The sequence below is a fragment of the Trichogramma pretiosum genome, unplaced genomic scaffold, assembly GCF_000599845.2.
Source record: "Trichogramma pretiosum strain Unisexual culture from Peru unplaced genomic scaffold, Tpre_2.0 scaffold7, whole genome shotgun sequence".
In the NCBI taxonomy this organism is placed as follows: domain Eukaryota; kingdom Metazoa; phylum Arthropoda; class Insecta; order Hymenoptera; family Trichogrammatidae; genus Trichogramma; species Trichogramma pretiosum.
Genome location: NW_019641639.1, coordinates 738,099 through 804,935, shown reverse-complemented (window position 1 = coordinate 804,935; position 66,837 = coordinate 738,099). Strand labels below are relative to the sequence as shown.

The 66,837-nt window shown below is 37.9% G+C and overlaps 2 protein-coding genes across 3 annotated transcripts; both read right to left on the bottom strand.

Moving 5' to 3' along the window:
* Positions 1–3,457: 3,457 nt before the first annotated feature.
* LOC106656169 (elongation of very long chain fatty acids protein 1-like) lies at positions 3,458–7,043 on the bottom strand. Its single transcript, XM_023459559.1, has 7 exons — positions 6,979–7,043; positions 5,092–5,140; positions 4,581–4,771; positions 4,239–4,319; positions 3,981–4,143; positions 3,703–3,842; positions 3,458–3,622 (listed from the first exon to the last, which is right to left on the bottom strand). The coding sequence occupies exons 2-7, from the start codon at positions 5,135–5,137 to the stop codon at positions 3,458–3,460; spliced, it is 786 nt and encodes a 261-aa protein (XP_023315327.1). The 5' UTR covers positions 5,138–5,140; positions 6,979–7,043.
* A 12,135-nt stretch (positions 7,044–19,178) lies between these two features.
* LOC106656335 lies at positions 19,179–63,980 on the bottom strand. Of its 2 annotated transcripts, none has more exons than XM_014377271.2 (6): positions 62,048–63,980; positions 54,564–55,158; positions 54,139–54,475; positions 49,241–49,387; positions 39,582–39,836; positions 19,179–20,153 (listed from the first exon to the last, which is right to left on the bottom strand). In XM_014377271.2, exons 2-6 carry the CDS (start codon positions 54,804–54,806, stop codon positions 19,885–19,887), a joined length of 1,251 nt encoding a protein of 416 aa, XP_014232757.1. In that variant the 5' UTR covers positions 54,807–55,158; positions 62,048–63,980; the 3' UTR covers positions 19,179–19,884. The 2 variants fall into 2 exon arrangements, with proteins under 2 accessions (XP_014232757.1, XP_014232759.1); XM_014377273.2 differs by having other exon boundaries at positions 54,139–54,427; positions 62,048–63,978.
* Positions 63,981–66,837: the final 2,857 nt, after the last annotated feature.

Sequence of the window (66,837 nt, the reverse complement as noted above, 5' to 3'; positions counted from 1 at the left end):
GACATCTGATCATTAGGAAATTAAAAAAAATTAAATGTATTTTTTTTATTACAAACATTCTACTACATGTACTCTTTCAAGAAAAAAACATCTTCGTTTATTTGAAATATACTCCATAAAATCAAAAGTTTTTGTTTTGTAAAATATTATTTATCAGTATTAGTTTGGTTTTTCCAGATTTTTTGCTACAGTTTTAAAGGACTATAAAAATTTGGAAGAAAATGATAATCTATAAACACGTTCTTTAAATGAAATGATTGATTGTTTTTGAAAAAGTTACAAAAAAATTTAAGTTGTGATTTGTTAAAAGATATTTACCTAGCTTTATCAAGAAAAAAAATTCGATAAAAAGCACAGAAAATTCTACCTTTACACAGATTTCGGTACTCTCTTAATAAAGGTTCAATAAAGAAAAAACGATATGACAATTCGTTCGACGTACAGACGAAACACGGTTTGATAGTGACGCTCGACTTTTAGGTCGGCGGTGTTCGCAACAGACGTTAGCTATATTTAAGCTAGTAATTACGTCGTATAGTGAAATCGTGCGCTCATGGCACTCGCATATTCACGTTATACGCGTACCTGCAGCCGTTAAAGTTCAGCTCGTTGGAATGGAACATCGACTATTCGTATATGTATACGTATGAGCTCGTGCACATATACGCACACAATCGTACGGCCATACGTGTCTGTATGCCACAAAATTTATAGGAAAGTTTTCCGCGTGGATGGAATTTTCGTTGGTAGAAAAGGCAGAAAGAGGGAGAGAGCGAGAGAAAGGGCACGGGAGGAAGGAAAAGAAAGTCGGAAATTCTAAAAGAATTTATAAATGATTTTTCGAGCTGAAAAAAACGTATATTTATGCATATACATATATATACATAGCTCTAGCAATGTAAAAGAAGAAAAGATAGCAGGGCCAAATAACACGGGTGTTCGAGAGAAACTCTGACGTGTATGTTCCAGAGTATATATGAGCATTTCGTGAGCGCGAAGCAACACAGAGAGTATAGAGGGATACTATCAACGCTCTATTTTATACATGTGAATTTCAACACAAATATTCAGCAGAGCTGCAAGCTCACACGCGCTCGCAAGCATAGAGAACAACGAATTAAAAATTTTTGCTGTTACAGGAAAGAGATAAAAACAAGAGCTTTGCTGCAAAAGAGAGAGATGGAGAGAGAGAGAGAGAGAGTGAGAGCACAGCCTGTGGATGAGTGCCACCTTCCAACCAAGAATTTCAACATATGCACTTAACATACATAGTCGTACACTGGGTTTGTTGCAGTTTTTTGTATTTTTTTTTCTATATGCTTTCACAGCTTGGACGCGGTATTTTTTCTCCTTTCTTCCACTGTTTCTATTTAATTGCGCTTGTCTCTGCGTAAAATTTAATATTTCGGAAAGCTTTTGCACGCATTATAAAATGTGAGAAATATCGCGTCAAAAAATTAGGTGATTTAATCTTTACTAATGTTAAAATGTGGGACAATATTTCAATTTGATTGTTTTCAAAGTGAAAAGATGTGAAAATTTCAAATTTTAAAAATCATAAACTTATGACAATTTCAAATACGATCCACAACTTTCAAAAATTGATCATTTAAAAAATTTATATCAATTTCGTGCTGTTTAATGTTCTTTGCCATACACACACTAATGAGCATGAATGTATTCTTTTTTTTTCGAAATATAATAACTATATTATAAAAATTAGATACAATATATCATAAAGAGTAAGCTTATCAGTAATACACGTTTCAATATAATTACAATACAATTATAATACAAAATCCAAGTCTAGCATACATTTTTTTGTCACATTATTTATTACTTATTTGGATAGATAACAATATAAGTTTTAAAAATATTTATCAAATATATTCATATTAAAAAGTGTTGGAGCATTTGAAACTATGCGATTCATGAAAAAGTATCTCCATCATTCACAAATATAATTCGTACGATAAGTAAATTTCAGAGTAAATGAAATTGAGATGAAAATCATCTCATAAGGCATTCGAAGGAATGCTATTCTATAAAGCTTAACTAGTGTAAAAATTCGAATAATTTCTAGTGAAACACGCGCAAATATATATGGACGAGCGAATACAACGCGCGCACGCGACATACAACTCATAAAAGTTTACTCGAGCTTGAACTGAAAACGACAGTACACACGAGTAAAATCACCAAACAACTGCATACGTAGGTATATGTATATGCGTCAACAGCAGCAGCAGCAGCAGCAGCAGCAGCAGCAGCAGCAGCAGCAGCAGCAGCAGTAGCAGTAGTAGTAGTAGTAGTAGTGACGGCAACGGCGACTAAAAAAGATTGTGTATATGCATCGCTGCCCGTTATACATTAAGCACATATACGCCGCAGATAAATGCCGTCAGTGTTAATAAAGTCTTATCGGTATGCAGCCATGCGTGTCGACTTAAGGCCTCACACATGTACATGCACAGCCCCACATATCCCCACGTACGTATATAACCCAGCCACACGCAGAACGAGCATATAGATAGTATATAACGTACGGACTAATCTGGCCATGCTAATTTCCAGGCGAACTTTAGGCAGCCCAGGCTGACTTATACACGTAGAGAAAATGCTGCCTTACGAATATTGCAGTACTGTACTTTTATAAATGTTGTACGCAAAACATAGTCGCACCACGTCGCAAAGAGAGCGAGAGAGAGCTGAAGGAGAGGGAGAGAGAAAATAACGCGCGCGCTAGCGTATTACGTGTAGCCGAGTACAGGGGGTAGAGTGCCTAGGCCGGAGGTGAGCACAAAATGACCGGTCGTAAAGCTGTGCATGCGAGGGAAATAAGGCAGAAAGGAAAAGCAGTCATGGCCTCGAAACAGCGGCGGTGGCGGTGGCGGTGGCGGCAGCAGCAGCAGCACGCGCAGTTCTGTGGAGCACGTAGGTGTTTGTAGGGTAATTGTTGCATCGCGGTGGCGAGCTTGCAACGCCGTGCAAGCTGTACCAAAAGCAACGACCAGACAAGGGAGGACGAAAAAAAAAGAACAATCCAGCGCTCGCAGCACGCTTACACGATATATTATATAAAAAAAGCTTGTTTTTTTCGCCGTGTGGCTCGAGCCTGTGCAACCGTACTGCCACGCGGTGTACGCTCCACTGCTACTTTATTCTTTAATGTGCTCGAGACGATGATGAATGAGAACGTTTATGATATTATCACGTCAATTTACTTTTTGAACTTGCTGACTGTGTATGTATGACATGGTTAGAAAATCGGGGTTGTAAAAAAAAATTAACACGGTGTTTGATGAAAATGATTAAGAGGCTGAGCGTTGCATACGGTGTGTTACACGCACTCGGCGTACATGGCATGTACGTAATCGCAATAAATAAAGACGCTCCATCTATTTGATAGTATATTTTTTTTTAGCTCAAAAAGTTTTCGTTGCGCGTTCGAGCAAGCTTACACACTTTTTTTCGCCAAATAGGCTTTCTTATAGAAATCCCAAAACATGTAAAATATAACGAGCACGTTTGTCATGTAGATGTATGCTAATGGCTTCATTTTTGGCTCGCACGAGGGCATCAAAGCTTGTGAAGTGTGAATCACCATGATGACAAACTGCGTCTACAATTACATTTTGAGAAAATTATGAAAATTTTTTTTTAACGCGTATTTGATGCTTGATGGAGGAAAAAGTTTCGTACCAGTTGAATCATCGTCAGATACGGCTTCAAAGGAGCGAGTTTCTTTTGCATTTTTGGTCCCAGGCAGGCTAGCAGGTAGTACGAGTACATGATGACGTGAACGAGGCAATTAGGCATCATGATGAAGGTCCACATACCACCTGAAACATAACAATCGGTACTGAGCAGACGGTCGATTAAGTTCAAGTCGAAACTTGGCTATTAAATGATCGCTTTGGAATATCTGTGCCGCGAGATTTTTACGTCTCCGTCTTTATTAAAGCAGCATGACGTTGCACCTGGAGCATATTTGCAGGCTATCCAAGCGAGGCACACTGTGGTGACATGATGATAAATATGTAGGAAGGAGCACTGATTGTACTTTTTCCTGAGGACAAAAATAACGGTATCGCCGAGCTCGGCCATTTTCAGCAATAATATCCACCAGACCCATCTTGCCATCTGTCGAAACAAAAAAAAAGTTGCAATACTGTAAGTTGGTCACTTGCTTTAAATAAGACGGGCTTCGATTTAAAATAAAATTAAACTTGACTTACACTTATAGCTTCTGGATTTGAGGAATAATCCACTGGTTCACATCCCCAAGATAATTTTGTCGTAAAACCAGACGTAAGTAGCTGGAAAAAGAAACGCGTGACTTTTATGATTACTTGCAAAAAACTTAGTCCTTATAAGATTAGAATCTAGGGATATAGTGCATATAAATTCACAGAATGAATTTACGAGTGTATGAAAAAACGTAGCTTCACATATATTTTAATGAAAACCTTTTAGTACAAGATTGTTAATGCATCTTCACGTACATGTACAAGATTGCTTGTCATTCAAATGGTTGTAAAAATTATGAGTAATATAACACTATATTTATGAAAACTCACTCCGTAAAAAACAGCTGCACTGCAAACGGCAACGGTGACATTGTAAATTATCATAAACTTATAAAGAACATAAGGCTCTCGATTTCGCATGAATCTTGGTCCGATATGTAGTATAAAAAGTAAGTAAGCAAGCAAAATCAATAAGACGGGAAATGGGCTGGCCATCATCGGCCAATCAGCCACTCTTGGATCTGTAAAATAATCATATTAGATTGATTAAATATCAATGAAAGATAAATTTAAAGGGAATTTGAGTCAGTTTTTTATACAAATTATAATATTCGAGAAATGTTCAGCCGTACAATTGAAAATATTGTGTACGTTAATCCAAAAATGTCCTACTTGCGCGCATTGTGTATAAGGGTTTCTTCTTCAATATTCATCGGCATCTCACTGGATCAAACGATAATTAAGACTGAACTAGGACGATGCTCATGAAAAATATATAAGACACACACGATACATAATGCGCGCGCGTTTTATGCAAAGTAAAATCTACTATTCTGCTCACCTGATATTTCCTGCACGAGGTAGTGGTATACCTCCGCGGGCCCCATATCCTGTCAATCAAAACAGATCGATATTAGGCGATACGATGCATGCAAGTATTATGCGCATACAATTGTACACGCGCAGACACACTCGCAAGTACACTCACACACGAGAAAGGTCAAAAGACGGAGCACAAAATCTTTCTTGCTCGATCGATTCGCACGCGAACTTATTTCAGATCGGTACAAACAACGACTTCTTCCCTTTTTTTTTCGGACAAAAAAATAAAAGGGTCACGTTTATTCTACGAGCCCAACGAAGTATATAATTGTCGATGTAAACTAGAAGATAATATCATTAAAATTGCTAGAACTATATTGAACACTTCGACTTGATTGGGCTAAAAAAAGGTTTATAAAAATATATCCCAACTGTGTATGCATGTGTAAGCGGGAGATTGAAGTACGAGAGAGGAGAGTAATCGACTAGACCGATCCCTTGGCCGTTGCACGAACACTATATACGCGCGTTTACGCACACGCATGCTAAGAGCCGATCGGGAAATGAACAAACTGACAAGCCAACGGAAGCGACAGGAGGCTGTATGGGTGCGTGCGTGTGCTCGTGCGTGTCACACAAACTCCACGTGCGAATCGTGCAGTAGGACCCAGTGCGAACGACCATGTGGACGCGCGACTATAGCGAGAGGAATCGAACAGCGGGCTCCCCTCTAACTCCCTCTTTCCATCTGTGCGCGTTCGCTGCATTATGCTTCTCCTGCTATCGCTACGATGCGCTTCTGCTGTTGCTTTCCTGCGGCGCACGAGAAATTGCAACGCACACGCATTGAAATCAAGTCGTCGTCGCAGCTCGCTCATTCTAGCTTTTTCAAGTCCCTCGAGCTTCATCGAGAGTTATTATTCATTGACGTGGAACGTTTCGATGGCGTTGTTACTTGGAAGAATTGATTATTGACTGTTCTTGGAAATACCTAATCTCATAATGCATATGCGTGTCATGACGACCGAGACTTATCAAACACCTGAACTTCGGAAAATTGATATAAATTGAACAAGTTTACAAATTGAAATGAAAAATTCGAAGAATGCGAAAATTATGAAATTTTGATTTGAGAATTAAAAACTCAACGTTTGACTTATTAAAATTGATGACAGTATGCTTATTGAACGTATTGTAAAAAGGGCGTTATTATTTCAAATGTTAATAAAAAGTTTCATGAACTGTTCATAGATTGACTCTTGGTTAAGTAAAATCCAATTAAAAGGGTTTCCCGATGTCCCAATAAAACTTTTGTCCAAGTTTATTTTCGTCTACGACATAATACTGCCTCGAAGTGCTCGAAGCAGAGTCTGTATATATTTTTATAATTGGCAGTTTGAATCAGTTGCAGCAGCAGCAACGGCACAGCGATATACAGCAACTCCACAAGCTTTGCTTACCCCGTCTGCATAAACGCCGGAGCTAATCTGCTATATACATTCGTTGTATATATAGCGATCTGCAGTGCGTATACGTATGTGCGCTCGTATGCATTATCAAGCGTTTACGGTTACTTTAACTTGTAAAACTTTATTTTCGAGCGCTCGACGCGAGCAAACGGCAGGGCCAAGTGGACCAATGGCAAGTCCGATTAACAGTGGTCCAAGAGCCGTATATATACAGTTTGTACCATTTCGCGAGATAGATAATTCAGAGCAAAAGTTCGCTCGCGCGTTCGATGTTCGATACCGCGGCTGCTCCTCTTTTGTTCGCGATAAATTTGACTGCGGGCGCGGAACAAAAAAGTTGCCAACCGCACACTCTGGCCCCCGCGCCCGTATTTCGATCGCGCACATTCATATATACTTTCAAACTGAAATTGCGGCATTGTATATGTATATCGTACCTTTCGTGTATAATCATTTAAATATCTTGAAGCGATGGAAGACACAGCTGCCGTATTGTGCAGCATGTAGCGCGGAGGGCCTGTGTGCGAGCGCGTCGAGGATCCAATTAAACTTGCTTAACGGCACACGTTAGTCGGAGCTCAACGGCGATAGACAGTTGTGGTGGTAGCAGGAGGCATCAACGATATTCACGCGTACACAGGGTGTTGCCAGTCGTACGGCGCCGATGGCGGCAAACTCGTAGTCGTCGACGTAGTAGTATACTTGCCGCGGTAGTCGAGCGTAATGCTACATTCGTTACAATGTCGCTGCGCGCCCACAGTTGATCGTTAAATTTGATCGGCTCACGTGTAAGCAGTGGCGGCGACGCATCACTGTATTGCAGGCTCGAACGAGAGGATCCTTGACTTCAACTATAAGAAATTACACGAATCGATGTCTCACTAATAAACCATTGTATAATGAAAAAATTATCGAATGTTACGTACTTTGGTGTAGGCGCGACTCGAAAAGCCGAGAGAATTCGAGGGCTCGATCGTCGTCGCGGTCTGGAGTGCGCGTGCACCACCGCAGGTCGTTCAACGAAGAAGAATCGCGAAACTCAGTAAGCGCGCCGAGTGTATTGCTCGCACCGTAACCCAACACACGTATATACGCGAGTGTGTGTGTGTGTCTGTGTATATAAAAGACTATAGCGTCTTTGCTGCAGTGATAGTGGGTGCAGTCGTTGTATATACAGTATGTATCCAGCAGTTGGCTTGCACCGTGTATACGTGCACTGTATACGTTTATCTGCAGGGCGAACAACCCCGCGCGCGTGCCGTGCGCGGTTCGCAGGGCTTACAACACGAGCCGGGGCAGGACCGTAACTAACTACATTTTGCTGCAGAAGACTGCTGCGTGCTGCGAGTATAGTCTGCCGTCTGCAAATTCGCGCTCGAGCCATGCTGCTGTTATTATCGTGCATATACACACGGCAAAATTCTATACGCATACGGGCCGTGTTGCGCCATTTTTATGATCCATCCGGTACTATTTACTTTTCCGTGGCTTGCCATGATTAATTATCGCTGACATGGAAAAATGAACAATTTTTTATAAATCAAACGATACGAATGAGATCCAGATCGAGAAATTATGAGCCAGAATTGGTTGGGAAATTTAAAAAATATGCCGCAAATATTGATAGTTTGAATGATTAATCGAGCAGTCACATAATTTCAATCAAACTGATATATCTCATCAAATTAAATTGCGATCTTTCAATTGTAATAGTTAAGCACAAACGCTATCGTTCACGAATCAAAAACCGAGGCAATTATAATTTACTCAATCAGATGCATCAATCAGTTTGGAAATTTTCATACTGCCGAGGAATTAGCTAGTGTTCTGGAGAGCGGTAAAAGCAGCGGATTCGGTTGACGCTCGGCTGGCCGAATAATACAACCGTTCGATGAAAAAAATAAATGCGAACGAAACAAGCACACGCTCGAGGTGGGAAGTAAGCATGAGCAGACGAATCCATCCCTGAGCCAACGGGTTGCATCTAACGGTAGAAGCTATGGTCGCATCAACGTTGTTGCATCACACCACACACACGGGCGTGCAGCAGCACCTAACTCGCGGGGGGTGCGTGCATATGTACACGCTATGTAGGCGGTGGTGGCGGCGGTGGTGCAGACGCAACGCTGGACGGTCGCTGGATATACGGCTTCCCCGTGTGCTGTCATTTGAATCAGGATTAGCAGTGGTAAATGTTGTAGTAGCAGCGTGACCAAAGATCTGCATATATACGTGTCTGGTATACTCATGCATAAAGTCTATATACCCATATACGGACACGCGCATGCACACTCGCTCGCTCACATAGACACTGAATATAATATCTATATAGATATATTATATGGACGTATATTTCTATTGTACGAGGACACGGCGTATCCGAGCGTCCCTCTCTCTTCCAGGTATAATACATGCACCTACGAGCACGCATATATACATTCGTGCGGGCTCGGACGATGAGCGCAAGGGCGAGCTCGAGTACACGAGTTCACCCCCCCTGCATCCACCTTCTACGTGGTGTGCTGTCCAAGCATGCACATCGTAAATCAGGAATTTAGATCCTAACACCACCCCCCTCGCGCTCTTCTCTCGCGATATACTCTTCTACTTAGGCGATTAATGTGCCGCTCGTAATAATACGTTACAGCCCACATTCCCCTCCTCCCTTTACCCTCTCGCTCTCTCATATGCACACACTCTACTTCTTGTTAATTCACGCGCATGCTAATTTGTTTTATCGTATTAGCTCAGCAACGTGCGTATATATATCTATGTGCTGCCCATATTCTCGACTCTATAAGCGATGTATATGCTGTAATAATACGTAAATATCTATAGCTCTGATGGAAAGACTTTCAACCCTCAGAAACTGTACTGAATTTATTAATAATACGCACCTTTTTTGCAAATTTATTTGACTTAAATTTCTCATCAAGTGATTTATGCAGATACCAATTAAATTTCATTACAGCCTTCAAATCCAGAAATTTAATTGAATACTTTTTGTTTCTAAGATTTTTGAATCAATCTGCATGACACGAGGGTGTTGAATGCAAACATAAAAAATGCTCAAAGGAATGTATATAAGCATTTCAGCCCTGAATGAAAACTCAATCAATAAGAAAAAATAGAAAAACATTTCGATCCAAAACTTTTTTATTGATAGATCGGGATTTAGTATATATGCAAATTTAATTTTTTCTGAAATAGGCTAATGGGTTCAAAAGATCAGTTTAGTTCAATTGAATGGTGTAACTATTTATTGTCAAGTCATACTGTAGGCGAAAACATTTTTAGTTTTCGATTTATAAAGGTGACATCTGTACATTTTGTATGGAACTAACATGAACACGTTTTTTTGACCAAACTATTTCAATACCTTCTAATGATAAACTTCAGATGGGTACATATTTTACTACCGTTGAACTAGTTTTTTTTTATCATCAGAGCCTTTTCATTCATTTATAAAAAAATAAATCATTTGAAAATTATAAAATCCGGTAATATTAGAATAGCGATAATAAAATTACTTATAAATATTACATATCGTTTATATCACTGTAGTTACATCAAGAGAATTTATTAATGTTGTTATTTTTGGCACCACAGAAAAATATTGTTCTTTTACTTTTAATTTTATTTGTTAATTAATTACATTTTATTTTATTTGTTTTTGAAAGAAATAATAGTTATGAATATTTTAAGCCATTCGATAAGGGTATTGTTCGGAACCAATACTTTCCTCAGTCGGTAACTACACTTATAACATAATTCACAGCCGGCTACGAAGAATTCTACTAAAGTTTCATAAATAAAGTATATATATTTGTAATGCGAATTCGTTGCGTAAGAAGGCGCAGCATAATTAAATCATTTTTATCAGAAAAATTTTACTAAAAAGCATTAATAATAAACATAAAATTATTCAAACTTATTTTTTGCATTTATCGTTGTCATTATTTAGGTATTAAAAATTGTCCATCACTTTCGATTAGTGATTAGAAAAAATTATGTACTTGCAATTCTCAGATTTTAAATAGAATTATTATTTAAAAGATAACGAAAGTCTTAACGAAATCATCACATAGGTACTTTTTTAAAAATTATTTTACTATGTATAAGATAAACTTAATTTTCAATAGAATTAGTTATAGAAACGAGAAAATGCATTCAACAAATTATTTATTCAAAAAATTATTTTTTGAATGCTCGATAACATTTTTTTCAAAGATATTCAATGTTTTAATTGAAACACATAGTTTTTAAAATTTTATAAACTTAAACTAAATTTACTTCAACCAATTATATCAATTAAAAAATTGGACTATATACGTTTTTACAACAAGATAAAAGTTTTCCTTCTTGTTTTTAGAAAATAAATGATAAAATATAAGAACTAAAATTTAGATAATATTGAGATAAATAATTAACTCTGGATGTATTTCATTGCCACTGTACTTTATAAAATATCAAAGTAATACATAGAAACGTTTTTATAGTATTCAATTCTAGTAATAAATCACTTGTAGCGAAATTTTGTCATAAAATTAAGAAAGGGTTAAGAAAATAAATTTTTTCGTCTTAAATTGATCTAACATCGGAATCATTTACCAAGGTTGTTTTATTTACGATAATTAATCATGAGGAGAATCCTTCTCGTGGCAAAAATAATTTTAAAAAAATATAACTAATGTAAGTTTTTTTTAACGAGTAACTACTGCATAAATACCATGAATATGTCAGTATTAATAACAAATATTCTAACTTTTTTTATCCTTTAATATTTTAGTTCTCATGTATCGGTAGACAAGAGAAAAAAAAATGTAGTTCAAAAACTACTCAATCATTATTTCATATATGCCATGTCAATGTAATTCAAATCATATTAACTCATAAAAAAATTTTAAATTTGTTTTTCGAAGATATTTATCATAAGCAGAGCATTGAATAATTTTCGAATATCCTTTATATTTTTATAATTATGGAGTTATAAATTTTTCAACTAAATAAAACTCTTAAAGCTCGACTATACTTTCCCACTTAGTACAACTAAAGACATTGATTCAAAATATTACCTGGATTTGAATTTGAATTTGATTATTAATGTTCTAAAAGAAATTAAACTTTACAAATAAATTGAAGTATCACACAAAATTATTCTTTGAAAGTTTAACAAAAATGCGTTCGTGCGAATATTTTTATTTTAATATTGTTGAAATAAAAAAATAATATTGTAATAATGCAAAAAAAAAAGTTTAATAATTTTCATTTTAAATTTCACGTTTCAAGCCCTTTATATACATAAAATATATTAAAAAATTCGAGATTTTTTATTCATAAACTAAATTAAAACGTGATATTTACTTCTTTAAAAATTCCTTATCAAAAAAGAAGACTTTTAAGATTTAGTAAAGTCGGCAATAAGAGTGCAGTGTTGCACTAGGGGTAAGCAGCAATTTATGCACAAGTAGAAGTGTCAACACTTGAAATAAAGCATACCCATGAGGGATCTTTGATTTTTAAAAAAGTGCAGCTCTATTAAGATTTTTTCCATTCGCTCTGAAAGATGCCTCGTAAAAAAGAAGATAAGGGTGTAAAAATGCTTCGAAGGCTACTTTTTGCATACATATCGAGTGATTGTATAATAAAAATTTAACAAAATCGCTAGTCTAAGCCACTCAAGCCTTTGATACATCCGTGAGTAAGCTTTTCTTCTTCTTCAACGCCTTCGTCGACACTGCAAGTGTGAAAGTTAAGTTAAGGTGATTCCATAGCCCAATCAAGCTATTTTTACATAAAATATTCATCTCATTCATTTTTAATATAGAATATTTAATATTATTTAATATTCATAAAATTTAATTTAAAAGTGATACATTTTATGTTACAAAAATTATGCTTAAAAACGTATTAAAATGGGTTAAAATTATTGTTGAAAACTCTTGAAAAAGTTGAATTGTATCAAAATACAACTCGATAAATTTGTTTATAATTTCATTACACGCTACTATTTTATTTATAAAATGAAGAATTTTCAAAGTAAAAAATGAAATGAATTGTTCAAAAAATAAAAAATAAAAAATTAATCATAATTATAAAATAAAATAAAAAATAAAAAGAAATTAAACCAATTTTCCAAATTTTACTCCAGATAATTAACTCTTGTAGTTTTCTATAATCGTTTTACATCCATAAACGACTCAAAGAATGATTTCGAATAGACGATATCTTCTATAAGAAACACGGTATTTTTCAGTATTGTCATGAAGTATTTTTAAAAAAGTGTAACGTTTTGTCTTTTTAATTGAACAATTTATGTATACACTCTATACGCCATTTCTCATTTAAAGCACACATATTAAGTTTGTCTTATAGCAAGCAATAGAAATATTTTTATAAATTTTTAATAAGACTGAATTATTTGTCTATATACGTTAGGTGAGGGATGTAGTGAACGTAAAGCATATTATAGATTTGGCTCAACATTCTGCCTTTCTAATGCATTGTGTGTGCAACGGTGTTATTCACTGAGGGGATGGATGTACAAAAGAAATAAGGAAAACTCATAAAAATGGATGCAAAGATTTTTTTTGATTGCTAATGTATTCAACTCAAATATTTAAATTAAAAAGACCTGCCACAGGTTAACATTTTGTAATTTTAAATTCACTGTGACATAATGCATAAACCCAAAACTGTCGTGACTTTGTTAAAGTGAAAAAAGCAGATATGACCTAGCCAAATTCAATGTTTTCTAGAATAAATGTAAACGGTAGTATAAAGCACTCAATTACAATATTACTAAAAAAATACTCGAAATAGTTTTAAACATAAAAATGAGACCTCAACTCATCTGATGATTAAATGGTTACAATTGCCAGTAATAGTATGTCTTAAATAATTCGAAAGATCTATAAAGCATTTTTTTCAATCAACACAGATTTACGCTTTCTTATACTATATGATCATAAAAGTCGCTAATCAAGTTTCATCTATAATTATAAGCTTCTTATTAATAATCGTATGCAAATTAAACAATCTACTAGCATTTCCGATTAAATTCAACCAAAAAACATTGTAATTAGTCAAATAAGTGAAGTACAGTAATAGCTCTGGAAGCACACTAACGCCTGCGACTAAAACTGACAGCAGTGGTGAAGTTGCTGCATATTTCCTCTGTAGCTGCATGCGACGGTAAAATAATCTTAAGTTTAGGTCGGAGCAGCGAGTATTCAAACTTTGTGGTGACTTTTATAGATTTGTGCTACATATCTGCAACGGTAAAAGAATAAGAAACGAGAAACCTTTAACTAAAGCATATTTCTACCTGAGAGCATGAAACAGAATATTAAACCACACAATGAGTGCGAAGTTGTTTATGTACGTTTGAGTCACATTTATAGATGTACAGTGTAAAGCAAATTCAAAAATAGTCATTCACTTTTAATTGTGATAAAAGTTAGATCGCTGATAATTTTTCGATAAAAGTTTAATCTGGGATACAAAAATTAATTGTAATTTTCCATGCTTAAAAAATAACTTTATATAAACTTAATAATAATTACTATTTGCACTCTTTGAATTTAATGAAAAAAAAAATCAAGATAAAAGTAAATAATTTCATCAAAGTAAGACCAATAGTAGGTGGTAAAATAACTCTTCGATGTACTTTCACCTACGCCAATGAAATGACAGATATGTAGTTCTCTTTAAACGTTTCCATCATTGCTATGAAAAGATTGCTGTGTAAAGATAAAGACATTTGCATATCTAATAATGTTAAAGTAACCGCATTCAAAGGCGTGTGTCTATGTAGATGTGAATGTTATTTATTTAGTATATACATACATACAGGTGAAAATAAATGTATTTTATGGTTATAAATAACTCTTTGCTTCATAAATGTTATATGAAGTGTATAGAGCCGAGTTCTGACGCTTTTTAAACGTAAATTCTATCGATTGAAGTTCATCATTGGTCAAAAAAAAGATTTTGGAATAAGCCTGCGTATACACCTTGTGTCATATTTAATGAAATTTAGTCTATGTATTATAATGAGTCTTTTGCGGCGCAAGTTTGCTAAAAGATATTTTCATCAAGTAATTATTAAACTCAAAAAAAAACAAGCGAAAATATGGTTCATGAGTAGTTTTCTGTACAACGAAGATAATTGATCAATAAGTTGTCATTAATTTATTCGAAAAAGCATTTAATGAAATTCATTGATATTTCTTTACAGTTTTATAAATCATAAATAAAATTGTTTTCTTTACAAAGACTTAGTTATATTAATTTATTACATTGTTGAAATCTGGAGCATATCATAAAGCATTAGCATTATTCATGTATGCCAATAAATTTATAACGTAGATATTGATTTTGAGTTTTTTCCATAAAATAAATATTTTTTTATAATTCTTAAGACGGTATAAAACCAAACTTATGCTAAGATATTTTATAGTGTAGTTTTCGAGTAGAAATTTCGATTGCATTGCTTCCTGTTAAACATTAAAGTTTACTCACCTTATTTATAGTTTTAGACAGTACAACCTGAATTCATAAAAAATAAAATATTCGCCACATAAAACATATTTAAGTATCACATTTTATTTAAAACTCTAAATAATTAATATTGGCTTTGTAACATAGTCAATACAACATTTAATAGTGAATTTATGTCAAAAATATATTCAAAATACAAAATGTAACCGAATTCTTTACATAAGTATCACATAAGTAATGCAAAAAAGCACTATAGTCGACTCATAAGACCATTTTCTCACATCAATATAATTTAGTGTATGTACTATTGTACATCAGCGTTAATTTTTTTCTTCAAGTAACGTAATGACTGCGAGGCAGACTATAATTATTTTATGTACTGAAAATTCATCTCAAATGTCCGTATTCTCGCTTCCCTACATGAATATGCATGTGTGACGAGCATCAGTCACCCAAAATCAATCTATACGATATTATAGATTCGCGAGGCCGTAAAAGAAGCCGTCAGTGTTAAAACCGAACGCGACGCACGCAAAAGGGGAAACTAAATCGAGTTTTGTGCTGGAAACGTTAGTATTGGGAAGGGTTTGCATTGTACATTCAAAAATCATGCGTGAGTTTAAGTACACGTACACATTTATTATGATAAATCTCGATGGTGGATGAGGCTTCGAGAAAAATGTTTCTACTAGTCTTTGCCCTTTTTCTCTCGCTCTCATTCTCTCTCTCTCTCTCTCTCTCTCTCTCTCTCTCTCTCTCTCTCTCTCTCTCTCTCTTAGTTTGAGCTAATACTTGCTCGAGGAATCTCACGGTGATCTGCGGTCAGCTAAAGCAAGCGACAGAGAAAGGAGACGGAAAATTAGATAATGAATACCCAAAGAAACGGCTGTTGTAGTCTTGCACAATTGGGGTGTGATACACGAACAGACAGACAGCGAACCAACGTCATTGTCCAGCTCCATAACATCTCTATTCATCGATCGAGAAGTAAAAGAATGGCTCGACAAGAATCGACGCGGCGGCGAAGAAAAAGAAAGAGAAATGCAAAAATTAGTCTTACATCTTTATCTGTATTGTATGCTCAAAGAGGATACAAAGATGCACGCGCTCGACCATTTTTCATGTTATTTACAGTAAACATATATATACACACACGAACGAGTCGTCCTATACCAACAAACAGCCGTTCGGTCTACCAAAGGGTGGTGTATGCATAAACTCACCGCATACACAGATGTTTTTTTCATTCAGTCTATTACAATCAACGACAAAATACTACAGCAAGCCCAGAGGCGGACGCGCTCGTATATATATACGTACATGTGCATGTATCTCCGGTCAAACACTTGTTCTCATGTATGCGAGCGTACACATTACAGAATTCTCATTTGCGCGCGAGCTGCTGAGCACATGCGAGATCGCAGCCAAGGCAACAACGGTAGCTCATCGAAGTCGTGCTCCTTTTCAAACACGCACTGATATATATTTGCATACGACTGCATGCGTGTGCATTTACGCGCTCGCGCGTGTACGTGAGTCCGACTGTATAAATGTGTTGCATGTATTTCATACGTCGTACGTATATATATATATATATATATATATATATGCAGGCCCTTTTGTGTATGCACGCATTTTATACATAATACGCGTACATATAATAATATAATCGAGCTGCGAGGGCTTTTTCAAGTCTCGAAGCAATATCAAGAGTCTCCAGCAGGCCGATAATGTCTTTACTACCTCTGGCTGTGTTCGCGGTTTCCTCTGCGTGCTCTTTCTACTGTCTTACCTATACGTACACGCCGTGCAGGCTATTATTTGCTCATGAATATTCGGCCTGCTTTGCGCCTGCGCCCCGAACTTTGCACAAGTGCATATAATAGACATCGCATCGGACGCGCTGTACGTACACGACTACACACATGTCTCGAACTGACTAGTCGCACGCGCCCATATACAATGCATAAGCTATGCTGCTGCGTACGTGCATCAGTCAATTTTACCTTTTCTCGGCTTTATTATCCCCTGTGTCCATAGCAGCGATGCCGCTACCACCAATGACTTATTTCTGCTACTGTTTCCTGCCCAACTGCCACATGCGAGTTTCTGTGCAGTACCTGCACTATTAACGCTACTACTATATCTACTCAGTCCTCTTTGTACCGTTCGCTACAACAGAATTAAATATTATATACTATCTGTATATTGTGTCTACTCGGGTTGAAAAATATGCTTAGTGAGACTTTTTTATTGCCATGTAAGTGCAATACTGATGTATTACTTTTCCACATAGGCATCGGCTGCACTCCAAACGTTTTCAACCCTCCTTTTTCGCGCGCGCCCTCTTTTTTTCTCTCTTTCCCTCTCTACGTTATTAGCGCTATTATTTCATTTCTCCGCTCTTTTCCTTTTCTCTTCTACGTATTACAATGCAGGTAATGCACGTAATTTGTGTTTTGTCTGGGGCACTTTCTTCTTCTTTTGGCCGAAATAATGGAATCATCATAAAGAAGCCGAGTCGTGCACAGGCTGCGATTCTTGACTTTCTTTGACTCTGAGCAAAAGTATACATTTCTATATCTGTATACGTCTACACAAGCGCATGTGTGTATCCTTTGATCGGCGCAGTCTTTCGAAAATTTGTATGAAGTGTATGCACGTCATCATTGAGGGTCTATATGTATGTGTCAAATATGTGCCTGGCCTTGGCGAGGATGCACGGTGGCAATAGGCACACATGTTGCTTTGCCGGAAAGAGAAGGAATTTATGAGAAAGAACGCTGTCTCTCGGTACAAAGTAAAAAGAAGAAGATAAATATAAGTTTTGCAGAGCAGGTACAAGACCAAAATAAGCGTAAGAGTCCAACGAAATTTGACTACCTTCTACGTGGATCTATTTCTGCATGATAGTCGCATATTATTTTCTGTAGGGTAGACATACTCATAACTGACCCGTAATGAATGACATTTGGAAAAGTATGTTATGAAAAACAATTGAAAATTACATTTGAGTGAAATGTTCTCAGTTTTTAGCACACGATGGATCTGATTTTTCTCTGAAGTGGTATTTTACTTATCGAAAACAGTCAATCATTAGGCAGAGTACTCTAGATTTTCTTAAGGGATTATCTACCAATTTACAAACTTATTTAAAAATCCATGTAATTGTATTCGTGAGAGTAAGAAACGATTACGTTTAAATTTTATCAAAATTTGCATCTTGATTTGATGCACATTCTTAAGGATGTTCCCGCAGACCTAACTGACAAATTTGGGCATATTTATAAAAAAAACTGAAAAAATTCATACGCTTTCCTTGACAAATTCTAAGACTTTTTTGTTCTTTTAAAATTTTTCGTAGAGTTCATGATTATTGAGATAAAAAATCGCAAAGATTCATTGCTTGAAATTGTTTAAATTTGAATCGTTTATAGCTCGTTAACAATCGATTTTAGAGAAAATTTGCAAGAGCACTTTTTTGTTTAAAATGACCCTAAAAACCTTAAAAAGTGGGTTTCAGGTCAAAAAGTTTAAATTTTTATTTTTGCAATGTTTTCACATTAACTTTTCTCAAAAACTATTTGGTCAAGTTTTTCCAGGTATTGAGCCATGTTTTAGTACATACTGAACAATCATCTTCTAGTTTTTGAAAAGATTTTATCGATGCGTTTTTTGATAATCACGCAAAATAGCGTCTTTTCGACACGCTAGCATAGGGATCCCATGTTAAAGTACCGAACTTTGATTAATTATATTTCGGAAATGGTTTGGTTAAACTTCCTGAAATTTCTCACACATATGAAAAGTATTGTCAATAATATGTGGTTAAAATTTCAAGACCCTTTATCGATAGTCATTTTTTTGAGGGAACTTCCTTAAACTGACAAGTGAAGTAAATGAAAAACTATCGATTACAATAGTAAATTACCATTAATATTAATTATTTTTTGCTTCAATTTGTTTTGTGTAAAATGATTGAGTTGTTGAATATACTGATAAACAACCGATATTGAAATGATACTTTACGTTATTAGTTATAAAAATAATTAGAAATAATTTGAGTGTTGTAAGATTCAATAAAAGAGACAATTATGCATGTTATCATGAAAATGCGAGTAATTACCCAAATATATTTAAGTTTGCGAAAATAATTTATTGCTACAAATTTGAAAACTACACATGAGAAATTTTCGATTTAATTGAGATCTATAGATTTAACCAGTTTTTCTTTTATTCCTTACAGCAAATAATTTGATGCTTGCCGTTGAAATAAAAGGAGATTTTTTATAAGTCTATACCCTTTGACGTGTATCACACACTCATCAGCTTTACAAATATCCCATTTTATTTTTACAATTTATTTTTCTACATTATTATATTATTGTAATTGCTTAGAGTATCGTGCACGATCTACAACATTTTTGTTTTTTCTCAAGCTTGATTTTTTCGTTGCCTTATGTATCAGTATGTATATATTTAATAAATAAGCATGACAACAACAAGTTGTTATATTTCATAATCTATATTAACAATCATTTTCAATATAAAACGTACTTAATAGTAATGAATAGCGCGAAAATTCATACACAAGATCTACAGAGAACAAGCTGTCTTCTATACGAGTGCAACTTGTGAGCAAAATGTTTGTATACATAGATATTTGTATATTTTTTTAATAATATAGAACTGAATAACCTTTATAGATGTATATATTTAAAAAAACTGGAACGAATTTTTTTTCTCGTTTGTAACTACTTTTTTTATTTTGTTAAACAAGTGCATCGTCCCATTGCACACGCGTTCGCCGTCGTTGTTTTCGTTTTATTACGTCAGAACGCTTACTGTGCTGTCATATGATAGTTGTTGTTGGCACAAGGGTTAACTTTTGGTTGAAACTGACCCGACGAGATAGGTGGTATGGCTAACGGTAGATCTGCTGGCCTTAGATATTCTGACACGTCCCTTTGACTTAAAGGGTTAACCAGAGTCCTGTAGAGATTTTTGATGGCATGATGCTGGGGACTGCTGGTCAGTGTATTGTTCGTTATCGGCGAGGATTCGGTGGTCAGTGGCGGTGGTAAAGATGTCGTTTTTTCATATGATGTACCTAAAACAGAAAGCAACAATACAATTGAACAAAAGAACTTTTCTTGAAAGCACTTGCATATTGAATAACGATTTGAACTTGTTCAAGCATAATTTTTTAACATCATCTACAACTATTATCCAAATATGAGTGACGATGGTCAAAAGATAAATTGTTTTAAGTCCAAAATACATTTTTGTATGCAAGCAACATTTTAACTTTTCTTTATTACAGAGTACCTTAGATTAAAATAGGAACCTTTTTTGCTGTTTCTAATAAAGGCACGTGTTAACAAAATAATTTTTATGAATTATTGGTGAGGTGGTAAATATCTTGCTCATAAAAAATTTTCAATATGTAACATGTTTATGATGTTTTACTACATGATTAAAAATATTTCTTAACGCCTTCGCAGGGAGTGAGTTGAATATTTAACATTGGTATCATTAAAAGGTCTAATTAATTACTTACATTGGTTAAATTGCAAGAAAGAGTTATGACATTTGAATGTCGTAATAAAGTATTAGTGTTTTTATTAATGCAAAAAAGCTCATTCTCCATTAAAAAGAAGAAAAAGGTAATCATATGTAAGGGCCAATAGTCTATTAATTTCACCTATAAAAATATTCAATGACATTTTCAATTTTTTACTTGCTTATTGAAGAGTTAGATTATTTGTATTTTTAAAACATCTATAATAATGTTCAAAAGATACCACAGGAATGTTGAAATGGTGTAGAAATTTTTATCCTCGCTATAATCATTTTATTTATATGTTCATCCTTGTATGTAATGTAAAATTTATGATATAATTTTTTATTTAGAAGCCAACATAGAATTTAATTATATTTTATCTTAATCTTAACTATGATAAAATATTTAGTATTTTCTTCGGATGAGATGAAAATAAATCTTCTCGTATTTTTTAAAAATCTTCATTTTTATAGATTACGAAAAATAAAACTTTAAACTTTACGACAGAACTATTTAAGTATTGAAAGTAATACACTAAGATTTTTCTATTTTTATCATTGATCGAACTTGTTTTTTTCAAGATTTTGAAGTTTTATCGTTATGTTTCATTTTTTTCATTGTAGTATTTTTACCATGTTAAACAAAGAAATTACGATTATTTTGATAATAAATGGAAATTTTCAACTTATTTAATACATTTTAAATCAATCAAGTAACTCAACTAACTAGAATCGTTGTTGAAAAACTCAATAAAAGCAATCGATAAAATTAGAAAGAGTTAACATGATCAAAATACTCCGGTCAGAGTCCGGTCGAGTCATATCGTGCGATTAAGAAGAAACGTAACGATTTTCATCAATGTAGTCAAGTCAAGCACGATGCGATATTTATCGCTTCTTCTGTTTTTTATTACATCGGAATGAAAAAAAATATTTAAGTTTTTATTTGTCTGCGTGTGAGTGCATACATATAATAAGAACGCGTATATGGCATGAGAAGCTCAGCTCGCGACGCGAGGCATTTTCATTGGAAGAAGAATCATTATTTTGCGGCAAAAATCGTAAATAATATTTCATGTGCGCCACGGCAATATAGAAAATAAAGGCACTGCTCGGGAAGAAAACAGGCACAACAGTCTGGCAACAGCAGAGCGACGGTGGCGGCAATGGCAACGGCAGCAGCTACGGCAAGGATAAATAATTGCATCGTTTCGTTTCGAAAATGTTTTATTTCTCATTCTTCCTCACATTGTTAATTTTATGTCTCCGCTAAGCAAACTTTTACGATTGCTCGCGTTCACTCGCGCAAGTTCCATATACGCGCAAGGCGAGCTCTATGCCCTGTATATATATACGCGGCGCATACGTATATGTGTATACCATACTATGTGGTACCACGACGACGACGACGACAGACAGAGAGAGCGAGAGAGGCCCTTAACCAACGGCAATTTCATGTGCGCGCGCAGACACCACGCCCACACATCGGAGGCAAAAACGCATACTGCGGACTCTGTATATACAAGTCCACGCATTGCACCTACACACCAAAGCGCATACACTCGCGCGTATATGTCTCTGTGTACACGAGTCGAGCATATACGGCGGAGTAAGCGGCAACCGAGAGAGAGAATTAAGCGAAAAAATGCAAATAAAGCATCGTAAAGCGACAAATATGACCGAATAATAAAAAATTCGGAGTATGCGTGCTTCATTTGCATGCAATCACGCACGGGGGTAAACTCGAGCACGAAGAAATAAAGCAGTCAAAACTTTTACACGTTCATATTACTTGGCGTGAATTTCGCGTCGCAGTGCAGAAGCAACGAGAGTCATCACGCGCAGATAACAACGCGACGATGGGAAGTTTTGCGAGTTGCAAGGAAAAACAACGACCCGAACGAGCCTCAGGCCGTGAGCGCGTTGAGCGTCTGAAAGCGCGAGCTCTATCGAAAGAAATAAACCGAAGGTTAATACCAACAAATGACGAAGAACGTGATCTACGTCTTGGTGTGCATACTTATAGATCGCATATAGCGAAAGAGAAAAGAAAGAAAAGCATATAACGCGGTGGGCTAACATTAAAGGATAAAAAGAAGTCAAGGCTGAATTTTTTTCTCTATATATCTTGTTCATTTTCTATTGTGCAAGCCTGTAGTCTTGTCCTATACACATGCTTGTGTTCCGAGTCTGTGCGTGTGCGAGAGCGAGCGAGCGAGCTGCACATCGAGAGGGAGCCAAGCTCTCGCGAACTAGCCGACACTAAAATCCATTTTATGTCTTCCTCGTAAAGTCAGTCAAATGAAACCCCGGGACTTAGTTTTCATACGTGCCACTGCTGCAAACACACACACACACACACACATACAAACAGAGACTTATATATATATCTGCTCACACGTACGGGCACACGTACACACATTCTCACAAACACGCGAGCGAGACGGACTTGTTCGCGCAAAACTTATGAGCAAAAAGGGGGTAAGAGGCGGCTTCTATACTCGGACTGATTTCTTCGGGCGCTCGTATAAACTCTCTCCTGTACCTCGCGAGATTTTCAGTAGCATCGAATGCTTCGGGTTAAAATCAACTCTTAGGCCAGTGCCACACGGCGAACGCCCCGCTGCTCGAACCACCACATACGATATAAACAAGTCATTTCGCAAAGATTCTCGACTGCGCCTCGATGCTCGTGTATATATATGCGTGTGCCATCGTCACTGGAGTACAATATGATGCGTATATAGCCGAGTGCTCGCGCATTTATGTCTGATCGATATAAAATAATAAATTCAATGCGTTCTCTGTGTTGCAGGCATTACGCGCGCGAGCCAATAGTGGCTTTGTTAAAAGTTTTACGGTTTTTTCCTCCCACATATATATCGCGCGCGAATATCCAAGTAAATATGCACATATATCACTAGCATAATATAAGAGACTGCGACGCTGCCAAAGCTCGTGAAAGCTCGACACGATGAAATTGTCTAAGATCCTATACGTTATCGACGATGACTTATCGAGTAATCCGCGTTGTGATCAATTACTGGCCCAAACGAACCTTAAAATTGTATGTAATGTTTTTATCGCATATTACTTATATGAAGAATAATTTTTTTTTCTAAATTAGCATTATTGTCTCTTTTAGTATTTTATTTGAATATGCATTAGCTACAACAATGATCAATTTCGGTCATTTTTGTAAGATTCAGTTACGAAAATTGGCTCTATCAAGTCATAATTGCAGCTTGATATTGAGCATCATGCTATTTTTATTCATCTTAATTTAATTGATATCACTCCCTCTCGGTCTCTAAGTTTTAACTATGTAGAAAATATTAAATTGTCTTATTTTCATATGCTTATCCAGTTAAATCATTTAGTGAATCAATAAAACTTCTTTCTTATTTATTGTACAATCGTTCATGAGCGTATGAAATATTATGGTTTGTTCAAACTTGTATGCCATTGTAAGACTGTATTCTATGGTTGTGCAGTCACTAGCACAATTTTACCAGGCTGGCCTCTGATTATATGCGAGCACATATAACAACTTCTTCATCAAGATCATCAGTAGCTCACGTATACACGCATAAACACATAAAGACACAATACGAGGTATAAGTTATAGAGGCATAATGTTTAAACGCGTCGCTTTATATAAAGAAAAACCAGAGAGACCACACAACAGCAGTCTGGTATATGCGTATATATTACAATGAAAAAAGTACATGCGAAACGCGTAAAAAGTTACGAGGTTTGATGAATCTTCGCCGCGGCCATTATGTATTCTTTTTATTTCGCTGCATGATGCATAACGGCTACAATTATAGTGATATTAATTTTAATTTTCTTCGTTATTGCGTTATATATGTTTCGTCATGAAAGAGCAATGGTGGATTGCGATTATTCGTCATTCGGCTCGTAAAATCAGCCTCTTCCGAATCGCAAGCGAGCTCCGGAGCAATATTTATCCATATGCAAAATTAGAGAAACTTTTCAAAGTTTGCAGCAGCGAAATCTGTTAGAGACAAACGAATATTATAACGTTTAACGTTCCTTACGATTAGTTTATTACGTTACAAAAGTATGTTTGGACTAAACATTTAGCTGCTGCGATTCGGAAGCTCTCGATATTGTAGCCACGAATTGTATAAATAAATGCAATAGGTGTTTATGTCTTCCATGCGCTCCTTTTCTCGCTTTCTCGCTGGTCGCGAAGGCGCGCGGGGGGAAACTAGACCTCGAGTATAAAAGCTCCATCTTAAAAGCGCTTTATTATCCACGCCGAGGCTGCGATGTCGCGCTCGATCTCGCTTCGCGCATCCTACATAAAGTCTCTCTTCAACGAGCCTGTGTATCCACGGGCGCGTATTTACGAGCGGTAGCGTACTACGGGTACGTATCATATGCTGCGCCACTATCCAGGAGTCGAGGCTATTCAACGACCCCGCGGAGACCTTTTCTCGCCGCGTCTCTTTCATTCTCCGCGCGCATGAGAATGAGGCTTTCGTGTCATTTGAACGTCATTTCGAATCGTAAAACGATCCGTTCGAAACGATCGACGCGAGCAAGTTATAACTATTTCACTTATTCCTGCCATGCAGATATATACGCGTAATGGGCTGCGTATAATACACATCGAGAGCGAGAACGATGCGCGCGTTCGAAGATACGAGGCCAAGCAATGAAATGGTCCTTTTCTTCACGGGGAGTGCTATACTATGTGAAAATTGTCCAATTTACTCGATGATAATAATTTCCAGCTACTAAAAAATTGTTTTTATAGATTGATAATGAGACAAACTTCGAGAGAAAGTAGTTTACAAGCGATTCATGAAATTTTATGTACGATCTTGTCCCAGTGATCACGAAGCGTAAGAAACATTGAAAACGTGAGAACATTCGAAAAAGTGATTGGCCACCCGGTGCCATAACAATGAGGTGATATCTAGCAATAAAAAATCTTCAAAGGAAGAAATCAATCGCGGGTCATGGTGCGCGACACTTTACTAGTAGTAAAATCCATCCCAAATATGTGTATAGGTAAACGCTTTGGCAGGTATGCGCACTTTACCACCCTCGCATCATTACCAGCATCGGCGATGAAAGTATAGAAATTCAACACAAGCGATTTTTAAACGATCTCTCGTACGAGCCAAATAGCTTATTATAACGCTCTACTACTAGCCCTTTTTATGGCTACTTTCTCACCTTTTCCCGCCTATAACGTCAACGCATGCAGCGCGCGCATATATATATGGAAGATTATCCATTCTGTTTCGTATATGATTTTTACGAGCGCACTCGTAGGCTCGCAGGCGATATACACACACAGACAGACGCACGACAGTAAAAGGTAAAGAAGAGAATCGAAGCTTCAAAATCGCGTCTATGCTCCTTCCTGGATTTACGTACCTTTACCTATTCGCCTTTACAAGGTATAAGTAGACAAACGTGTACACATTCACTTTGACTGGTGTTACAGCGTAACAAATTTTATAATGCAACAAAAGAGCCGTACGCATACACACACTCGCACGCACGAGTCCAATCGTAAAAATCGGTCTCTCTCTCTCTCTCTCTCTTTCCCTCTTGCTCGCGACTCGCGCTCATAGCGGTAATATCATAGTAGAGTCCTTTTGCATATGTATGTATGGCTATAAAAAAGCTTCAATGCGCGTATATAAGCGCTTAAACGTAGAAACGCCACGCGATGAAAGAAGTACGGGCGCGTAAGGCGTATCAACGCCTCGATGTCGAAGAAAAGCTTTACGATTCGTTTATTTTTTTGAAAAATCCCTGCGTGCGACGCGCATCGAGGCCTCTACGCGCGGATATTACGAGCTGTGGCGGCTCTCTCGCAAACAGATACGTGTACATAAATTAAACTTTTGATCGGCTAGGCCAGATGAAAAAAAAATGAGTACTTATACGCGCTGCAGCGCATTTGATAAAGTCACAGCCAGGCGCGCTCGAGGCGAGTTAGTGGCGCGTTGTCTATTTTCGTGATCGCGATCGTAATTCATAGCTCGTCAGTCGCTCTTTTCTACTTTATACTTTATTCGGCTGATTTCGAGCGTGGAGCGCGAGCGTCGAGAAATATTTTCTTTGTATATTATTGATATAACTTCTCTGAAAGTCTATAAAATTGCTTTACAGTTCCATTTGCTTATACCGCGCGCTCCACCACAAGCTCGAGCTCCTCCCCCTTTTTTCCTAAATCTCGAATGACAAGCCTTTCTCCTTATCTCTCTCTCTCTCTCTCTTTCTCTCTTTTTCTCCGTCTCTCGTTCTCTTTCTTTCCTACGCAACATCCCAGATATGCATACTTTGGCTGGCTCTCTCGAAAACATATTTTCTAACGTTCATTACTTTGAAATGATAATCGCTTTGTTTTGCATATAACACCGAGCGCGATTGTCAGCGGCAGCCAGAGAGGGGAGGGCGAGGGTAGGAAGAGACGCGCAAGGCAGGGTATACGCGAGACGCACTTGTGTATCGACATCCGAGACGGACTTCCGTTGGCTTGCATTACCGTGTAACCACACGCGGACATGCATGCATTTTTATCAGCGATTCGCGGGCGAGCAGCAGCGCGCGGTTATCGCCACGACTCCGAGCGATGGTTACACACACGACTACTCACACACGCACGATCGATCGTCTCGTGTATGCACATGCACATGTGAGTTTATTCGCGTACACAGAAAGCAATCGTCGACCCACAGAAGCTCGGTCTTTTTTTGTCTGAGTTGCTTCTGCTGCTGCTACTGCTTCGTGTAATAACGAGCGCAGAGGAACGCGTAAGTGAGCATGGCGAACAAGTCTCGATGATTTTACGCTCTACATATTATTATAAAAAAATTCGCTCGTCCGCCTCTCATCGATTGCGTTGCGTTGCGTTGCGTTCGGCCGTCACTGCGCGCGGCTAAAACTTCTCGCCAACTCTGCGTCTGTATAATTACAAAGTCATAAAAGTCCAATCGAAGGGCCGTCCTCTCTTCGTTCTCGGTATATAGCTCTCTCTTTAAAATATGCTCACTTGGCCAATGATCGCGACCATGGGGTGCCTCGTAAAATTATGATTTACAGTAACCCTAGGTATAAATACGCGGCTCCGCTCGCAGCTCGGCGGCTTTATCGTTTACCGCGATACTTGTAGATATTCTTTCGTCTTATTCCAAACGTCTCGTGCACGAACGTGAATATATATAGCCCTCTCCCTCTCGGTCTTTCTCCTGGTTCTGCTACCTTCTCCGGGAATACGTTTTTTTCTCATCGTAATCATCGTTTCGTTAATTTATAATATGCGTTCGCGCACAAGCTCGAGTAGCGCTACGACTCTCGGTTGCGTTCTTACGTGCTCGGCCCGCGCGTACGTATGTATATAAAGCTCGAGCTATACGTACTTGTGCATGCACAAGTACACCGCGAACGAGTGTGAGAAAACGATAATGATTTACCTTTCGCTCGCTCACGCCTGTTCAAATAAAGAATCGCTCGGGCGCGCGAGTACACTTGAGAGCGAACGTGCAGCGCTGCTCGCTATATAGGCTGTGTGCCGTGCAGTGCCGTGCAGTAAGCTGTCTCACGCGCGCTCGAGCGAGATGCGTGAGGATTGACGAGTTGTCAGAGGCAAATCAGTTTGGCCCGGATGCTCTGGCCTCGAGGTGAGAGAGCTCCGCAGGCTGCAGCACAGCATCGCCGAGCCTATATATATACGGATCTTTATAAACCGCTTCGCAGCCGCAGCCCCGTCGCGACTGCAGCTTTATAACCTGCCTATGTCGTGCGCAACGTATATACATACATACCGGGCGCTGCAGTGGAACTCGCGCAACGGAGGAAATACTACGTTTTAGATAACAGCCTCTCATGACTACGTTTAACATGTTTCGCGTAATCTAAGTTTCTGTCTTATTCGTTTGTTCGACTTCTGTGCGCTGCAGCCCGAGCGAGCGAGGAATAAAAGTACCATATTTAGCGCAGCACGCGAGTTTTGCGATCCACGCACGACATACATGTATTAAATAATCAAGTGTCACTTTTGAATCGACGTAAAAATTTTGAAACTTGTATAATTGCAAAATCCACAATATATATATTCCGGCACCTGTGTGTATGTGTGTTTTGCATCGGATATAAAACATAATTATGAATGTCACGCGAGTATACTGCTGATATTAACTATCTTATTCCCAATCGTCGAAAGTATCGGCATCCGTTTTACCGCTGGAAGTATCTCGCGAGTAATTGCAGACGCGCAACACACACAGACACATATACATGAGTGTTGGATTATACAAAAAATAAAAATAATCATCGAGAGAAATGTTGAATTCCCTAACAAGCAGATTATATTGATTGCTATTATCGCCAACCACCGGTAAATAGTCGGAAAATTTATGAGGACGAACAATTCAAAGAAAAGGCATAACTGGATTTATTACTGAGAAATCACAAAGTACACACTTATAAATGTACTGAAATTCTTCGTAGCGTCATATGTATAATAGAAGGACGTTGGCAGTGCCGACAACTGTAATACTTACTTGGGTTATTTTCTCAACTAATAAGAGACCTTGAATATACAATGCCAGAAAAATTGGTATTGCCAACACTTTTCCGCAGAAGCACCAAAGAATGTCCTATTGGCAACCTCCGGGTATATAACTGCAATGAATGCACACGAACACATCGCACACTCACACACAGAGTCACATGTACACATGAACACTTGTCTCGGAAGACAATTTATGTGAGATTGAAATAAAATATAATAAAAAGCCATTCAATGAAAATCCCATAAAAGACCCTTGACTCGAATGTTAAATTTTACGCGTTTTCTCGTAAAACGAAAAAATTTATCGCTCGTATGTCAAAAGTCTTTCTCAAAAATGAATAAATTAATGGGCCGTCGGGATTAAGTATATACGAAATATTTGATGCGTTAGCTCTAGAATAGAGAAATTAATTTTACTACCTTATTTATGGAAAAATTCAAATACAAAGTTGCTCATTTTTTTTCAACGTACTAAAAAAAAGAGTTTTCAAGGAAAGCTCTACTCCATTGAGTATGCAATAAAAAAATGTTGCAACCACCTCATAACTTTTTACTCAAAAATTAAAATTTGGAATATATGGTTCGAAAGGTGAATATTTCTTGAATCTATAAATTAGTATTTTTATATCGATCAATGTATATAATTGTATGATAATATAAAAAAACATACAATTATTTGAATGACGAATAACAATTGAAAGCTTCAATCTTGACAGGTTTTTCATTACGTTCATATCTGACAATAAAGAGCAGCGACCGGCAAACCAACGTTAAGCAGAAATAGTTTACTTGCAGTCTAAAACTTGAGAAAAGTAATAAAATATTCTTTTGATAGAGAAGAAGAAGAAGAAGAAAACGAAGATTCACAGATACTTGAAATATCAAGTGAGCGTAAAAGGTAGGGAAAAAAAAGATGCTTTAAAGCTTTACTCCCGACGATGACGATATGATGCGGCGCTGCTGCTAACGTCGCGCTTCGTGGTTTTCGCGGCTATATTTTCTCTACTATCCCCTCTCGGAGGTTTTAGTACTCCCCACTCGGAGCCGTGCAACATGCACACACACGCATATATGAACTCGTAAAAGAAGTTAAACCGATAAAACTTCTCAAGCTGAGTAGAGTGCGAAAACTGCGTGTGTAATGGATGCGTATACTTGTGTATTAAAAACATAAGAGAGAGAAACAGCCAGAACGAGAAAGAGAGAGAGAGAGAGAGAAAAAAAACAGAACCACCCTTATAAATATCAATCGATCTATCAAACTATAAAAGTCAATTCTTTTTCTTTTTGCTTATAGCACGAACGACAACAAGTACAGTGCCGAAGGAAAGCAGACGAAATATAACTACTTTAGACTAGACGATAGACACTATTTTATAAATACATAGTCTGCAAATGATACGATCGTAACATGAGAGTCTTGCTTGAGTTCGCCTCGATGTCTTTGCTCTCTTTGTTGTGCCAATGTTGTATAAGTTGCACTTGAGAGTTTCTGGCACGTGGTGATAGATCATTACGAGGAATCTCTCGACAAACACGATTAATTGATTTTTGGTGATTTGAGATTTCATTCATTAATAAATACATTTTAAATAGACTATCAAGATTTCAATCGTTTTGTTCGTTTTGAGACAGTAACAATTATTGAGTTTAAATTTTATTAGGTTTGCTTCTTTATTATTTAAATATTTATAGTTCACGACATTTAAATAATATAAAACAATAAATTAGTATCCAGAGATAATTAAACATAACTGAATTGATTTATTAGTAAAAAGTCGTTTGAAAAAAACAATAAGGCAAAGATCATCCCGTCATACATTATGTTTTCATTTTGATATGGGGCGAATCATGATAGATGCCCCAGCGGTGTGCGCGAGTGCTCAAAACAGCCAAATCACGCAGTTTTTGACTCGCTGTACGAACTTCATATTCCATCTGGAAAAAAGCACGGGTAAGTGATTTCGATGTGTTTTTTCCTCAGCTTTTTAGTGGTGCAATTAGTTTTTGGAAAATTAGTTTTTTTGAAAAGATAAATTAACTTTTTTGATTGATAGTTTTATTATTTTCGTTCAATTCGCGAAACAAAGCAACTTTTCCACGTTATGAATATGATTTTTGACATATATCAAATTTTAATTCCTCATCAAATTTTACATAAAAATTACGTTTCAATAATTTTTTCATATTCCCCATTGTAAAGCAGAATAAAATATGAAAAATCAAATTCCAACTCTGATCCAAGAGGGGGGACAGTTGACGCGATATAGCCCATATACATTTTCTTTTAATTTGAAAAGTAAGCAGTTTCGTCAATCTTTTGCTTTAATATACATGCGCTTTTTGTAATTTTTCTGGATTCAAGTGTATATTGGCCAATCTTGTTGAAGAGATTAAAAATGTTTTTGCAAAACACTTTAGAATTAATACTTTTTCTACCTCATAAATACTGAATAAGATGGTAACTTAAAACATTCTAGTGTCAAAAATGTTGCCACTACATTTTTATAATCTACGATCTATAGAGCATAATTAAAATTCCCGACTTTAAACACATACCGTTCGTGGTTTAAACCACAAGCACACATGTTTCGGTCCACGCGACACGAGCATTTTCAAAATTGATCTATCCTCTCTTTCATTTTATCTTTCATCCAGCTTTTTATGCTACACTTTATCCAACAAGTTAAGCGCATAAACTAGCTCGGGAGTGTACGCGCGCAAGGCTGAGCTATCGCGACCGCAAGAGTTGTGAACTTGTATAGAGAAAGAGGGACTCTGCGTAAGTATATACGCATTCGAGCACGTATTTTTTCTTCCTTCTTTTTTCTCTTCTCGACGTTTTTCACCCCGTGATGCAGCTACTGCGATCGTAAAATCAGTGTGGCTTTTTATACATGCCCGTACCAATGCGAAAAGCTATAAAACTTTAGCTGCTAGCATCTCATGACGAGAGAGAAAAAGAGAGGAGAGAAAGAGAGAGGGAGAGAGAAATAAAAAAAAAGCAAGCAATTGATCTACTTGTAGTTTGGGGTCTAAGAAAACGGTGACGAGTATGAAAAGTATTGGACGAGAGTTTCTGCGTTTTTTCTTCCAATGTTTTAAAAAGATTAGAGATTCTCTTTTACAGTTACATTCATAATTCATAGGTACCACTTAAAAAATTGTTAATCAATTTAAATTCTGGTTGTTTCTAAAATTGGTTTGAAGCTCATGAATCTTTTCAAAACTGAAACAATTTTTAGTAATTTTTTTAATTTTATTGGTTTTCATTTTTTTTCATTTCTTATAAAATCATTCAAAAGTAACATGTGCTTTCATGTAGAAGTAATTTTTAAGTGTCAAACATTTTTGTGTTAAAATTTCGTTGTTTGACAAATTTTTTAAAAATTTTAATCTCGCTGATGTACGATCTCATCTGTCAAATCCTATACGAAATCTCAACTCGCGCTATCATAAACTCAATCGGCTTCTAAAGTTATTTTTCGTAATCACCCGTACACAATAACAGGCTTGTTTCTTTATTCTTTTGCTTTTTCTTTCTGTTTCTCCAAGTCGAGTCAATAAAAGCATGAGTCAAGTATCCATTGTTTACCGACACATTCGCGCTGCGCTCAGAAATGTTAAATGCAAAAATATATATAACGCATCTCTCGCGCGAAGCGCAGCGTGTCGAGCTCTCCGCGAGCGGGTAGCTTATATATCATCGTACGTATTGCACCACATATACTACTGATTGACAAAAACACTTTTTACAACTTTGCCGTTGCTTTGGCGCTGTGTGGTGTGTGTATACGACATATCGCTCGTTGCGGCCGCATACACGCTGGGATTTTCTTCGAGAATGTGTCACGCGTTCGTCGAGCAGGCCGATACTCTCGCACGCAGCACAGCAGCGCGGTTATAAAGTAGTCGTTAATCTTTTCAAACGAGTTTACATGTATACGTGTGTTGCTGCGTTTGTTACTCGAGCCAAATCCACGACGACGACGTTGCCTGGGGGATAATAATTACAAGCCGTGTGTGTGCGCGAGAGCAAGAGGGTTTACATACACATATATTTGAATTCTCTTCATAAATGTTTACCAAAATACGCCCAGATTTGACTGAGAAACCTTTCATTAGTAAGTGTGTGTATGCATTCCCTTCCGTACATCATGCTATACGCGCCGTCGCGTACGTACGCGCGCAACCGAGAAGATGACGCAAAATTGCAGAAATAAGTATACAAAATCGTGTAAGAAAGAGAAAAAGAGACAGAAGCGAAATAATACGAGAGCAAAGGAGCACGAGGAGAAGAGAGCGTATGCAACTATTCATGCCCGTCGCGGAGAAAATCGTATTCAGCCGATCGTAGATCGTACCTGGCCCGGCTATATTTTCGCGCGACAACGACTTTAACTATCGATGTTGGACGACGGTCGTATAATACGCGCGCTCGCATATAAAATACATTTTTTTTAATATAAAAATGCGACAACTGCGTCTTGCACGACGTTCGCGAGAAGAGAGTGAAAGAGAGAGAGAGAGAGAAACGAAACTTTTCCGTCGAGCATAACACACGCGCGCCGCACGTGTAGTCAGACGCGGCGAGAGCTCGTAATATTCGAGACAAATTCCCCTCTGTACATACGCAAACAAGCATTTCCTTATGTATTATTATATATGTACAGAAGAAGAGGATATATACCCGGTGCGTAGTATAACCACCCTTGATCTATCGCTTCTTACGGACTCGCACTTTTACGATCTAGCTTCGGCTTTTATTATATTTTCGCGCGCGTATGCTTTTTCCACGCCGTTTGTGTAATGCAGCAGCAGCTATATACGCGGTGACTATACACAGACAGACAGACAGACATAGACACGAAGACATTCACGCATTATAATATCAAATGCTGCCTTTTAAATCTCCTAATGCACCCGGGTGACTCGTTGCCCGAGGTCTTTTTCAAGACGCGCGAGCATCAACGATCGCCACATTTTCCATCTTAACTTTCAGCCGAGTGATTATTATGGACGATATGTAAGTGCAATGCCATTCGGCGAATGAATCATCTATCGCTTTTACCGGATATACCCATCAACTTTCTGTGCCTCTGCCTTGTGCTGAATCGAACTGCTTGCATGTTTTTTTTTATGTTGTTGTTATTGTTCCGGTTAAAATCGCAGATAGCCGCGCGCTCTTAATGCGCTCGATAAAGAATAAATATTTCGCATGAATTTCGTAATCGTCGTATACAATGCGACGAAATGGATTAAAATTCAATATTAAAAATATGCGCACTTAGTATTTATGGCATGTTGCTGCGCCAAAGTAATCTACATCTGAATGCGATATAGACATTCCGTCAAAGCATGTATACGCATACGAACCGAAGACGATAAATCGGGGTAAATAAACGAGGATTGCGATCATCTTTCATACAATGTTTACGCGCTCGGACGTTTTGAAGATTCGACTGAAAAAATAACCTAATCGGGCGCAGATAAAATCGACCATCCCATCTTTATTGCAATTTAAACTGGAATATAAGATCTTCAAAGGCGAAAAACAGTCTTTGATAATTACGCCAAAAGTTGAAGAGTCTCCACCCCTAACAAGGAGCTCAAAGTGGATTCAACGCACAAAACCGTCAAAAAAGCAATAATCATCATATGCGTAATAATATGTTAGCTTGTCTTATTTTGAGTCCTCGCATGGGTCTTCGTCGCCACCTTTTACCTCATTAAGAATACTACGGAAATAATCAAAATTGTTTTTGTGTAAGAGCTTCGCGTACAAGCCGACGAGTTTCGTAAATGGAAAAAAAAATTTTTTACGAGCAGCCGAGATGGAGCTCTAATTGAAGAGTCTTTATAGGCAAGACCCAATATCTGCGCCGAGTTGACAAAAAAGAAAACATATCGTGTTTTAATATTTAAAACAAATTGGATGATAGGCTATCGCGCGACAACGATTCGAGCTGCAAGCAAAAATTTTCGTGTTTTTAGAGCTATATTTAGCTGTCGATGGCGTAAGAAAACGTTGCTTGTATATAATGTAGTATTTGTCCACGCTTACATATGTGTATTTAATTACAAGTAACGCGTTGTATTCTTTGTTGCTCTCTCTCTCTCTCTCTCCCTCACTGTATACATGTACGCTTACGAGCAAGGCAAAATGCATACTCACTCGGCGCATGCTGCGGAGTTTCTCGTAAAAGCTTATTTGGCGAATGGCTTTTCGTTATACGATCCCGGGGCTCGGAGACGAGAGCCCGTATTATATGTTTGCTCACGTACGTGTATGCTTAATGAAGAGTTAGATTTTACAGTTTCTGCTTTTCATTTGCTTCTACAACAATTGCGTGCATATGTATGTGTGCGCGAGACGACTTTCAATTGCTTACCCTGTATGCACGTTTTATATTTTTCAGCGTAGATTTTATAGTCCGATGCATAAACATTTTATCGCCTTTATGTTTTTTTCGCATAATTTATAGTTATTAGTTTGGCTTTGAGCGTTATTAGTTATTGTTGTTATTATGCTTTCTAGATGATCAACTTATTGACATGGGAATTGTTTTCTTCAAAATTCTATACCTTGAACAAGCTGATGAACCCATTTGAAATCAAAGTCGTCTTGGGTTAAGCTAGTTTATTATGAACGCAGATATACTTCAAACACAGCTTTTGCGATATCGTTGTATAAGTCTTTCCAACTAGAAAATTTTTTCTCATCTGTACTGTACGAAACGCACTTGAATCGATCGATTGTCAAATAAATATAACGGTTTTTCTGGAAAGCGTGAAAAGCTGCTACAAAAACAGACTTCTTACTTAAATAAACTAACAAGCTTCTCGTGTTTTATGCATAGAACAGTATGATTTTGTCCTTGGTAAGAAATTTCAATGAGAGTCGATAAAAAAATTTCTTTGAATTATTTCACGCATAAAAATTGTACTAACACTATATATCCACTTTTACACGAAGGCAGCATGGCATTGAATTTTCTTCTCACGAATTATTACGTGGCATCTTCGAATTATTTTTTGATTGCATCCAATTTGATGTATCGCAAAAAAAAAATTCTCGCGTGACGCGAGATTATACTAATTTCTAGGAATACTTTATACACATACGTGTCCGCGTGTGTGTATTAAATACAAACTGGTCATTCACTGCACAGAATGTCAAAATTATTATGTACTTATGTGTCTGTGCATGTATCGGTCGTAGCAGCAGCAGCAGCAGCAGCAGCAGCAGAAGCAACATCGAGAATCCTGCAGTGCCATAATATAATAGTTGTAAATGAGCGCTGCGTGAGCCAGGGCATTTTTACACAAAAAGTATCGCATGTGTGTATACACAGAAACGAAGAATGGCATTTTGTCGGCGTTGCTATAGCGAGCGAGCGAGCCGAGTGCGGCAAGACTTTTCGATTTATGTCTTTATTAGTAGAAAATCAGAAGCCGTGTACACCTTCCTCGGGTGAGCACGAGAGGGTTATTCGACTCTCTGAACTACCGATTACGTTTGCATATACATTTATGTACTTGTCGATCATAAGGTAGCAATCGTTAAAGTACAAGTCGTCGAGGAGCGACAGCTCGTGCCCGAGCAAAGTTTAATTCAATCAAAATAAAGAGCAATTTTATTCGAAGCTCGGAATTATATTTGTAACTCGCTATACGCTTCATGAGAGGACTCTTAAGCTAGCTAAAATCTTTTCTCGTCATCGTCTACGTCGTCGTCGTCGTCGTCGCAGTCGGTCGTCATGCACGCGCGAGCTGCACATAATGGTCACTCGTAAATTCGATACTTTATAGCGCATACGTGTGTAGCAGTGCACGAGTGTGCACACAGGCCAAGCTCGCTCGCTCGCTCGCTCGCACACACATGAGCAGCAACATTAACGCCATGCAATCCTCGAGCTGGCGGGCAGGCGCAATTACACTACGGCGCGATGTGTTCCATAGGTATTATAGTTCTCGTGCGCTGCTGCGCCTGTGTGCGTGCAGTACAGCAGCTCTGCTCGGCTCGGCTCGGCTCTGCAGGCCAACTTTGACCAAGTCAGAGCGCCGGTAAATTTTTCCTATTTTAAATCTGCATTTATATATACTCGCGTATATACATCAGAATTATTAGCCTCGTGTTTGCGAGGCGTGCGAGTATAAGTAAGCGTTTTCAAAGTAGCTCTCTGCGTCGGTGGCAGTGGACAAAAAGATTGATAAATGCGTTAAGCCCGCGCTCGTGTGCACGAGCGAGAGAAAGATGAGAGGAGGCTAAAATAGCAAGATAGCCGTTCTCCTTTTCTACCGCTGTACGATAATATAAGTCATTATAACTCGGCGTGCCAAGACTAATACGTTCGTTTACCGCTCGCCTCTCTCTCTCTCTCTCTCTCTCTCACGCACAAGAGATTCTGCAGTCAGTCCGAGTCGGTCTGTGCGCTAGAGGCACTTCTTTCTGGCTTCCGTCCCTTTTTCTTTATCGCTTCGCGCTCGAGAGAGAGAGAGAGAGAGAGAGCTCGAAACACAGTACGACCCAATATTATATATGATGTATCTCTTTTGGCTAATAGTGCAGTCTTCTATCTTGGCAACAGAGAAACGACGCATGCACGCCGCTTTATAAACGTCGAACAATTCGAGGCGCAGCAGCAAGTCGACACATATGCCTTGTAACAAACGTCCTTGACAATGTATTTCACTCATCGGATAGGTGCTCGCAATTTACCCACGCACGAATTCGCATGCCGAAACGTCTCTCTGCTTGGTTTGGCGCTCACGGCTCTCTCGACAGGCGCATACACGGAATCTATTATCGGATTAAAGAGAAATCTCCTCTAAAGTGTAGAGATCCAAATAAATTTATCGCGCACCCAAGTCTCGCACGTTGTTCGTCTTTCGCATCTCTGCTATGCTCTAGCCGTCGTCGTACGCTCATGATATTTGTACAAATTCGTCGGCTTTATTATTACTCTTAAGCGCCGATTGCCACCGCGTGCGTTCTCGGCTCGTCTCGGAAGACTCTGAATAAGATGTTGGTGCACCTTAGCTCTCTCTCTCTCTCTCTCTGTCTCTTCCTCTCTTTCTATTTCGCTGGCTCTCGTTCTCTCTTACATAATTCATCATTCATTTGATCGAAAATGGGATAAAGCCAACGAGCTCTGGCGATAAAAACTCTGTCTAGCGCAGCAATGTAGATAAGCTTGCGCGCGTAAATTTGAATGATTTGTGATTTAAATACACAAAATATATAGCGCAATCATCTATAAATGCCTCGCTCGTAGCACATCGGTGGCTCGTACACAGGCGCGTACGTACATGCATGCGCGCGTACCGCATGTCCGTTGATGTTTAACGATTTGAAATTACTTTTATGCGCGCTTGCGAGCTCGAGCTATGCGAATTCGCGATTACGACTTTCAATGACACGCCTATAAGGATGAGGAGAAAAAGCACATTATGCATCCAAGTTTTATATACTTTCGAACGAAAACTAATCTTTCAAGAGCCGAGGCTGCGCAGCTCGTTTATCCTCTCCTTTATTTCCTTTTTCAAATCTTTTATATGAGTGTTTTTGCGCACATTTACTCGAATCATAAGACGCGTTCATGTGCTCGAATTTGGAGGATAAATTTTTACTGATTGATAGTACTCGTTTCGGTAACAACTATACGATGCTAGATAGTCTGAGAGCCCTCTGACATATAAGATCATTTATTAATATTGTTAATTTAATTATTTATCGTGTAGACCGTTGGACATCGACGTAGATCTATGGCATCGTTTTTGACGATGAGAAGAAATTTCTAATGCATACGCCAACTCTCTAATGAACAAGAGAACAAATTTTTAAAACACTTCTGTAACAAGTGAGTCCTTCATATTCACAGTTACAATTCCCGAAACGAATGTAAAAAAGTCGTAAAATTCTGAAATAGTAGTTGCGAGACAGTAAATACGTGCAAGTTCTCTCGGCCCTTTTGATGATGTTCCCGGCAGATGCGAAAAGGAGACATTTAGTGTTTTAGAGGCTTCTGTACCGCAGATAGTTTGACGCTAACAAACATGCATAAACACGTGTGTGCTGCAGTGTATGGGTACGTATATGCAATATTGGCATTTTCATTACCTCTTAATGATATATTCTATGACTGCCATTCGTTTTTAACAAGAAAATGAGGATACGAAGAATGGGGTTTACGATCTATGTTCTTTTAATTGTTTTCTTTTATTATCTCGTGTTCCCTAATTAGATTTGTATAGTATTTAAATGCTTGTATTTTCATACTTTTGAATACAAGATTTCTCTCATGTTATAATCATAAACTTGGATAATTTTTTTTCACGATTGGCTCTCGGAGGATGTAAATAAAAAAATGTTATATCGAAGTAAATTAGGTATTGCAAAAAAAGACTCACCAGGGTCGGACGATGGCCGTTCGGGTGGGCTGTCAGGACTCGATGGTACCTTTGCAGACATCATGTGAGAGCTTGGATAAGGTAAAAGACTTAGACCTGCTGGCGTTGGCGGCGACGTCAAACCAACATAGGAAACTTGACCGACGTACATAGGACTACTTAGAGTACTCGAGGATCCCGTGTATCCTGGATAATAATACGGACTTCCAAACCTTGACGCTTTGAATTGCGCCATCTTATGAATATCATTATACGCTGACGAGAAGAAAAAATTATTGTAAAAAATCGTTACAGTCATCATTAGAAATGCATAGAGTTATCTAATAAAAGTGAGCCGCGATGTTGGTTCGTCCCTTACAACTCTGAATCGATCCGAAGATTTATTAGAATAAATGGTGGATTAAAAAATAAACTCGTTACATTGACTGAAAAAATTACGCTGACGATCTGATCTTTTCCTCGTTTCGAAGCGAGAAGAAGTGCATTGAAAATGTAGACTTTTTTTTGGTGAGCATACAAATTATGCGCCAAGGACAGAGTTTGTTCACGCCGCGCGTCCGAGACGCGCCGCACACCATGTGCCGTTGTGAAAAATGTTAATCACTCCGAGCGAGCGTAGCTATACGACTAGTATGACACGTTGCAATAGCCAACACTTTTTCATATTACTTTGACGCGCTCTGCGATTTCTTATACAACAGTCTCTGGCACGCGTTCATTATCAAGCTGTGCTTTTGCGCGTGATAACAGACTGATGTAATTAAACGTCCTGCGCGAGCAGAATTTAAAATGAGATGTGGTGTGCGTGAGTGTGTGCATTGAAGAAAAAAAATGCAAGCAGTTGATCGATAGCGTGCGGCTTCATCACCGCAGGTTTTCGATAAAAATGCCAATGTATATTTGACCGATGTTTAGGTGTTAATGATTCCATTTTAGATGTCCAGATGATTGGATTACAGTATCCGCACGTTGAGATCGTATATACACTCTCGCGCCGTCTGAGATTCGTCGCTCTGGCTTATTTACTCTGTGGTCACGTACAAACTTGACACTCCATCTTTCTTTGTTTCACGCGAGAATATTTACTCTTCGTACATTATAAATATATTATGTATGCCGCATACGAGCTTCAAATATATACCTATATATATTTTATATAAATACTCCTGTCCACATACTCACTCGCACACACGACTCACATTTACGCTCGCATAAGTATGTATGTATTCAAAGTCATATGTCCGGCAGTGATCGTTGCACTGTGATTAAACTTCTCACGCAAGTACATTATATGAAAGTCCCTGCATATCACGCGGAGTTATGACAGCTTATGGAATATCAAATTTAAAAAAAATAAATAATAAGATAAAGAGACTCGAAAGAAAAAATGAAGCACAATTTGGAAAAATTAGCTAAATAGAGCCGAATTCGCCCGGAAATATACGTACAACGAATAAAAAGAACGAAGAAACCAAGTTTAATTGCACTGAGGCAATAATATAAATGCGCCAATTACAGGTTATCAAAAGTTACTTTTTTCGCTCATTTTTACCTGTATAAATATGAAAATTTAGTCAGCATGTAACTTGTAAAACCATATCGGTTTGCAGCAATGTAAGTGCTCAGAAAAAAAATTATCGTGATGCCTGTGCTGTTGGGTGATTTTACAATATACAGATGTGAAATACATATTATACATGAAAAGAAGGAAGGTTGTTAAAGAAAAAAAGGCGGGCACCATCTGAAGGGAAAACGTCAGTTTCTTTGCGTTAATTACTTGCGCACTGACGTGACGTTGCCTGCTTATACGTGCATGGTGCGCGTACCGTGTGTACATATCCGTGTGCGAGCGCTTGCATCCTGAAAGAATATATTAACTGTGGCATTGATTGCTTTCCCGAAATGCTGCAGAGGATACAAAAAAAATGTGCATGCACGAAAAATCGTAACGGCGCAAAAATTGTAGATAATTATGCCCGCAGTATAATAAGTGCACTAACCATTATTCCGATTGCCCTTTGATGTTAACACTCGGTCTTAAAAATCTTTTTAAATACTCACGAACGAAAAGAACTGCTGATGCAAAATGCATACTGCATGTCCATGAGCTTATTATTGTGCATATAGCTTATGCGTGTATTAAAATTTGTGCATACAATTTATACATATAATGTATATTTGATGGAAAAGGCTCAAATAAATTAAAAATTCATCTCAACATTACTATTCATGAAGTTATTCACTTTTAAATTCATTTTTAAATTCATTATTAATTCATTATCATAAAAAAGTAGCTCACAGAAAAGATAGATTTCGTCTTGATTACATGCAATAAGGTTTACACAAGAATTACTTGAATAAGCATGAAAGGTTAACTTAATAAATGTTGTTGAGATTGTCAGTCCTTTTTTCTTATTCAAAAAAGTATGTCGATTAAAGTATTATTTTGAATAAATAAATTCATTCTTCCATTGCACGTGATTGAAAGAAAGTTTAATATGAAGATAAATTTTCAACGTATATGATTTGATTTTAGAGCTGTTATTTTATAATTGAATAATTTTTAATCAAACGTATCTCTCGAATTATAAAGCTTAGTTCTGTAGATAATTACATGTACCATAATGCACATAAGAAAAAAATTGAAAGGACAATTGTTTAAAGGTAAGATTAAAATAGGAGAGCATGTATAAAAAAATGATAGTGTTCTCAATTCACTTGTAAGACATTTTAACTTCTACAAAAAGGGTTTTATTCAATGTTATAAATTTCTTCATTCAAACTACATGAGGTTTTTGTTGATGAAAATGAAGAGTAAAATTGACATTGATCGGTTGATAACAAGGTGGACTGAGTAAATTTTTTCATTTGTTAATAATATTAGTTTTAATTTAGGGTAAATGTACCCATTACCGTGGATTTATTTTCGACCCGCGTTAGCGAAACCATAAATTAAAAAAAAAACGACTTTCTTATAGGTTTTTTACTTTTCACTTGAAGAATGAACATTTCTTTATGCAATGATGCATTCAAATTTCATTTATTAATGTACAATAATAACTAAAATTCAATTTATAAAAAAAAGGTAAATGTGGGCATTTCCGTGGGCCTGCACCTATTATCGTGCGTGTGTTATCGCGGATGTGCATATTACCGTGTGTGAATTATCGTGGGTATCGAAAAGGCTTTTACAGCCTCTTCGAGTGCTTCCAGGGCATAGTTTTTTTGTAATACTTTATTCTCTTTATTCCCAGTTGCCTTTTTTGACATGTTATCGACTTGTTACATCTTTTAATCAGTCAATAAATAGGTAGGCTAGAATCACATCAGTCAAAGCTAACGTCGCGGTAATCTTTAAAAAAAGGTTATGTTTACACTGCATTTGACCCACGGTAATGGGCGCTTGCACATAAAGTCATGTGTGCATTACCGTGACCGCATTTAAAATTATTTTCAGTAGGATATTTGATTTTTGACATGAAATGTAATGTAATATTTCAAGTATCTACTACCTGATAGTACTATTATGCGATAGCTTTTCTGTCAAAAATAGTTAAAATAAGGTCTAAACGTAAAGTCATATTTTACAACTTTTTGCACTTTTTCGGCTGAAATCTGACCGAACATTTTTAAATTAATTAAACATAGACAAGTCTTTCGAAAAACCCAAATTTTTTTTGATCAGTCAATAGATTTTCATCAAAAGAGCAAACAGGAATATTTTGGGAATAATTTATCGTTAAAAATTGATTAAACGCGATAATTTAATATATCCGTACATTCCCTATACATTTACCCTATATTCAAATTCAATGCACTAGATGTTTAATAAGCAACAATAATTTCTTATACTGATATTGTATTTTTTGCATAACTTTTGTAAATATACGAACGACGATTGAAAGTATCACGTTTTAGAAGAAATTTGTCTTATTATTCAAGTACACGATGATCATAAATAAGTATTTTTTATAAGTCTTTTTAAGATATCTACTTATCAAATTCATAATACTGCAAATAAACGGTTATTATAGAAAGTATAGTATTTTCTTTGACAGCATAGATGAAATAGGAAGCATGCGCGAAGATGAAAAAGTATATTTAGATTTACGTATAACATTAAAAAGGGCTGCAATGTTCGCGTTCGGGGCGTTTCTTGGTTGCCGTTGCTGTCACGCGTTCGTGCGCAAGAGTCGCGCGCAGCATTGGGGCGTTAACGATTTAATGCATGTATATCTAAAGGTTCATGTTTATATACATTAGATTGTTTTTTTTGGATGCAAATTATTTTGATTGTCAAGTTTCGAATTATTCCTGGAAGCTCTCGAATGAAAATAAAAAAAATCAACAGATCGTAAAAGAGTGAATTCGTCGTTACGAAATCGATTTCATATTTTCGATTAAAGGGTCAAATTGTTTTGCGAAACGGAAATTTATTTTATTTCTTTTTAATTGAATTTCAAAAATCAGAAGTTTAATCAATTTGAAATTTTCACATATGAAAGTGTAACTGGTTAAAACGGTGCAAAAAAATTCAGCAAAAAATATTGAAAATATTCGTTTTTTCATCAGTTTGTCTCGGTCTCTCTTTTATTTTCCAGTAACTCTTTCATAACAAATGAAAACTATGATAACTTTGCTCAAAATTTTAAAAACAATTCAGAGAATGTGCATTCGAATTTAATTTTCAAAAAATTTTCGAAATATTCTGACGAGCTCTCCACCTTACGAGTATATTTAGCTAAATCGTTCAGGTTCAGAATAGAAAGAAATCGCACAAAAATATTGTGCTGGTACAGTGCATACGTTCATCGTAGATATTATGTTATTTGAAAATCGATTTAATTACAGCGTTATGTAGAGCTTTTACAAGATTTTTTGTAGTTAACATTTTTTGGAAGTCTTATTACTTTTTTTAGGTAGGATAAACTCGTTTCTTGCAAGTAGAAAACCTATATAGTAAGGAGTGACATGTTTGAAATGTCGTACTTCTCACTGTCATTGTAATTATACGTCTTTTACTTGCATATTCAATATCGTTTTTAAATGATGCAAGTATTCAAAAGAAATATAAAACGATCTTATTTTGCATAATGTATTTCTGAAATTTAAAATTCAATATTTTGCCATGAAAAATCATAAAAATTTCATTGAATATTATAAGAGTGCAATATTTAAAAAAGTATTGTACTCAAAGAATACACGTATTGTTATCGTATTTACATGACGTCAATAATACTCATAATTTATTGTTTTATTATTCTATTATGTAATAAAAAATCATTGATTTTTAAAAACTAAAATTTTAATTTTAATCTTAAACAGTTATAAAATGATCTAATAATAATACTTTGGTGATATGTAATAATCATATGAAACAAGATTTATAATAATTATATGAAAGCAATTTTTCACACTAATGAACTCAATACTAAACCATATCACAGCCATTGAATTTAATTTATTACACCTAAATTTCTATAAAATACTGAAAATACTATGAAACTTAAAGTAATCTAGAACTGTACCGTAATCTGTATTTTTAAATTGAGTTTACTTGATCAAAATAATCTAACATTCTCATTTACGCGCAATATTTTATTTTTCTGGTTCTGATTAACTTCAATTCAAATATAAATTTTGGTCAAAAATATTGTCCTTTTCGATTTACATTTATATTTATAACTTATTGCAATGGGAAAATTTCGCTTTATTCACTTTATACGTCAATTTATGCATTTAGAGCAAAAATTTTTTTGCTATCCTCAGAAAACGAGATAAAATATTATTCTGACTTATTTCTAATTCATTTTTCTTCCAGCAAATGACTTATAATTTTTCTTTTTCAATGCTCATACAACTGTGCTTAAAATTGCTTGGTTTAAATCGGTAGCATAAAAAAATAAGTTCAATCCATCGACGATTAGTTGAATAAATAAAATGTATATTAAAAGTAATTAAGGGCTCAAAGGAGGTTAATTTTTTTTTTGACTTTATGTATAAGCATTAGGCCGTAGAAGCTAACAAATGTTTCATGACCAGATATATTAATGTTTTTCAATATCCCATTTGAAAGGACTTTTACCATATAAAAACTTTTTTTATATAAAAACAATTAAGTACATTGTTAAATTACTGTAGACCTTCTACGTTAAGCATTTGATGTATTCAAGCTACTCAATGTAGGATTCTAAGTCATCCGATGGATCAATTAGTTCTATGTAGTCTCATTTTATTCGATGCACTTTTGGTTACAAACTCACGCGAAGCTTAAGAGCAACTTTGACTAATTTGTCGTATTCAATTTAAAAATTTTTTTTATTTTCGAAAAAGTTATTTTACTTTATTATATACGTGAGTGATCAGATTTTTTATTACTTACGTGTAAAAAAAATTGGAATCCTGTGACAAGCATTTTAAAAGTGTCAAATGCTCAGCGCAGAAGGTTTATGAATGTCAGTTGGTCAAAAATATTTTTTTCACTTTTGCAGCCTACTACTGTAAATAGAAAAATTTAAAAAATTGAAGCCCCTTTTAAGCCTTTCGATACTTTTCTGAATAAGAACATTTAATAAATGTAACTAAATAGTAAATTAATTACATTAAATATCTAATTGATCCATTGGAATGAAATATTGGATGCAAAAAACGTACCTAGTCCAAAAGTAATACGAGTCAGTCTTCTCATAATTTATTTGTTGCGAGAATGTTCTATTATAAATCGTTTTAAATGAATCTATTTATCAATAAAATCTAATAAGTTTATTAGCGCAGGGCTCCGCATTTTCCTCGTTATACAGTTACTTTATGTATTATTATCATACGGCATGATATCTTCCGCACTTTGTAGTTTGCATAAGCCATAATGTGATAATTTAAATTTATTTTTTCTCAACAGAATTTTCTTCTATTTTGATTGCTTGAAACGAGTTTGAATAATAATAAAGTTTAAAAAACTAAAAAAATATATTGTTCGATTAAAGAACGATGATGAGAAGACTAGAAATAACTAGCTAATGGTAATGCTCATAGTAGGTTGATATTTGACATGACTCCCACTTGCTCGGAATAAATATCATTGCAACTATATAAACTAGTATGTGTAAGATTGCTTTTTCAGTAAGTTCTTTTACCGAAGAGAAATGAAAAACCGGTTTGTATTCAAAAGCAACAATTTACCACATGTACAAGGCGTCCGTACTGCGCAAACGCAAGGTATATATACGCAAAACGAATATATCTTGGTTAAATTTTTGTACTCGGTATTGTACTACGGCGAAAAGAGAAAAAAAAATGATGAAAAAATAAAACATACCAAGAGCAAGACAACAAAATTAGGGGAGAGGTGAAAATACAAAAAAGTTTGCATGATGTCTGTAATATTCGTGATGACTTACTTCCCTTCTGCCGTTCTCTCTATTGGCTACACACGCACGTATGTATAAAGCCCGTAAGCGCCAAAGATTGTAATGAAGAAAAATGAAAACAAAGACTCGGGCAGGTATACACACAGATGGGCACAAAATTATAGTTAACCTATTAAGATATCTTATAAACCAAACAAAGAAGTGGAGAAAAAGTAGAAATAAATGCACACGATATCAAATGCACCTATACACACTCCGTGTCTGACACGAACAAACGGAAAATAATTGCAGATCCGAACCGTTTTATAAATAGCTAAAATTATTCGCAGTACTTGAAAAACGCGCGTTACATGTTTGTATTTTAAATGAAATAATAAAAAGGCTTCATTGTATGTGGATAAAGTTATGAGAAAAACACTGTCTTTAGTATTGCGTGCATATAGACGTAGTAATCTATATGAAACAGAAACGCTCGCAATCTCTATCTCGAATGTTTCAGCGATATCATGTAAGTTTCTCATGGTCAATAATTTTTATTTATGTTTATCATCTTACGAAAAATAATCTCAGAGTTGATGCATTCGTTATATTACTTTAGAAACTTTTGATACTTTGAGATATTTTTTATTGATATCAAATATTTTTAAACATTTTTTTACATTCAAGACATTGATTGATAAATTAATTTAAAATTATATTTATGATAGTGAAAAGTATTATGATTAAAAAAAACTTCCACTTATCGATTGTGAAAGGATATTTAAATATCCACATTATTGATAATAAATCAATTTAACGATCTCTGCATCAGTTCATAAATTACAAAAATGAATTTCTCGTAGCAGTTCGGCCGCAGCGTTATTTAAAGCCTTGGCAGAATGCAGGTGAAGAATGTGAGAAAGTTTATAATTTGCATATACACAGTGCAGAGCGATACATAAAGTCATGCGAAATTTATACATTGTAACAAGTGGGTCAAACGAAAGACACCGGATTGTGCAATTACTGTCGCGCGCGAGCCTATATTCAGCGACACCTTAACGATGTATTATACATGTAGGAAGACTTTAATTAAATTTTAACAGAGTTTAACTTGATTAGGAGCTTTACTATGTAGCTCTTATCGGTTCTGTCAATATTACATTGATAGCAGCCGATTACTGACACGTCTGATATCGATTTTTCTGTCGCGGTATTAAGTTATATAATAATGATCGAAATTGATGATTGTTGAAAAATGAATTTAATCTTCTCTTCTATTTTTATTTCACAAGACTTCGATACGGCACGATAGAAACACGCATACATAATCATAAAAGTTCAAATGAAAATTTGGCAAAACTGCAATATAGTTTATTTTTTTATCTTTAGCGTACAACAGCCATGTGTCATTTTACTGTAAATGTTAGGAACTCATCACCGTTTCTTGACATAACTTGATGTCATGAGTATACAAAAATACATTTGTAGGATTTATTTATAATTGAGAATATATACTGGAGCTTGTGACTTTGCTTGTCGATTTCCAGAACGTTTACATCTTCATGGCGTAATTTGTGGTCCTGACCACAAAATATATCTTCAGTGATGGCATCGTTGAGTGTAGATATCACAGATGAGTTACGCGAGTATTAATTTCTACGATTTATTAAAAGTAAAAAAAAATAAAATAAGCCCATATGACGATGTTTTGCTAATTGGAATGTTACGTATTTGAAATCGCTCACTTTCCGTAATTTCCAATTTTAATATTTATAATACCATTGACGATATTTTTTTGATCCATCATTAAACTAATCTTCATGGATGCAGTGCTACAGCGATCATCACGTCTTCAGGGTTGTGAGCTCACGCATTGTCGAAAAATAAATCGGTTAATGATATGACTAATCATTAATTGAATATTTTTAATCCATCATGAAAATAAATCTTCATGGATGCACCGCTACAGTGATTACCATGTCTTCAGAGTTGTGAGAGTTCACGCATTGTCGAAAAAGTAAATGGTTAAAAATGTTATATTTTAAAAATTTAATTAAAAAATTTTTGCAGTTAATTGAATCCAATGTAAAATGTTATTGCAACCGAATAAATGTTTGATAATTGAAATTTGAGATCTTCTAGCTGATGATTTTGTCCCAAAAATGAAATAACAAAAAAAGATCATTATTAACACTTTGGTACAATATCTTATCGTGTGTATCATTTGTCAAAGATTAAGTAGCTCGAGAAACTGTTTCCAGTGTAGTAAGAGCTAAAGCTATTAACAGGAAGCATAAAGAGTTTGATTACCTTTATTTATTCGCCATGTCACAACTTCAATGTCAGCTTTGAAAGCTGTTAAAAATGCGTACATTAACGATAACGACTCCCACGGGTAGCCAAAATGTTGCACTAATCTTGCACTATAACTTAATAAAACTTCTACTTGTTCCGCATCTGAAACAGAAAGGTTGTTCATTTTTAAAAAGGTTGATCTATTTGTTTTGAACTTTGCAGTCAAAGGATTTCGCGAGAAGAATATAATTTTAATTTCACTTTACAAACAGCGCGCAAAGGAATAATATCAAAGCCGCAAAAAAGGCAAAACTTATTTATTCAGAGCTGCAGTTGTTAGCCATTCTCTTTGTAAGGAGTGCATTAACAACGAAATAAAAAAAAAATTACGTGGAAAGCTTTGTCGCGGCTCATTCGTAAAAAGAGAATAGAGATTCGTCACGGCTTTGCTCTAGGACTTTTCTAGCTTTGTGCTTGATGCCAAGCGACACGCGCAGCTTAAAACAATTGTCATGGATATGTATGAGTATATTTATATATATAAGTGTACATAGATATATTTATATATGCGGTTGTTTGTGTGTCTGTGTGTATAAAAGCAAAGGCACAAACACAAGTAATTCTTGCACAATATTGTTTTTCGTGTAAGTGGGACTGGCAGTACGCGAAAAAAAGCATACCGTAATATTATATGTACGAATGTGCATTACATGCGCACGGACACGCACACTTACACGCGTGTATATCCATAAACATTGGATGTCACGCGAACCAATGGCACAAAACCATTCCCGCTAGCGACCGCCTACTTTCCGACCTCTGGAGAACGTATTTTAAAACGTAAATGGCTACCACGAATAGACGACAGACGATAGCGCGAGCGAGCAAGCGGCAGAGAGCGCAGCACAGCACAGCACACACACACCGCCAAAGCTCCAAGCGACTATATGCATTCGAGCGCCTATACGCGCGCGCGTGTGTGTGTGTGTGCAGTGGAAAGGCAAGCAGGGTGAAGAGAAGGGGCAGGTGCGAGCGTGTCTTTGTGCCCGTGTACGTGTGTATAGCTCCGGACTTGCTATGCTCCTCTACTGTATACGCACACGATCGTGTGCAGTGCACCTACGTGTACAGAGAAAGAGAGAGACACAGAGAGGTGTAACGTTGTAGACCGCCCTATTGACTTTTACTTTGTGCGAGCAGGTGACAACTGTAAGCGCTCGCAGAGCTACCTTACGCGGCTTACACGCACACGCTTACAAGCCTAAATATGCGTATATCCGAATTCGCGCGAACGACCAAGAGGTGGTGGCCGAAAAAGTTCGCTTCGTACAATGGGCTCGAGCTCAAGAATGGTTCGATCGTTATAAAAATTAAATAGCTGCGGCAAACGAGTTAACAGGCCTCGTACTTTTTTCATAAACTGTTCGCATAGACGCCTTAGTTATTTATGTGTAACAAAAAAAAAGAACAAGAAGAAATGCTCGCGCGATATTGTGTAGGCTCAACTAGTATATACTAGTATATTGTATACTTGTGCCCATAGACAACTAACTCTTTTTATTGAAAAATACGTAGAAAAATAATGTACGGCTGCGTCGGCGCGAGCGAGACGATGAGCAATAAAATTGCAATAAGAATTATTATAACAATCGAAGCATGGTACCGAAATCCGCTCGGGCGCGCAATTTCAAAGTTTATATTTTCGGGGGCGTCGATTCACTCGTAAACGTCGACTCGTGCGGTGATAACAACAGTCTAGCCGCGCGCGCGCGCACGATATATTGTGGCAACGATACGATTTTCGCTCTGCTGAATTTTCTCAGAATTTTCGACGCAAATTTCACGTTGTATACGCGCGCGCTCTGGACGTGCGGGAGGAAGTCTAAGTAAATATGCATCATAACTCAGAAGACCATTAATATACAATTACACGCAATAAAGTATTACGTCTGAAAATAATGCGCGGCTCCCTTACATGCGCTAAAACGTTAAAACAATTCTGTTAAAAAATGAATGTAACTTGTTTCAATAAAAAGTCGTCGCTAGCAAAAGTTCGCTTTTTTTGCCTTGCTTTGTTTGCCTTTATATCGCGACTCGTCGTAGCTATATAAAAAAGAACTTTGAATTGTTTCCACAAATAGCAAGTGTTACAAGTACAATATACAATACGAAGTATAGCGTGCCGCATAATAAAGTTTGACGCGTGGCGTGACGCGTCCTATTGGATTATATGCGTTCGCTTGAATTATAGCGCGTATCGATATATTCGAATGAAAGAAAATAATCTGGATTTATATTTTTGTCAAAGAATTTCGCAACGCCATCCGATAGCCCAGTTAAAACAGTATAAATATCATACGAAAAACACGAATACGAAAAGGGGGGTTGTAGCCGGTGTCAGTGCTGCTGCTGCTGGGACAAGCTTAGTAAACGTGATACTCTTGTTGTGCGAAATTGAAACTCCTGTCACAACACGGCGAAGCTGTTTCAATATCAAAGAGCATAATCCTTTTGCAGATCATTGACCAGTAAGAATCAAAAAGATGAGCAAGATGTTGGGTGATTAAATATCTGATAGATTGAACTGTGTTACAACATTTCAAAAGTTGGTCGACATTTTTTCAGTCTTTGCTTTTTAGTCAAGCCACGTACGCAGTTGAAAAAAATAGCAGCAAACGCATAAATAGTTGTCGAGTCAAAAATTCTCGATTGAATTTCGAGTGCAAAAGGTATATAATGCAGTGGGGCGACGCAAACAAAGTATATATAGCTATACAGGTCGGCGAGGATTTTCGTTTTTGAAATGAGTAATAACCAAGTATTTCAAACGATCCCGCTCGTAAAAGCCGCCAAGAGACAGAGTTTGCTGCTCGGAGCACGAGAGAGAAGAGGCTGGCAGCAGTAAGAGGAAAGGAAAAGAGAAAGAGAGAAAGCAGCAGCAGTAGCGCAGAGGGAAGAGCTGCGTCCGTCCGTCTACGGCCGTCGTCGTCGTCGTCGTCGTCGTACACACCACATTACGAGGAGTTTCGGGCTCGCTGCGATATATAAGTTTATATTATATTAAGCAGAGCTATGCAAAATGACTTGACGACCAATGAAGGCGATCGTAAAAGACGAGCTGCAGCGCGAAGCACACAAGCTGGCAGCAGGGTTAACATTCGCAGCAGCTCGCTTGGCTTGTCAAGTGAAAGAGAGAGCCTCGGCGTTGAATTTCGTTATTGCCGTATACGCGTCCATGCGCCGCAGTGTCCGGGAGTGCACACACCCAGGATCATTGGGCGACGCACATAGCTGCGTTTATGCGTGTACATCATGCTTGTGTATATGCCGGCTATAGCAGCAGTTGTTGTCTCGTCGAACTAAATATATATATCGGGACGACGCCGCGGCTCGAGTGAGCATCTCGTCGCTCGCTGGCTCGCTCGCTCGAACGTAAGGTAATAACGATCCGCGGCGGAACCGACCGCAATCTTCCTTTGAGCTTCTTGAATTGCGCGCACGAGTTAATTTTCGAACTGGAAAAGAGGAGAAAAAGGAAGGGATCGAGAGAAATTCATCTATCAGAAATTATGTTCAGAGGATGGCGACTTTTGTAAAAGTGCATTTGTAAGCATCGACAGTATAAAACTATTCAACCAGCAGAATAATTTGTCGAGTCGGTTTTTGCATCATCGTCTATTGTATAAATAGTAATTTCGTATTATTAAGAAAAAATAATACAAGAACGCTCTTTTTTTTATGCAAGCGAAAGAGATTCATTTAGCCTGTACTGTGCGCCGCTTGCATATTACATTATTATTTCTTATCTCGAACTTCCTAGTACTCAACGGATTCTTGTGGGACTCGCAACAGCGAGAGCAGTTCAAGTATTTTTGCAGAAACTATTAACTTTACCTACACAAAAGAGACGCCTTTATAACTGTGTCTCGTGCACAATTTAACAGTGGAACTAATAATTCGCTGGCGCAAACCAAAGCTATATCGTACCCTTTTTAAATATCCTGGAAAATTCTACTCTATAAAACTTGTAAACGTTGAGTTCTATCAGAGTCACTTTTATTATTTTCGCTTCGTTAACTTTTTTTTTCTAATTAAAAGCTAATAATTTAAAACAAGCTGTATGGAATGATTAACAGTTTTAAGCGAAATCCGCGAAACCATTTTTGCCCGATGTTCGAAACTACACATTAATGTCAGCGTTATTAAGTGACGTCTTTAATTAAAAGCTTTCCAATTTAATACGTTTATACCTCGGATACGTCCATTTTCATGAAACTTTACCAGTTTGTAAAAATAATAATAATAAAGATCGAAAAAAACGCAAAAAAAAAAAATAATAAAATCGATACGCGCAAGGGTAATGAAAATAATTAAATTAAATAACTTGGCGCGACTCGTCATCCAGCATATGACAATAAATTTGCGTTCGTCTATTGCGGCAGCGATGCTTTCTCGTTCGTATATCTGGCGATCGCCGAGCAGTCAAATAAAAATCATAAGTAATGAAAAATGAAAAGTCTATAAATAATCGCGCTCAGGGTCGATGAATTATTTCGTTTATTTTCTCGAGCTCTCGGGCTCTCTGCCGCTTGGCTACTCTGGCGTGTACGCGAGTGTCGCCGCGCTGCACTCTTGCTGCGATACACTGTGAATTTAATCTCGGTATATGGCCTGACGACTATGTGGCTGTGTGAGTGTGTGCACGTGTGTATGTGCAGGTTCGCGCGCGCAGGCATGCATTTATTTTTAAATCGACGACTAGACGACGTATGTGGAGCTCGCGCTCGCTCGCGGACGGGGCGAACGCCGTGGAAATTTGACAGGTAATACGCGTGGTATAAGGCTTCAGCGGGGATATATTAAAATTGCAGAGAGAAAGAGAGAGAGAGGAAGTGAGAAAAACAATGTCTTACTTGTTTCGAGCTCGAAAAGCGGAGAGCCGGGCAGGGCGCTGTGAGGCAGCAGTGGCGGCAAGCTCGTCGACATTGGCACATTGACGAGTGGCTCGCCGACGCCACCGCTGGCGCTGCCGATGCCGCCGCCGCCACCGCCGCTGCCTCGGCTCGGCTTATTATTGCTAATGTGATTGCTAAGGGTCGGCATATCGCTACTATTGCTATCGTTGCTGCCGTTCACGCTCATCGCCGAGGGTGTCTCCTCGTAGCCCTTCTCTTTCTCCCGCTTCTTGCGCATCTCCATCAGCTGCAACACACATTTCACATTTGACAGCTCTCGCGGATATATACTTTCCTTGTTCAATCAATATAATATATACAGTATATAATGGTACATTAAGTGGTCGTTTAATTATGCCATTATGTTTCTGCTCGGGACTTACCATTTCCTCCTGCTGTCTGGCCCTGCGCTGGGCCGTCTGGACTTTCATGATGTACTGGCGCTTCATTGTGAGAATGCACAAGACACACTTGCATTCTCTCCACGGGCAATTTCTCTTGTGAAACTTGACTTCGTTCTTTTGGCCGTGATTCTGGCATCGCGTGCACTTTGGTATTCGCTGGCTCTGCTTGACCTTTTTCGCTGGTGCCTCGCTGCTCGACCCCATGTCGTCAGGTTGGTCCATATCTCTCTCTCTCTCTCCGCTCGCGAGACTCGGGAGATCACCGTCGCGGCACGAGCGCGTTCCACGTTCGCGTGAAGCTCGCCAATTATCGATTGAGTACGACGTCGACGAGTGTGGAGTGGCTTCGGCGGCTATTTCGCTGCTTCTTTGTCACTGCAAAGTGTACTGGCGACCTTTGGCTCGTTTCTTCCTTATCTACGATAGCGTTGTTCGTTACGCGCACTAAACACATGTTCACTCTTATTCGCGCCCGAGCGAGTTTTTGCCAATTGTCTAGCTTCTCGTGGCTTTTTTATTAGCGCTCGGCGCATTCGGGTACTCTTCTCCTAGTTTTTTCCTCCTTCTAGTGCGGCTGAAACAGAAAGAGAGCACACATGATTTCGAGCTATGGATATTCAATTGCGATTAAATGTCACGTATAGTGCTTTATCACGTCGCTGCTGCACTGCTGTGTACGCAAGTGTGTGTACGTGAGCTCGCTCGCTCGCGCTCGCGTTAGTAATTTGCATTAGCGAGAAAAACTCAGTCTGGAACATTATTGCAACGATGTATGCGCGCGTGCACGATCGGCTCGCGCGCGCAGCTCGATACCAAGTTTTATACACTGCAATAATACGCGAGGGACGCGCGAGCGTCGTACACACGGAGGCGAACTCACGCGGCTCGTGAGCAGCTGCATAAGTAAATTTCGAGGAAATATTATGCACAACAGACTCATAATTTTTGTATGTGCCATTGTGCCTACACGCTTGTACACATTGCAGCACTCTTTCCATTCATTTCCATTACTAATAGAATAGCCGAGAGAGAGAGAGAGAAAATTGATCGCCTGCACCGCTGCTGCCGCGTCTCGTCTATACAGAGTAGATATAATCTAAATCTGGAACGGTGAAAAATTTCCCTTCTTTTCGCGTGCACTACCGCTGTTTCAGGCGATTCGCGAGGAAGCTGCAGTTAGCCTCGCTAATTCGATACTACGAGTACAAAATGCTCAATAAGTGTTTGAATTAGAGTAAATTTGATTTCGCGAGTACAGGAACAAGCGAGAAGATTCTAAATAATCGAAATCAATTATTAGCAATTTAGTCGCAAAGTCTGCGAAAGTGTTTTGACAAATTTTCAAAAAGTGATTTATATTTGCTAAGATCGTTAGACTATTTATAGATCGTGAACCATCTTACGATTTTGCGATGTTATTTTTCTACTCTTTGATATTATCTCGCATACAAAATCGCAAGCGTATGTATTCCAGAAGCCAAAGCAGTTTATATTGTAGAATACAATTTATTCAACTGTATTACACGTTAAAGCTCATTGTTTATGATTTGAGTGTCGTGCACTCGAGTAATTTAAGCGCAATCTTCATTGAATTATCTGCGTTTCTAAGTGATATATAAATCAGTTCAAAGCTGATAAAAGCAAGTTCATTGTAATTAATCGTAAATGCTTTTAATTTTTAAGTTTTGACTCTTTATTTGGGTAAGTATGTTTCGCAGCGTGACGCTTCGGTTAAGTTATTCATCTCGTGTTCATCTCGTGATTTTAAAGAAACACACTCTCGTGCGTACGTTTCACGAAATCAATAATAATAAAATGTCACAGAAATGCAGCACTGATTCTCCGCAGAAAGAATAAAACTCTTTCATACTGCAATCGCTCATGAAACCGTACATTAGAATATATACGCGGTAAAAGCCTCATTTCAGGCCGCTCGTACTCCAGATATAATAACCGAGCGAGCCGTTCAATTTTATTCTCAAATGCTCTCTCTGCACTGGCGATAAGATTAAAAATGAGCAAAAAAAGTTGAAAAAAAAAGAATCTCATAAATGAGACGGTTAGCGCATGTGCTTAAGATATCTCGCGTTATTGAATGACGATGATAGATTATAAATATATAATTGGAAACAAAATATTGTACTGTCCTGCGATATGAGCATCATTATACACGCATTGAGGGAGACAGAGAGAGAGAGAGAGAGGTACGCAAAGATAGAACCAAAGATACGATGAAGCAAGAAGAAGAGAATGAGTTGATGCAGCGTTTGTAAGACATTAGTATTTATGTAAAATGGAACGCAGAAATGAGTTCAATCGAACCTGATCGATTCGCCAGGCCAAGCGAGCTTTTTTTACCTCGGCGATATATTTTCACTGTATTCGATATCGATGGAAATGAAAAAATTAAATGTCCGATTTCCTATCCATTCGATTGGCGCGTGGCTGGAAATATAATTAGCTCCAACTGCATCGAACAATCGCACGAAATAGAACATTGTATATTAAGTTAATATAATATCAAGTTAAACACATTCAGCGCTCGTAAACTCGTGTATACACGTGTAAGAATATTATCTCGTTTTATATAACGCAATCAATTACATAGCTATGATCAAATGTCATCCTGCACTTAAAAAGGCGCGTATACATAGAGCCGAGCGACACCAAGACATGCACACACACACACACACACACGCACACTCGCATAGAGCCACGGACGACGCTTCTTGTTCGTGGCTCGCGTGTTTCGAGTCACTAGGTTTCATTAACATCAATACGATGTACACTCGTAGAGCACATAAGCGACCAGACCGACTAATGCCTCTTTTTTGCATATATATCTCTGGCCATCTTTTTTTCTATTTTTTCTTTTTTACTTTTTGCATTGTATGCAGGCGGCGGCATTCACGTGCGGCGCGTACCGTCCACGTGTGCGCGAGTGTAAACGCATGCATAATTCTCACATAATCCACAAAAGAAGCTTATACATACACACACGCGCACACACGAGATCCGCGCGTTTGTGTGTGCAGTCGTCGCGTTTACAGGAAAATTGCGCTGACGCGCTGATAGCAGCGCGCACGAGTTGCACGCTTCTGTACTGCACGCGGGGTTTTTTTTTTCTTCTGCTCAGCGCGCGTTGCGATACAATTTTTGCGCCTCTTCGTGCGAGCGCTCTGTCTTTATAACTGCAGCGTAAATGCACGTGTGTGTGCGATGCTCGTGTCTGTCTGTATAACTGCTACTCGTCGCCAACTATTATTCTAGATATCATGCGAGCAGAGCGGAAGAGAGTTTTTTAAAAACGAAAATTCCCTGCACAAAGTCGTCTCGATCGTGCAGCGACCATTAACAAGTATACCTCGATATAAGTTGCATCATTTCGATTAGCGGATTCGTAGACCAGAAGCAGTGCGCGCGTACGTGTGTGCACGTGCACGCATCTTCAAAAAAAGTAATAAATTAAAAAAGGAAAAAAAAAGAATAAAGAAAAAACGAATTGGTAAAGTATAGTTTCGTTAGCGTATTACATTGCACTTAAGTTGTCATGGAGCGATGATAATAATGCGATAGCACCGCTCGCAGCTTATGCTGACTCATACCACATATGTATATAAATATATAAATATATATAGCGCGCGCTCGTGCACATCTATGAACGCGCGCTCGTGCACACACACACACACACACGTAAGAATTAGCCTTTTTTTTACAAGGAGCGCGCACAGCTCGCCACACACACACGCGTATCACATGTGGCTATCATTACGGCGCTGCGGTATATCGTACAATCAGTTATTTCTCGACGTGATACTGCATAACACTTATCACTCTCTCGCCTGCGCGCACACACCCACACGCACGCGCGCCCTCACACGTACTACTCATCGCGCGTATTTGCACACGTATATACCTACGTGTGTATATATATGCGTTTACGCGTACGAGCACGTACGTATCTGAAAATCCTGTCCTACTGTTATAAGTGTCGCCGCTGACAGCCAAGAGCTTTGCTCATTAGCCTTGCCTACTATACCTCCGAGTCGTGCTCGAGTCGCGGCCTGGCTCGCTATAATTGAATAATGCATCCCAGCGATCGCGACATATACTACGTCCCGAATTCTTCGAATTAGTGTCTTTGTGTATTAACGTTCGAGCGACTCGAGATCGCGAACCTTTGCGAGCTCGTATTATATACGATGTGTTGCGGTTCTCCGCATGCAGACACACGCACACGCAGCCTCGTTATATACAGCCGCCAGTGCTGCTGCTGCTGCTGCTGCTGCTCCGTGTACAGCCACTGATCCATGTAATTATCGAGTTGAAAATCTGACGATAACATGCATATAATGTGAACGCGAACTACGCGAGCTCGCGAGAATTTCGAATGCTCTCTCTCTACTCGCAGGGCAAATATGACTCATTGAGTTGTGAACAGCCCGAGCCATTGGGCAAATTGCAAAAGCTCTGCAAAGTATTATTAAAACATAATATAATAATATAATAGATAACTGCCTTGAAAATATACGCATACATAAAAGCTATGTACGTGTGTACATGTAGAGTGAGTAAGAACCGAGTTTAACCGCATATCTCTCTCTCTCTCTTGTTCTCTCGGCTTCGAGCTCTCCCTCGACTTGTCTTGTATAATATTCGATTATACTTTCTTTACATGAAAGTATGAGCACAATTATGGCACGGGGGTTTAGCATTTAACGTTAAAGATGATTATTGCTAATGACTAAACACGAGAGTGAGCATATACATTATATTTTGGTCGCGCGTAAAAAGTATCCGCGTGCACTAAACCATGTCGGAAACAACTTGTGCGCTAACTGGGCTAAAATTATACCTTGTTCTAGGATTTTATTTAGTTATTTCGTTTAATTGCTAAATGCGCCCCGAATCGTCATGTGTGCCGGGCTAGAACGTAACTGACTGCGTAACGTATACGTACTTATTAAAAAAAGAAAACTTTTTCCACGGGGTGCGTTACACCGACTTCTTTAACGTTTATAGCTTGCGAAGGTATATTCGGCAGTGGTCGGAAGCTTTTACAAAAATAGTTTAACGCGCTACGCCGTATATTGAGTGAGTGGCCCGATTCAAGTATTCTTTGAATGTTTGTAGTCGATCGATATCGATCTTGTGTGCATGTATATGTGGCAAGTTGAACGTGACACGGCTACTGTATATAGTTTCCCGACGATGACATTAAACCTGTAATGATTTTGTTTTGAAGCGAGATAATTTATGTAATACAGTCGTGTCTTTTATTTTACACAATTTTAAATTATATATGTAGCGATACTATTATTCAAAAACTTCAAAGGTCAGGAAAAATATTAAAATTACTACAAATAGAAATATTTATCTTTCGCGGTATGAAAATCTAAATAAAATTTTTCGTTTCTCCTTGGACGTTTGAATAATTAATCTGAAAAACGACTTGAGGACAATAATTTTTCACATGAACAATAAGAATCATAATTCTAAATAAAATTCAAGCGAATAATTTAAAAAGAAAACTTGGAGTGGAAAAGTATTTATAACGTTTGATTGTGTTGACATCACCCCATTTTGAGACCATCGGTAAAAGTCAATATTCTGTCCTAGATTTATTATCACGGATATTACATTTTCCTCAATACTTGAACTATTTTTGTAACAATATTTCGATGAAAGTTCAATGTGCAATTTTGAAATTCAAGAAATCGTTTCACAAATGAGTAACGAGTGTCACGAGCCTGTATTGTTTCAGAGTGACAAAGTTGTAAATGAATCGTGCAATGTTTAATTCAGAATGGAGCACGTGAGCTTTTCCAATTCTTTAGGCAAATGTACATTTTCTAGCCTCGATTCATATTCATTTCCTTCTGTCTATGTACGTTGAGAGTAAAGCCACGTGTGCAACGGATCCTTATGCCCAGGCGCCCACTTAAACTCATAATAACTCGAGCAACAAACAGAAGCGTATCATTTATAAATCATTAGACATGCATCAATAATACATACGCTACTTTTTTTTACGCAAGTAGCCGCAACTAATAACTTAGGATGCATACCAATATGAGCAGTGGCGTCGCACACGCATACTCGCGTATACAAAGCATATTTACATCGACATAGCAGGCACACGGACAAAAATTTAAAAAGTTTCTGCTACTCGCACGAGTTGCACAGTGCAGTAGTAGGCACCTACTTGAGCATGTATATACAGTAAGTGTATATTATGAGCTAACGCATGAATATACGTATGAAACACAACTAAAGCAATGAATATTTAATTTGGACGAGTTTCAAAATGCATGCAATCGTGAGTGATCGCGCCTCGCACGCACATGCGGATGGACGGAGGTGCACACAGGCATATACCCTCGAATGCACACACACACACACACACACACACACACACACACACACACAGGCTGTCTCTGACAATTACACGTAGAAGACGTATCCGTTGCCAACGTATACAGAGAGAGAATACGGCGTCGCCAGGCATGTGTATCGCGCGCGGCGATACTCTACGCAAGATAGCATTAGAGTAGCCGGCACAGTTCGCGCTCGCTCGCTTATAATTTATAAAACGCGTATATAAATACGTATATAAGAGAGCGTAATAAGCGAGATACGCGACAACGTGTAAAAATTTCGAGCAATTTATTCGCCAAGTTTGCCGATAAATTATTCATTAATATTTTTGCGCTTGTATTTCTTCATTAACGCAGCTGCTGGTGATCCATTCCCCGGGCCCGGCCGAGAACCGAGAGAGAAAGAGAGAGAGAGAAAGAAAGAGGTATATAATAAGCCGCGTAAACGGAGCGAAATTCAGAGTACGTGTGATATGTAGGCAGCTTTGCAACTTCACGTGCCTGCGGTGTGGCCCGGCTGCACTGGACCGCCTCGAACATTTCGGTAGACCAGTGGCACATCATATAATATGCACGCACGCATATATACACGGACACACGTAGAAGCCCTTCATGTTAGCTGTACGTATGCGAGGCATCTCTCGAGTATATAATTGAGCCTGACTCAAGATTCAAGAGAAACAACTTTCGATTCAAGATTTCAAGATGCGCGCGTGTTAGTGGGTATGTGCGAGTCTTCGTGTGTTTGTGTGTATGTGTGTGTGTGCAGCATGTGCGCGATGCAGGCGTGCATTACCCCGACAATTCGTCACGACTTCTTCCGCAATGCAAAGTAGCAGCAGGCAACATAGTGCGCATCCTAGAAGCGCGCGCTATAATGTGTATAAATAGCAAACTAGTTGCAGCTGATCGCGCTCGCGCGTCTCTCATTTTCGCTCCTCTTATCTCTCTCTCTGTCTCTCTCTCGTTCTCTCTCATTGCAGCGCAAAGTATATCGAATTATAACGGGCACCCGGCGGTCGTTGCGATACGCGTTCGACGCAGTATACGTATATTAGACGCACGAGGAATGGAAAATCGACTCACCTGGAATTCGTCGAGTTGACGTAGAGCAGTAGCTGCGGTCCCTGGCCGATTGTCTCTGGGGACTGGTATCTTTCAAAAAACGTCCTGTATATTGTATATTACATGCAAAAGTCTATGTGTCACTCGTGTCGATGCACGTAATCGCACTTTCAAAGTCAATTAGCGACGATAGCGAGTAAAAGTACTCGAACAAGTACGTCGATAGAGATATAATAGAGCGAGTTGGATGAGGTCTAACGCACGAGCTGCGTCGCAACGGCCCACGTGTATACCGATTTCTCACACCGTCACACACGTGCGTGCAAAAACTGCTGCTTGTTGACCGTGTCTCGTCGCTGCTCCCTCCTCTTCTCTTCTTCTTTCGTGTGCTCTTTCATATTTTTCGCATCATACCACACTTTGCATCGGCGGCTTTTGCTGTCCACCTATGTGTAAGCGATGTATAAATTTTCTCTTCTCTTCTCGTCGTCGTGGTCGTCAACTCGGTGCGCGTGTGTACGTCTTGACTCTCTTAGTCGAGTTGTCGGTCCGTAATCTTGGCTGCTTTTGCCTCCTCGACCTTATCTACCTCGTTGTTTAACGACTGTCATCTCGAAGCTCGCCCTCGGCAATTAAAACTTTTCGATGCGGAAAATCGCACTCATGCTCGCATCGCGTGTATACGGACAGCGAGAGCGCGGGCAAGCGAGCACATGCAACGCACGCACGCACGTTGTATATACGTAAACGAGTAAACAAAAAAAATCGTCGACTCTTTTTTTTTTTTTTTAGTCGTCGTTGCGGCGAGAGGTAGAGATGTATCGAGGCTGCGAGAGATACACCAACGAGCCGCACATACACATGCACATACACGGAGAAACTCACTCACGCAGACACGAGCAAGTATCCTCTATTTGTCGGAGAGCCGAGCGAGTTCGTCAATGCACTGGCGTGTGCATACGTATATATAATATTATATTATAGGCTCCGGTCAGATGTGTGCTCTCTATGCAGGCACGTTTAATCGCCGCAAAGTGTTACAAGTATTCCTCTCGCTCTCGTGTGTAAGTGGCCGCGTCGAGAGCCGAGAGCCGAGAGCGTGTTTACGCGGCTCGTACGAGGCTATATATGTGCACATGCACTGCTGCGACTGACTGCCTAGTAGTAGTAGTAGTAGTGCCTATATGCATATGCACACACAGGCCTGGCGCACGCACGCGGCAATCGCGAAATAGCAACAGTGTATGCGCCGAGCCTCGAGTCTCTTCCGAGTCTGTTATGTGCTATGCGCTTGGCCTATGCGCTTGGCTATTATTACTGCACAGGCGCACTGCACAGGCGCAGCCGACGAGCTTTGCCGCTGCTGCTGCTGCTGCTGCCGCTGCTTACTACACTACACACTCGTGTGCTCGTGGTCCGACGTCTATCTGCGCCTGTCACAGCACTGATTTTGCTTTCTGCTTTTGCACGGCCGTCTACCACACAGAGACGCGTATAATACGCACGCACACGCGCAAAACTCTTCGGACGAGGGACTGCTGCTGCTGCTGCAGCTCGGTTGGCTCTTCTGCGTGTCTACTGCTGCTGCACACTATGATGTTCCCCGATCGGCAACCGAACGATTTGCAAAGTTCGAAGGGTCGCTCTTCTCTTGCTCGATCCAAAATGCAACAACGAGACACTTTCCTTGTCGACTTGCACGAGGAATCACAAGTAGGCAAATTTTTCAACGCCGAGCTGTGCGTGGGCGCGAAAAGCAAAAAAAACCGATAATCGTTTGCACCGAACACGCACGCGTTTACGTGCACACACGCACGCGTCTTTTCGCATGTATAAGTGTGTGCAATGTTGGCGCGTTTTAAAAAAAAACGACGAGGAATTAAGTCGACTCGCGTTGGTGCGCACGGTTCAAGCTGCTCACCACTGTGTAGTCGGTAACTCACTAAGTCAAACTCTGCGCTTATTCGAGAGTGCATGCTTCTCTCTCTCTCTCTCTCTCTCTCTCTCTCTTTCTCTCTCTTTCTCTCTCGTACTACCCGTCACCGCGGCCGTCTTTTACGACCAGTCGTATATATAGCTATAGGCAAGAATATATACGTATACGTGCACACAGACTTACACTCGTATAAATTCGCTCTTGCCTCGCTGTCTGCGTGTGTATGTGTGCGAGGAGAGACCCCAGAGTGGGGCGACATAATGCGCGACCGGCATTACCGAAGCGAATGACAGTGGAGAGGAGGAAAAAACAGACTTGGCTTTGCATGTATGTAGAATATAATATGTGTATGTACCTGTGTATGAATGTATGTACCTATGTATATGCATAATTGCTATGCCACACACTTGATCCGATAGACTCTTAAAAATCGTTATATTCTAATGTATATAATAGTGAATTTAATATACATATAGATTTGTTACTACTTATTGTCCCGTTTTCGATGCACTCTACAATTTTCAATATACTCTCGTATCGAATCGTGCGACAAATTAGTCGCTCGTTCTTTTTGCTTTCGTTTACCTATACTCTTTTTTTGTATTCGATCAGAACCAACTAAAAACTGGTTACCTTCGTATTACCGATTTTTATCGGCAATGACTCTTGGAATATTGATTTGCCAATCGCATAACTGCAGTGACAAAAATACCTTAGAAAAAATTACCATGTCCATAGCAACCGAGGGATAAAAGCGAAAATTCATATGAAAAAGAATGTGTCATAGAACATTTTATTATTCAACAATGTAGTTATAATAAAAATTTTTAAGCAAATCCCAAGGTTACTGTAAACCTGGTAATTTATGTTCAAATATTTCTCTGTGTCGAGGAAAATTTATAACGAAAATCAAAATGGTATTACAATGTCTTGAATTAATTTGATCTTCCTATTATTTTCGAGCCACCTCCTCTCTATTCGCATACATTGTGCACCCATTATGCGGTTTAAAGATACACCTTCACGATTATAGTGCACGCTGCTCAAGCTTCAGCTCTCCTTTTATATGATGAGCAATTGTATCGTATTTATATTAAAATACTTGGCCATAATTACTTGCCAACATTGTACGGTGCAGCTGTGTGAATGTTCATGCACATTTTTACTCTCTTCATTATTTCCTAGCAGTAGACGCTAAGAATTGAACAGAATATTTTTTTGTGAGAGTTTATGAAAGATTAAATCTCAGGAGAAAATATTATGCTTGACAAAATGTTTCTGAAATGATTGAGTTGACCAATTCACTAAAATAGTTACTCAAAAATTGAAGTTTTTATTACTTTTTCCCAGAAAAAATATGTTCAAGTACAAAGTTCGTAAAAAAAACTGATGACCAGGCTAGAAATTTCAGCATTGATTAATTTTTAAGTACCTTATTCCTCATTTAAAGAAGGAAACAAAACTACAATTTTTGAAATTTTGTACCAAAATTCAGTATTATTAATTCTGATAGGTCAATTAACTTTTACTCCGAAAATCGTGAAACTTTGCCGAATGAAAATTCAGACAATCATGATATTCTTAGAATAATTAGCTTAAAAAATGAAATAATGTAATATCTGCAAGAAACTTCTATAGATACATACTTATTTTTGCCCTTAAATCGCGCAAACTCAAGTATTTTATGTTCCTCTCTCTCCTCGACTCTCTTTGCGGTTTACTGCACGCAGATCTCATGATGAGCTGCACGCGAGTGCAAATACACTTAAAAAATGTACGCACACCTTATCAGTATGTTTGGCTTCTTCAATTTTCGTCGGTGTCCAAAATACTTTTTCTTTTTCCAAATTGCGTTTGAACTCGTACACTATAATACAATAAATTTTTTCTGTGAAGCAACCAACACATACTAAAAATTTAATATCTTGTTCGTAGCTCGTCTACTCTCGCAGTTTTCTCCTTAATAAGCCGCACGTCTCGAGCCCGTGTATATCTATTTTTATGTTGTATTATAGTTTTTATATTCAACTTGACACTTCTTCCTGTTTCGATCACGAAAGTAATAATCTTTTTATTTTTCATTCTCCAACGACTCGTTCAACCGCTCTTTTATCCGTCTTGTTTCGTAACTGCAACTTAACTCTTTCGCGGTTCCCCGCGTCTCTTCATCTTTCTCCTGTTCTGACATACAAAGTATAGTAGAGTCGTCAGTAGTTGCTGCTACGGAGTGCATATCATTTATCTTTCCTGCGGTAAGGTGCGTGCAGAGAGCCACAATGAGCGATAGACTTGACGAAGCTTATGAGGACTACGGCTGCACTGATCGAGAATCATAACTCTGAGCTTTGCAATGCTAATTTTAATTGCAAAACATTCATCGTTGCAACCGTCTTGATAATCTTGTAAAAATTGTATTCTAATGATAATTTTTCATACTTGATGACTTTGAATATTTGAGATGGAAAAAGTTTATAAATATCATTAAAAGAAAATGATTTTATTGAGAATAAGTATTAAATTTTGTAAAAGTCTGTTTTCGTACTTTTTTAAATAGAGATCTGTTCTTCGCGTACAGAATCACTTCAGCTATTTTAATCTTTGAAGGTTGGATTTAAAATACATCATATCGATCCTTCGTAAATTCCCTTTGACTTACTTTTGAATTTATAAATGGGTAAGACTCAGAATTATTTAAATAACCATACAGCAAGAGTCCTTGGATTTGGATGTACTTTTAATATATTAAAATAAATAGAAAAATTGTATGGAAGCCGAATTGCACCCCAACATCACTTGTATGCACCACAAATCATATCGTCGCTCCAGCGCAAAAACTGCACTAATAAACTCGAAAAGCAAAAACGTGCTTTAGTCT

Bases quoted from the DNA above. Each gene is read 5' to 3' on its own strand.
- LOC106656169 (XM_023459559.1), bottom strand. From the start codon at position 5,137: ATGGGGCCCGCGGAGGTATACCACTACCTCGTGCAGGAAATATCAG. The intron at 4,144-4,238 runs GTAAGTCAAGTT...TTGTTTCGACAG, and splicing joins CAAATCCAGAAGCTATAAGT to ATGGCAAGATGGGTCTGGTG. The intron at 3,623-3,702 runs GTACGAAACTTT...ATGTAATTGTAG, and splicing joins ATCTGACGATGATTCAACTG to ACGCAGTTTGTCATCATGGT.
- LOC106656335 (XM_014377271.2), bottom strand. From the start codon at position 54,806: ATGGACCAACCTGACGACATGGGGTCGAGCAGCGAGGCACCAGCGAAA. The intron at 54,476-54,563 runs GTAAGTCCCGAG...TGATTGAACAAG, and splicing joins CCAGACAGCAGGAGGAAATG to GAAAGTATATATCCGCGAGA. The intron at 49,388-54,138 runs GTAAGACATTGT...TTTCTGTTTCAG, and splicing joins GCTTTTCGAGCTCGAAACAA to ATGCGGAACAAGTAGAAGTT.